This window comes from Phalacrocorax carbo, chromosome 2, assembly GCF_963921805.1.
Source record: "Phalacrocorax carbo chromosome 2, bPhaCar2.1, whole genome shotgun sequence".
In the NCBI taxonomy this organism is placed as follows: domain Eukaryota; kingdom Metazoa; phylum Chordata; class Aves; order Suliformes; family Phalacrocoracidae; genus Phalacrocorax; species Phalacrocorax carbo.
This window is the reverse complement of record NC_087514.1, coordinates 27,363,092-27,435,180: the sequence shown is the minus strand read 5'-3', so window position 1 is coordinate 27,435,180 and position 72,089 is coordinate 27,363,092. Positions and strand designations below refer to the sequence as shown.

General features: G+C 39.3%; 1 long non-coding RNA gene across 2 annotated transcripts; it reads right to left on the bottom strand.

Moving 5' to 3' along the window:
* Window positions 1-14,388: 14,388 nt before the first annotated feature.
* On the bottom strand, window positions 14,389-66,415 carry LOC135312293 (uncharacterized). 2 transcript variants are annotated; one of them, XR_010371859.1, is made up of 3 exons: window positions 66,090-66,415; window positions 16,024-16,244; window positions 14,389-15,919 (listed from the first exon to the last, which is right to left on the bottom strand). It is a non-coding gene; the product is annotated as an uncharacterized LOC135312293 (long non-coding RNA). The 2 variants fall into 2 exon arrangements; XR_010371858.1 differs by lacking the exon at window positions 66,090-66,415 and adding an exon at window positions 17,702-17,761.
* Between the last annotated feature and the right edge of the window lie 5,674 nt (window positions 66,416-72,089).

Here is a 72,089-nt window from a genome sequence, read left to right as displayed (position 1 = left end):
TGAGGGCAAAACTGCTTAGGAGCATAAAGAAGCTGTTTGCTCTACCTTGTCTTTTTTCACATCAAAGAGATTTGAGTGCTGCTGATAGTAGCTTTCAAGAGATGTTACCGGTGGGGAAATTCAGTAGCCGTCTTCTCGGATGCTTGTTTATCTCACTCACAGTCCCTTTCCTTAATTTAGCTAAACATATACCTAGGTCAATCTTCCATCGTCTATTGCCCTTGGTAAAGCCTTTACTCGCCTCATTTCCCATGCCTCACTTGAAGAGGAATAAAAATGCAGATGTATCATTTTTAGAGTGTACAGAGATGAATGAAACAAAAAAACAGAGACCTGTTCTGACCTCCACAAAGCCACAGAGTTTTGGAAGGACAGCGGTTTTGTGGCATTGGATTTTAGATGGTCCCCACCCTGAAAAACTTCAAGTAAAATAAAATTTTAAAGTAAACTGTTCCATTTCCTTGAAGGTGCTTTGAATAACTATTGTTCTGCCAAGCCTGTGACTCTGGATCCTGATATATCCATTCTATACAGAGCTTTCTGAGAAGCTGAAACTTTCCTGAATGATAATGGTGCAAGACATCTGAACCCATGTGCAAAGGAAGCATGCAGCCTGCCAGGGCTCTGCTTAGCTCACCTCTCAGCATGAGCAGAAGCTGTTATCTAGTTCTCCAGCTAAGCCAGTTGCCCACCGCCTTCTGAATCTCTGTTGTCCCATCTGTCCTTTCAGCTCTCTCTGATGCTGTCAGCCACAAACTCCTTTTCCTTATGAGGGACTTGATAAATAAGGCTGCAAATACAACCTTCCAATGAAGGAAGGTATTTATCTATTTTTGTAAATAACAGCCATGTGGAGTTGGTGAATGTTCATTTCCCAGCATTTCAACATATTCTTATGGAAAGCTGCAAGTGTTCTTTAAAAAAATACCCTTTTATTAATCTGGTCTGCTTGTTATTCTGGTCTGCTACAGACTATGTTTGAAGATGATGGAAATCCAGTAGATTATTTCTGTCCCCAGTTCTGTGGAACCAACAGAATAGAGCAAACATCACTTGAACACTGTTGTCGTACCTTACTGCTTTTGGGATATCAAAGCAGGACAAATTTAATTCTCCAGATAAGTATCTTCAGCTCCAGCCCAGATACTTCAGGATCTGACTGTCACATAGCCTTTCAAAACCAGGGAAGGATTCATCCATTTGCTTGTATTCTTCATGAAATTTCAGCATCTCTCCCCCTTTGCTGCACCTGGAGCTTAGGTTATCAGCGCACGGCACAGAAGGTGCATAGCCAAGCCTTGTTAAAAACGTTGGTGGTCTGAGGTTTTCCAGGTGCCGTACAGAACTCAACCTGTTCCCTAGACAGCAACACCTGCCTGTGAACTCTGCACACCACTCTGCTCCCCTGCTCAGGTGTTTCCTTTGTCACATGTACCAGTAATGATCTGCAGATGGGCTGAGCTGCTGGCTAGTTTGTTGCTCCAAGGCATGCCTCAGGGAGGAAAGACTTAATCCAGATGGGATTTAACCTGCAGTGTTGCGCAGGCTGTCCATTTGAAATCATCATCCACTGGCAGAGTGCAAAACCCTTTTCCACAGTGTGTGGTGAGAGACATTGCCACTTCAACATAGTGGTAACCAGCTAAAAAGCAACAACAAAATCTCTGTTCATTAGTATTCACTGACAATTCACGTCAGAACAGCCAGAGCCTCCTGATCCTGCTCTTTTGCATGGTTGTGGTTAAAGAGATTCTCCTGTCTACTCACCAGACACATTTTATAGCCCAAGCAGTGCAGCTCACTGAGGTGTTTTGGCCAATGTTAATGAAGTGGAATTTATGGCAAAGGTTGAAAGACAGAATAACAAAGCAGGTAATTTGCTCTAAGAAGTATGGGGTTTGTGGTCTGTTTCCATTCCCAGAGGTAAGGGGAGGGAGGAAACCTTAATGAGTAATACATAAAAGTCCAAAGACTTGAGTTTGGTTCAAAATGCCACTTTGAACTTCTTGTGCAACCTTGAGCAAGTCACTTATCTATGCCTCCATTTCTCAGTGAGCAGCTGTAGATTAAGATCAGGCATGGTGACAATGAGTAGTGTAGAAAATCCTGACATGAAAAAACACTTCAAGAGGAAGCAGTGAAGTTATTTCCCAGTAGTTTGGAAGTGGATAGAACATAAGTCTGTATTTCATTTGAAGTGCTTGCATCAGATTGTTGTGGGGGTTTTCTAAAGGCCTTCTGTTGAGTTTAGGGTACAACTTCTTCAGGACACTCAGGAAGCCAGGGGAGCTTTCAAACCCCAATGTGGGTTGCTGCTGGCTCTTATATAGAAGCTAAAATGTTAAGACAGATTTTTAACAGCATGCAGGTAGATCTACTTGGATAGAAATCTGGCTCCAAACTTGTCCTGCTCTGCTTCTCGCTCACCATCTACCAGCCTTCCAGCAGATCACCCTGCATACTCTCTGGGAAAGTCCTGGGCTTCCTCATGAAATGGGCTCTGCTACCTGTGGTCTCACCCATCCCAAAGGCCACAACATACCTATGCCTTAAGCCATGTTTCCAGGGTTTCTTGCCAGCAGAGTCAGTAAGCTGAATCATTGTGGTTTCCTAGGGGGGCACATCTCGTAGCCAGGTATTCCTACCATCAGCTTCCAGTCAGGAATCCAGTCAGCAGTACTTTCAGCACATGTAATATGATTAGACCACAGTGTTCTGGTTACAATTTCTTCTCTTTTTTTTTTTTTTTTTTTTTTTTTTTTAAAGTAGATGTAAATGACATTTTATCTGCTGCTGTTTAAGGCTACTTCAAATCTTCACCTACTCATCAAGCAATAACTGTGCTCCTGAGGCACATTTTGGTGGCCACCCACAGAGAGCAAACATCTCTATTTGCTCCAGAATAGTAAAACTAACTGAAGAATTGTTTCTAGTTCCTAAGTCTTACCTTGACTCCTTGCTTTTTTTCAAACATGCATTCACTGACCTTAGCTCCTTATTTCTTCCTGAAGATATTCCACCAGCAGTTACTGACACCCTTGGTTATGATTACGGCTATTATATTTGCCAGATGTCAATGAAGAGATGCATTTGCCTCCTTAGTGTATAGATTTGTAGTGAAGAGCTTATTTCAAAGAAAAATGAAGTTTTTTTTTCTCCAGTCACTATCTATGTGGAGTAAACTCTGAAGGAATTAATTCTGTTCTCTCCTGGATGGGTGAATGCACACAAAGAAAGATAAAAAAGGAGGTTTATCTCTGGTGGGGAGGTAACAGTTCTTTTTAAGATGGGAGATAAAAAGGATTATGGAATTTTAAAAATAATTTCTTTCTTCCCTTTGGGCTGCCCTCGTTTTGCCCATGGCATCATTCCTAGAATATCTAGGCTGCATGCAGAGCTGAAGCGTAATTTTCTGTCGTCACAGTCACACCAAGTAATATATGCATGTGCAGTCTTAGTTAGGAAGGGTATGGTCAGATCCTTACCTGGCTACTTTAGTTGCCTTTGTCATACGACCTTTCACACCAAGGAAAATCAATTAGGAATCTCTTTCATGCTGTACCAGACAGTGATCCACACACCCACCTAAAGTCACTATTTCCATTAATTTGGCATAATGGTGAACACTCCAGAGCATGCAGCTCACTTCCAGACTCTTTGTGCACACACAGTTCAGCCGTCGTTCAAATATCTCTGACTGCTACCACAAACATGCAGCATAGAAAACACTCCGAAGACGTAGCTGTCTGCTAATCTTGCTGTTGTACTGAACGCTGTCTCCCTGGCATGTCCAAGCTCCCCTTTCACATATATTTTGTGGTTTTTTCCTCACTTGTAACTAAAATGTAAAATTTTTTTATTTGAAAACCAAATACCTGCAGAACAAAGTGACAATTTTCAAAGTTTGATAGAGTACGTGGCTGGTATGAGTGTAGTTTGTCCACCAGTGTAGTTCTCTAACCAAAAGCGTAGAAAAGAGTGACAGACAGGTGTTAATATCTGATGGCCTGTGGTTCCTCAGCCTGAACAATGTGGTCAAGTGTTGCTTACAGTTCCATTGACTGGGAGCAACTCTCAGCACAGATCTGGAGTAAGGTGTGAACTCATGCCTCTGGTCTAGAGTACAGTATTTAAGGCATTTCGCTAACACCCCATCCACACATCCAGAATATAAATTAATAAATCAGTCTGAGGAAACAACTCTTGAATTAAACCTACTTCATGATCGTCACCACCCTAAGAGAACTTTTGCTCTCTTGGACTATTTCTGAGAAGAAATTAACCTCTGAGATTGAAGTGGGAAGGTAAGCTGCATATGGATATATCAAAAGAACAGGGAAAAGAGCTGGACAAGCATCTGGAAAAAATCAAGTTCACCCCTGCTTAGATTCTTCCAAAACAAGATTCTTAAAAGTTTTATTGGGCACCTGAGAAATGTCTCACAGTCAGGTTTTTCACCTGGTGGAAAATGCTGGAGGTGCCAGTTGCAGAACGGCCATCAAATCTATAACACCTACTTATTTTCTTGTTCTGTAGGCAAGTGGTGGACCGATATTTCTAGACACCTCTCCTATTTGCTAGAAGATTCATCCTGTTCTCTGCTTTGTGGCCCCACATTTTCATCAGGACCTATTTCATCTCTGTAGCACCGACTGAAACTAAGTCCTCTATGTGAGGCCAGTTATGGACCATCTGCATACCTGAACGGAACAGGCATCTGTTTTCTAACCCACCACTCTGTGCTTCAGCAGGACTTCAGATACTGGGGAGCTCAGTAACATACACTGACTGCCTGTGAATTTCTGTGTGGAGATGTAGTTGCCAGAGCTTAAAAATATTACGCCTGAGAAATTACTGTGGTGTTAGTTGAAGCCACTCCTTCACCTCCATCAGGACTGCAGAGCTTGAGTGTGCTGGCCTTAGCTTAGAAAGTTGCCCTCCCAAGCAACTTCCATCTTGGGTAGGAAAATCAGTGCAAAAATACCTTATCAGTTCACTATCAGCCTCAGTCCGCTTCCCTTTAGCATATACTATCCTGATCAAAGATATCTTCACAAATACCAGATTCTGGCTCACAGTTACTCTGCTCATTTTATGCTAGTTTCTGTTGGGCACTGAGGTGTTTTTATTTTATAATTCAACTGAGACACTTGAAGGCAGACATAAGGCACAGTTTTCAGACAATCATTCTGGCCTGGCAGCCTCTATTCCCACTGAAGCAAAAGTAAGTTCTACAAATTTCACTGAAGACACAGCTACACCAAGAACAAATACATCCAAGCACCTCAATTCAGCTGTCTTGTGTTGTAGGTGAATGTTCTTCCCTTTAAAGAATATGCTTAAGGGAACTAAACGTGTATGTAGAGAATTATCTCCTGTGACATCTAAGATGAATGAATAGTGGGTACTTAAATTGAAATTCAAGAAAGCATTGAATGAGTCAGAGCAATTAATTTGAGGTCTGCCGGACCAGTTAGCCTATGACCCCTTAAACTCTCAAAGAGGGGTAGACACAACATTTTAGTTAAATACTTGTAATGGCGGTCTTAATACTTCCATTGATTCTGGAGGGAACCAGGATCTCTTAGTCTAAGAAAGAAATCTAAATCAATCATTGTCCTCTGGAAAAGAGACACTGATGTACACAATCCCAAAAGATCCCTTCATCAGTTTGAAAAGTATGTGGATCAAGTTCTCACCTCCTTTATACTCTTGGCAGATGCACTGGGTCCCATGAGACTTTACAGCTATAGTAGAAAAAAATTTAAAACATTGAGTCATAAAGATCACGTCTGCATCTCTTCCCTTCTGCCTTTTCCCTCCTCCACCTTATTTTTGCTTTCTGTTTTGAGACATTTTAAAAGTATACACATGAAAATTGCATGGGGATTGTTCTGTTCATCTAATTAATTTTAGCCTTGCAAATTAAAAAAGATACAAATTTGTATTGTACCAGGAAATCACTTTTCTTTTCCTATACATTTCCATAGAAGCTTTTTGTTTGTCTCTTAATTTTTTGTAGCTTGGACATCTTTTTTTTCTCCAGGAGAGCATGTTCTAAACAGAAATTAGTACAACAAACCAAACAGATCCACAGGCAGTTGTTTAAAGGAAAACGTTTGCCTTGTACATATTCAGTGACAAACCAAAGTGTTGCTGTATAAAAGCTACATAATATATATTTCAATAAATTTTTTAAGTGTGAATTTATGTAGAGGATCTGAACAGTACTAAGAGTACTTTTCTGATGCATGGATGGATGGATGTCCTAGCCTGGAGAAGAGAGCAATGCTGATTTTGCTAAGAAATATTCTAGTACACTGGGGCTGCAAACTTCATCACTCCAAGTCCTCTCCCAAAGATAGGTAGCTTCAAAGCTACTGAGGACTTGAGGATGCCCTGTGTGATGCCAGGACACTCCTGCCTGACCACAGTCTGTACTTCCACTTCCCTTTCTCTTTGTGCCGGAGTATCTGGCTGCATTGTCCTTGCCCAGTTACCTGCATTACTATGCCTTCTCACTGTGCTTGGTGGTTCACAAGCATCCTCTTCCACTCGTGTGCCCCCAGCTCTCCCCACTATTGTTACTGATTATTTTTCTAAGAATTAAGCCATTCTGGATGTCAACACATTCCATAGGTAGGATGGTACAGATACGATATAGGTCACAGAAGAGTTATCCAACCTGAGTGCAGGATGTTGCAGCTGATAACATTTAAAAGATCATTAATAAGCCATGTCTCTTTCAACTACATCCTTTCCATGATCCATTCCAGTCTCATGTTCCTCTGACATCAGATGAAGAAGGCAGGTTTTATGATTTAATTTTGCTTTTTCAACTTTTTTTTAACATCCAAATCCGTGACATAGATTTCATTTCTTTCTGCCAGTCCCTTCTCCATTATTCAACATTAGTTAGAGATAAGACTTGTTAACTTAAATGGGTGTAGAGTAGAATATTTAGATTGATGTATAGAGATGTTGCTCATAAAAGCATGCACAAGGCCTTGACAAAATCATGCAACCTGTTTTCTCCAGGCAGTTTAAATATTTTCCAGTTTAGCCAATGACTAGACTTATCCACTATTTTATTCATGAAAACAGTGTCAAAATGAGAAATAAGGGCATTCTGCTTCCTCCCCTAATTTGAAATATCATCTTGAATTGGAAATGAAACATTTTTTAAAAAAAAACTTACATGCCTCAAGAACATGATTTTTTTATGCCGAGACATTTAATTCCCTCCCCCCTTTCAAACTGTGATTTTTTAGACAAGTGAGGTTTTTTCCAAATGCCCTCAACTCCCATGAAATAGTTCCAAGGCATCCTCTCCAGTTATGTCAATCAGTTTCAGGCAGTCTGCAAAGAGACATGACATTTCATAACAATGACATACCAGCCTGGGAAATGATAGGTGGGAAATAAGCAGTTTTTCTCAAAATAGTCTCATTCATCTACACAAATTCGTATTATATATAAAATGTTACCTTTCTTCAACTTAACCTGGTTAAATGCAAAAAAAATATTAAAAAGCGAATTAAAAACTGAAGGGCTTGCTACCTGGGAAAGGATTCAGGTTTCACAAGTAATGAGTGGGAAGAAAAAAATGTCTGATTTCTCTGCTGCTCATGGGTATTTTGATTGAATTTAACACATCTCAAGCTGCCAAAAGCCAATGCTACTCATATGAAGCAGCACTGCTTCTCCAATTAAAAAGTGGAAGCGCAGCTGCTTCCAGGCAAGTGGAAAGGAAAGTTGGCTTGAGTGGCAGCAAAAGAAGACCAAAAAAAAATAAATAGATGTGCTAATTTCTTGATACAAAGTTTTTTATTTGGTTGTTTTTTCAAGCAGTCAGCTGCTATGGTCATGAGAAGCTATCAGGACACAGGTGGAATGACTGTTATCATGTATTACCAAAGGAAACAGAAATGTGAACTCCTTCCCTGTCCCCCTCTGACTTTCTTTTTAACATTTTTACCAGTTTCTAGGCTCATTCTTGTTCCCTCTCTCTTCTCCTTTCCTGCTGGGAAAAATCATATATATTGGACCCTTGGAGTTCACTTCTTAAGAGTCAAAAGATTAACAGAAATTTCTTTTTGAGACACCTCAGGAATAAGGCATGTCTATGTGATGTGCATTCTTCTGTGGTGTTTGATCTATTATGAATATTTTAAAAGGGCAGAATCCAATCCAGCTGGAGTACTGGTGTTTGCTTTTCCTCACTATTGAACTGATGTGCAGCCTGGATCTACTACTAGCTGATCTGTCAATATTGTGCCGCAATTTGTACACAACAAGAGCTGTGAAAAGCAATAAAAATGTCTTCGTTGCATGATAGTACACAGACATGCCTAGCATCCAAAACCAACCACATGCAAATTTTATTGTTCTGACATTCATTATCATACCAATAAAAGAACATAGAAAGTAACCAGCTATCACAGCTCTTTTCCATTCTTCTTCAGACTGCTGGCTTTATGTAACATAAATAAATAAATAAACAAACAAACAAATAAATAATACAGCTTAAAAAGGAAACCTGCAAACAAAGACACAAGATTCAAACATTTTTGGGTTCTAGGATATATTAGAAGTTGTAACTCACAGATTGCTCTGAATTTTCCCACATATCCATAAATCATTACTGGGTCAAATTCTAGATCAAAGCACACCTTTTGAAAGTATTTGGAATCCAGATATAAGTCTGACTGTGAGTTACCAAGTCACTACATATTAACTAAGCCAAGTTATATGTGTGCCTTCATTCTTCACCAAATGTGAAATAGTTTGAAGAGGTTTAAAATAATCCCTATAACTTTGCACTCCCTGTGGCCTATGTGCATGTACATAGAGAGTTTATCCATCTCTACTGACTTGTAGGTACTTGTGCTCTGATAACAGCTCTGTTTTCCAAGCCTGGTTTTTAAACTATGTATACAGATAAGAAAATAGAACAAAGATAAGGTCTATACCAGATAATTTCTGATGGAGAAAGATGGACTGAGTATTGTCCTACCCTACATGGGTTCAAGGTCTAAGAAAGCAGGCAATATATGTCCTTCCTCTAAATGAGCTGCCAGACGGAATGAACTTTCAAAACTACTTAAATCACACAGGAACTTACACTGCATTTTAAAAATGTGATGTCCAAGAGGCAAGGTTTTCTAAGGCAAATCACATTGTAGGTAGATGCCAAGCGGGATTTTCAGAAATGCCCAAATCCCACTGACATCAGTGGGCCTGAAGCCAGTCCCACTGAAATCAGTCCCCAGTCAATATTCAAATGTTACTTTGCAGCGACAGGCAACCTTTCCAATGGCTAAATGCAATAGAGCAGAACCCTGCACCAAATCTCTTATGCCAATGATTGTTAAATAAAATAGTACAGACTGTTTTAAAAAGTTCACTGCTATCTACCTTTTAGATGAACTTGGAATATTCTGCTTGCATGAACTGGGAAGAAAGAAAGTATGACAGCTTAGTGCTAAAGTGAATCATACTACTGCCATATCAAATAGTGAAATTAATTGTGATTAAAACTAATACTAATACCTAGACCAAGTAACAACACAATTCTCTTATCTGGAGGAGTAAAACAGCAACTCAAGCTTTGTGGCTGTTTTGTTGTAAGAAAAATCAGCAACAAAAGATTTCAGCGTGTGGCTTTACAAGGTCAAAACAATGAAAATGTCATTGCTTTTGTTCTCTTTTGTTAATTAGGTACATATTAGTGTAAAAGATCTTCATTAAAAAAAACCATGACCAAAAACCAGCCAAAAAAACCTCTAGCAATATTTCTGGGTTTGTTACTTTAACTCTGTTTCTGTCTTGAAAACTGGATGAAAAAGCAAGAACAGGCTAACCTTACTAAACAAAGTTATTGATAAGTAATATATTCACCATAAAAAGAGGCTGGAATTATTTGTTAATTTAAATGTCATTCTGAAAAAGAATGATGAAAAAAATAAAATCAACTGAAACTTAAAAAACCCATCAATTTTGTGGGTTTGGCAAGTATTTTGAAATAACTATGTTTTTCAGTTCACCTCCCTTGATATATGGCAATGCTATTTTATTAGTAGTAAGTTTCACTGATATAATTATTTTTATTTGCTGAAATGCCTGAGGTTTTCTTTGACTTGATCTAAGCCAAAGTTCTATCCCTAAATTTTCAATTCTATTATGAAATTAAAAATAAAAACATAAACCCACTAAATGCTATTTGTTATTCCTAGCTAGTAATTTATGTAGATTGGACAGAGCCAATAAAATAATTTTTTAAAAAAGCATTTGGACACTATGAAAATCATTGCTCACAGATATGAAGGCTTCACTCTTAAGGCATCCTGTAGAAATGCTGCCTTGACAATATTTTATCAGAAGCAAGCACTTGCAAGTAAATTTTTCAAAAGTACCTTGGTGGAGTGATGGCCAAACTTCTGAACAGCAGGTCCTATGCCTTGATTCGGTTTATGGACAGTCATTTTCAGTAAAAGGACTTTTACTAACTAGAACGCTCACTTTTGTAGATATATAATCTATCTACTGGGCTGTCAACAGGGCTTGCTAGAATTGCTATCCTGACAGAGCCATCTAAATGCAAACCTGGCTTAAGACCCACTCTTAAGAAATAAAAAGATTTGCTGGTGAAGCTCTATGAGACATCCTTCCGGTGCAGATGCAATGCTTATTGACAAGTATGTCTCACCCATCCCTTGGATGAAACAAACTATGCTGGCAGAAGGATTTGATGTTTCAACTAAGAGCGTGTTAGGGAATTTGTCTGTGTAAAAGTGTCATAAAAAACGAATTACACTACCAGCTCACAGAACTGTATTAACAAAAGTTGTTAAGAGCAGATCTGGCCCATGTAGGGCAGAGGATCATTTGGGGAGGGGAAGGGGAAGTTAGTTGAGATAAATTCAGGTGAAACAAAGCAGACTTCAAGAGCTGTAAGCCAGTGCTAAGCAGAGCTGTGTGTTTTTCCCTCTCTCAAGCAAGGAGCACTAAGGCTTCATGCAACTTCATTAGTACTGGGATTACGATCTGACCTTGCTCACCAACCTGAAAGCAGACTCAGACCCTCACTGTTCATCATTACAGGCAAGGTGTTACCAGATTTAAATAGGTTCCCTCAAAGGAAAAGAAGATCAGTACATCAAAGCATTATCTCTAGTTTATTTAATGTGGAATGACCAAATGGCAGGCCTTTTTCATGTTTGAGGCTAGAACTGTAAGCAATTATATCCGTACCATTGTAACTGATACAGCCAAGCCTGTAGACTTACCAGGATCTCTTTCATCCTGTTTAGTTTATATAGCATTATCACCCCCAGGAGTTCACATTGCTTTCACAGTTTTCTAATGTTTTATAGACATATTTGGTCTCTAGGGATGAAACGAAGTACAGGAAAATAATACTTGGTCCCATCTAGATATGGCTATCTGCCTTTATCTGCTGCTTTAGCACTACTGTGAATTACAGGCTATTTTTACAGCTTGCGGAAATGTCTGTATCAAAGCAACACAAGAGTAAAGCAGCAAAAATACTGCATAATTCCAAAGCCCTGCTAAGCGAGATCTGAGAAGGATACGCTAAAACAGGGCTACAGAGAACACAACTGAAGATCATCTCTGTGGTGTCCAACTATGGATTTTTTGTTGTCCATGATTCAGGGAGTATGCAGAAAGCTAATCTTATTCAACTTCCATTCAAGCTAGCTCTGCAACCAAACCTGAACGTTTCCCTTCATTTCACTGGCCTCTTGAAAAGTTACTGGCTTTACCTAAAAACCTCTTTAGGGGCAGCTGTGGAAATTATTCCTCTTTCCCCAGAGCTGAGCCCCACTTGCAGTGTGAAACACAGCCCCTCCCTCCAGCTGTCCCCATTTTCCCCCTGAGGGACCATCCTCACTGGGAGGAAGGCTAAATGACTTCTCTGCAGGAGTGTTTCAAGTGAGTTTAGCAAACCAGGCTGTGGTATTTAGCCCTGAGCTGCACACAGTCCCAGGGAAGGGCACTCAGAGGGGACAAGTAACTCTGATCCCAGTGAGAAACTCTGGTTTCCCATATTGCTTTTAACAGCGTTTCAGACATGACTGACTCTGCCTAGCACCCAAACCATACTTTCTGGAGTAACTTCTTCCTGTCATGAAATTAAAAATGTTCAGGGAAGGAAAAATGGGAGAAGATAAAGTTTCTTCTGTGGCTAGTGATGTGTCACCACCAAGTGACAGCCCTGTTTCAGCTTTTATCCAGCATCCCAGAGCTTTTGCCTGAAGACTTTCAGTTGAGGACTTTGTTTAATGAGAGTGAAAGAATTCATAGGAGAAATGATAGCCAGCAGGCTGTGCTATTCAGTACTTTGAGAATGTACCTCTAGCTGTCTCCACAACAGCCTGAATCTGTCCCCAACAATGCAATTTACAGAGACTTCATCTGCCAGAACAGGCATGGATTGTGGATGTGTTTTTTTATATAGATTTCATTTTTTATATAGATGAATATGTAAATATTTCTCCTGCTTAGGTGCATATCATTTGTCTTTGCTAGGTTCTTCTGTGGGACAAAGCTGCCTATTGCCCTCTGTTCAAGTTAGCCTAAACTGAGTTTAGTGGGCCACTTGATGATCTTCTTTGTCCATTGCCTACAATCTCAGTAGGACCTGTGATTTCAAGATACGAATCCAGGAGGTTCAAGGTCTATCAGGAGAAGGCAGTGCAAACAGAAGCCGCCTTAAGGCTGCTCTAATTTGTGGTGTGGAGCACCTATAGCTGTGGGACCTCTCAGGAGCAAGAAGGTTGGTATCTTGCTTTCTGCTACACACTGTTTAGTCCCAGATGAAGAGCAGAACAGAGATTTGCACTTGTTCAAAACCAGAAAAGAAGCATTTTGCACCATCATTTGACAGCTGATTTCCACACTCAAAAGTTGCAGAGTAAGCTGGAAGGAAAGGCAGTCTATCCATTGATTTGAATGTACAGACTTCTTCATATATGACAGTCCCAGTCAGCAGTTCTCTAAGATGCAAATAAACAGTGGTATTATGCAGCTCATCAGTTAAGATATTGAGTTTGGCCCTTTTGGGAGCTGGATGGCTGCACACTATTCAGAATGAGAGGACCATACTATCATGGCCAATGGATTTCCAGCTATTCATCACTACTGTCTGTATGGTTTTAGGACTTAAAAATAATGATGCCTCCCGTATTTTACCTTTTTTCTATTTACCTTTTTAAAAAAATTTTATTTTTATTGTATGGCTATACAATGGAAATCCACTTTTAATTTTCTGATTAAGTTGAAGCCAGCTCAGTGGGGGTGGAGGGTAGCAGCAGTCCTCATTAGCTATGTTAAAAACTTCAGCTCAGAACGCAGTGCCCCTCTCTGCCACAGTATTGGCTCTCACGCCAACTGGCATCAGTGCTCAGCAAGTTTGTAGTAGGAAAAAAGGACTCCGTCTGAACAATGTGAGAGCTGGAGGATCCAAACTTATATAAAATAGGACTTAGCAAAAGTAAAAACCTATGCTGATCAGCACAGAGATCTTTGGATGGCTTTGTAAGGGAATGTGTTGAGTTGCGCCTTTGAGTAAAGCAACTAGAAGAAAGAACCTTCTATGGTATGGCATGAAAAGCTTTTCATTCTTGAAAAGAACATTATTATTATTAAAAGCGTGGAAAAAAGGAGGTATATACTTTTTTAACTTTAAAGGTAACTAGTGTGCTGTGTAGAAATGGTGATGCACGATGTGTAACAATTAAAAAGTAGTCTGAGTAACATTTCTTATAAAAGATGTGTCTCACATGTAGCATATGTAGGATACTGATTGGCAGGGACCACTCTTTTTCCTCAGGAATTAATGACCATATCACTTGTAACACAAGCAGGCACCTCTGCAGCACAACTTAGCCCTCTGATTTCTCTAGACAGGAGAAACTACTCTTGCTACACACCTCTAGAGGGGAAAATTCATCTCTCAGTCAAATAATTTTTAATATGATGGCACATGGAGTCACACCAACTTAGACTGCTCTGTAAGGCACTGTATAGGAGTTGGGAAACCAGAATTTTTTCAGTAATGAACAAAAGAATTAGGTTTTTACTACCCAAAAGCATGTATTCTTATTTTTCTGTAATGGCTTAATACCATTAACTGGTAAGCACTGAAAGTTCAAAATTTCTTTCCTGGGGCCAAATCCTCAGGCATCTAAGGCAAAATAAGTGACAATATCGATACTCATATTGAATAGGATGGAGAAAAATGGATTTTTCAGGAGCCTAAGGAAGCCACAACACACAGGTGCCCACCTCAAAAACCAGTCTTTCAGAGAGCATAAGACTTTATGCAGAAAATATGTTCTTTTATTATGAAGACCAGGTTAGTGCATAAGCAACAAAATAACATGTCTTTTATTCTTATGCTGGGATTTATATGAAATATTTTTTAATTTCACTCGTTAATGATGAATTTTAAGGTAAAGTTACACCTCGTCACCTAAAATAAGCTAATGGCAGAGCAGCACTGAATGGTAATTTCCTGCTTCCTCTCCTTTCCTCCTTCCTTCCCATCCTTTTCCTTGCACCACCTCTGAAAAGTCAGCCCCGTGCTGGACCAGTTCAGTTCACTGGCCTGAAGACAGCTAAGGTGGCCAAAAAAAGCGACAAGCTTCGCAAGCTGAGCCAGCTCAGCGAAAGGCCTGATGAGCACCAGAACTGGCCCAAAGAAAGAAGAGAGCTTGCCTGGCTGAGAAAGGAGCAGGCAAACAGGAGAAGGACTTCCTTTTTGGCAGCAGTGAGCTGTTAGACTACCCCAGCTTCACCCTCAGAGAAAGGTATTCTAATAAAGGGCATAGTAAAGAAACCAGCAGCAAGGTTTTAAAGGTGGTGGTGGGAGCACGCTGCCATGGGAAGACAGACCTGTCTGGGTTAAGATGGCCTGTTGTTATTCACCCCAACTCTTGCGCTTGGATGCAGAAAGAGCTGCTGAGCAACAGCAGCCTTAGAAGGAGCTGTGAGGAGGAGGGGAGGGAGAGAGGAGGAAGCAGGAGGGGCTGCTTTGGCAACACTGATTCTGGACAATTTCTCATATCCTTTGACAGGGGAAATCGCCTCTCTAGGGAAATATGGAGCTTTTGATATTTGATGAAGGTTCTTCTGAATATTTTGATATTTCACCCTACCAGTGACTTCTATGGGCAAGAAATGTCTTATGGGAAGTATAATAAAGCAACTTTTAGAGCAACTGCCATCTTATTTCAAGCAGTACTCGCTAACAGGATTCTCAAGTTACTAAAACCCTTCCTCTGGCTAATACAGAGCCTATTAGTGAAGTATTATATTATTTGTAAAGAATGCTTTATAATACTGTCGATGCCTACCTACATGAACTAGAAAACTACGGTCAGCAATTTGCTATTAATATTTAAATGCTGCCCTGTTGCTTCACAACCTGGGACAATAGATTAAATAAAGTCTTAAGAAGGAAGACACAAACAATCAACCATCCATAAACTGATCATGGGTTGGATGAGGTAATGAGATGGTTCTGGTGACAGCACTATGTAGCTCTTGCAACAGTTACTTCTGGGGTGTCTTCATTCTCCATCTACTTTTCCTTCATCTTTCCATCTGTTGTTCTGCAACGTGGTGTGTCGAATAGTACCAGAACGGATGGCAAAGCCAATATCTGGAACATAAATATTTATTCTTCAGTCCAACCATCTCCCACTCTAAGCTTGTATACTTTTATTAAACGGGTTCTTCCTCTCTCTGTACTGCTGTTTGAGACAATGTAACCACACATATATTCTTATGGTTTTGTTGTTGTTGTTCTGCATATTGCTTCTCAGCTTTTGCTTAGACTTAATAGGTAATGTGTAGCAATTCTTTCACAGTGGCTCATCTCCTGCCATTGCAACTGGAAAAACAAAATATACAACACAGGAGAAATACAAGTTTATAAACCCTTTCAGGTCTTCAGAATGTTCTTAAGATTTATAGCAAGAAATAAGCAAGACTGACCAAATTATTTGAGCACTGCCGCTCAGCATGATGGCACATGACTTGGTTGCCTTGTTAACTAGTAGAAAGGATTCAGTCTGGTCTGGAAAGAATAATCCATGGAAGAGAATGCAGGAAACACAGGTTCAGCCTATGCTCTCCTTAAAGGACTGTGCTCAGCCAAGAAAGGGTGTGCTACTCCAGGATCTTTTCAGGGGCAACCAGTTCAGAAAACACTTTTTCTGAAAAAGAAGAAGGAGAAAGAATAAAAACGACTCTTCATCACGCTGATTACAGCACTCAGCTGCAAGAGGGACAACTGCGATACAGTCCCTGCTCTAATTAGTGTTAAAAATATAATGGATCTTAAGTAATTATTAAGGTATTATCCTAAGGTGTATAATTAATACCTATTATTTGTAATAGATATTAAGTACATGGATGCATTTGGGAAGATAAAATCATCAGTCAGGGATAAGATTTAGATTTTGTCCTCTAAGTATCCAAATTAATCATTAAACCCTTTCAAATTCAGGTGCCACACCTGACTTTAGTCTTACTCTGGGGTATGTTATGAATTTTGTTCTATATTCTGCTGGCATACAAAAGAGAAACTCCCCTGAGCATCCTCAGCACTTCAACATGGTCTCGGCCCAACCATCTTGGGGCTGACAGAGGCACCCACCACGTGCTGCCCACCATGAGGCTGGTGGGAGCTGGCTGGAGCCCAGTGCCTCTTTTTGGCTGGAGCACAGAAGGCAACGCAGGACAAGCCTTACAGAATGTGGGATGGGGGCTTGCTGTTTACACGTGGGGAGATCCAATTTAGGCACAAATGAACAAAGCCCTTCACAGCCAAAAAGAACTAACACGAGCAAAATCACTCCTAGAGGCAGCTGAGCCAGTTTGTTCTCCAGCACTAACCTGATCTGTGGGGCACTCCAAGAAAAACTAAAATGTGTGTTTTTTTGTTTAACATAAGACCTTTTCGGTAGCAAGTCACAATCAAAAATTGCTGGTGATTTGATTTTGACTAAACACTGCAACACCATGAAACATTGATGGAGCTCGTAAGGCATGACAGGGCAAATGTTTTCACCAATACCCAGCTCTTGATTGCAAGAGTCATATGAAAGGGTTACTGGAAATTCAACAGCTACACTGATGAGTGCTATTGAATCCTGTAATTATTTCTGCTTTTTAACCCTACTACAACCCGCTGTCCTGTCCAAAGTTTCATTCCTGGCTCCCTTGCACAGGCCAAGTGCCAATTCAGGGGAGCACAAGGCACCTTCCCATGGACCATGTGTGTCCCAGGGGCCTCTGAGGAGCACCAAAGGGTGACCGCAACTCAGTTTTCAGCTTGAAAAGAAAAATGCAGCTGTTTCACTTCTGCCCCTTTTTCTGATGAAGGTTTCTTTTTTTCTGTATGTCTGTCACATGGATCATGAGATAAACAGTTCGAAAAGCAGTAAAATCAGGGCTGCAACTTCTTAAAAAACACTAATCACACCAGTATTGAGTTTTCAGTTGAAGTTTTGATAACACAACTGCATTGATATTGCAAATGGCCAGCTTCTCCTTTTTTCACACAGTTGTGAATCATGCATATTCTTTCCAAGTAGCATGGAAAGAGTCATCAGCAGTAAATTAATCTGGACATATTAAATGATAGATTTTATTTATTCAAGTAGATTACCTCTTTTCCTAGGTCCAACTCTTGGCAGAACTGAAACATTCAAAAAATTCTGCAACATAAAAAAGCCAAATTGTTTTAAAGCTTGAGAATTATTATTTTTTCATGTCTCCCCAGGTGCCCGGTTTGAGCAGAGGTTTAGATTTTGCCTCAGAACTGTTGTAAAAAGTTAATTTAAGTGAACTGCTATATTCATGAACAAAGAGACTTCTTACACTCAGTGATGTGAGTCATTAATTGGACATCTCATTCATCACAGACCCTTACCAGAGAAAACAAAGAACAAGAACTAAAACAGGACTCTGGCTTTGTTAAAAAAAAAAAAAAAGTTTAAGGAATCTGCATTTAATCAAAACATGCAAAACAATCTCCAGATACTGTCTGGCAACAAATTTAGGATTTGCAGAGCTGAAGTGTTCATTTGCTTGGCTATAAATATTATGTTGATGAAAGACAGTCCTAACTCTGTCTTCCACCACTTCACTTCTGATAGGGAAGTTAAGATTTTATGTGTTTGCTTAGAAACCCATTAGATCTAACCTTTCCAGGAGAATTACAAAGGGGAATGATAAATGGCCATGTATCAGTTCAGGGGAGGGAGACGTTTCATCTGGGGTTCTGCAGGGGTAAGTACTCAGTCTAGGCATACTTAATGTTATCATTCATGATGTAGCATATAAATGAAAATCAAAGATTATACTAAGGTGGGAGGAACTGCTAATGCTAGTGAGGAAAAATACTTAAAATGACATCAAGCAGTCAGGAAGAGGAACAAGGAAATAAGATTAAAGCTGGAAAAATGCAAGTCGTTATACCTGTGAGAAAACACTCCGAAGAGATATTTAGTGGGAGGAAAAAAGCCCTAATGCAGGAGGGCTGAGGCTGAGCAGCATATTAGTTACACACTTACAATGCGAAAAGACAAAAGCAACAAAAAAGACAAAGTGGTACGCATTCACAGGCCCTATCTCACCAGCTGTGGAATCAGTAAACTTTTTCCATATGAAGTGGCAGCAAAAAAGACCTTTACAGAAAGGAGATGATCTGTGAAGTGTGCGCGTAGAGTTTTACATAAGTATAGTCAAGTTGCTGACTCTTGCTGACTAGTAGGTTCTGCATCATTTTGGCACAGAGATTTCTAGCTACCTATGCAAGCCTTGCCTCAGATCTGCCAGGAAGAACAAATGTAAAGGCTGTGCAGAAGAAACTGAATTTGGGGTTAAATTTTTGCACAATTCCTTCTCTTCTTCACTGCAGATTTAAACCCTCAGCAAACGTGGGACAGAAAAATACTGAAACGCCTACAAATAATGAAGTCACAAATACAGCCTGTTTGTTCTGTGAACATAAGCACTGCATGGGCTGTTATACTATTAATTTTAATTTGAGCATCTCTATTGGGCTAAAACAATATCCTTAGAGGTGAACACCATCAAACTGAGGTATCTGATAGTGGAATTTTAATATTATTTTTAATGCCATTTCTTGGGAAAATATGGAGCAATAGAATACCACTTTATTTTATTCAGGAATTTATTATGTAAAACACTTTCTGAAAGAAACATCACACAACAGAAGAAAGCAAACAATAAAAAGTTCCAGGAAAACAAGAAAAATAGTGCAAAACCCTCTTTTAATTGATGGCACCAAACCTACAATCATGATTATTGTAAATATTTTCATAAAATCAGAGCATTTAAAAAGCAGACTCTCTGGAATACACACAGGATTTTCTCCTCATTAACATTAGTGGGTCCTATTAAAAAAAACTACATGAAGGAAGAATAATTTTTCTCCACTCAAAGATAAACTTTCACACTTTGTCTAAAATTTTCCACACATAAACTCCTGGTCATGTTTTACACCGTGTTACATATTTAATAACTACTCACAATCAACCTGGGAGAATAACACCAATTTATCAGGAACTGGGCTCAGCTCTGAAAGATTATCAGAGAACACTATAAAAATACTGCTGTTTGTAAGAGACCACTAGGAACAGTACATTATGCCCTGTAATGCAGCCAGGGCAGTTTTATTAAGGTCAGATGGCATTTGAAGACAGAATCATGAAGAAACATATTGAAAAAGCTTTTGTAGAATGGTCCAGTTATGGAAACACCTTAGGGACTTAAGCACATGCATACATATGTTTCTTGTTTTTATTTCCATGACTTCATGTACAGTCACCCAGTTTACCAGTCAAAAAGCTTTCTTTCCTGTCACTGCTGTCCTAAGTCTTTACTATACCTGGGTCTTCAAAGTCTATGTTCCTTACAGCATGAAAATGAATTAGGCTTTTGTCAGCCTCACTGAATATTAAAAAACAAACAAACAAACAAAATCTGATCAAAGAACAAAAACTTAAAATATAGACGTCTTTATTATTATATACAAAATATATTAATTATATAATTAATTATTTTCTAGGGCATTAAGACAGGGCTGTATTTGAGTTGCTGTACCTTTGAAGACGGACACTGAACCTGGCAATCCAGTGTAGTCTCCAAGGAGCTAAGACAGCAAAACCAGGGAGCCAAGACTTAATGCAACAAGACCAGGGAGCTGGAAGAAGCTCAGAGCACTGCATCAGCACAGCCCTGCTCCTGAGCCTCTTGCCCAAGAAAACGGCTATTGATTCTGCAGGCAGAGGTAGCTTAGAAGGAGGTAAACAATCCTACTGGTGAAGTCTTGGGTCAGCCCTCACCCTTTTTCAGGTACATTGGTAAACACACTTTTTAAGCCTGGTTTAAAAGCATGCATGTGAAAGAAAATGCAATGACAAACACAACCTTGAATTCTATAAGGTGTTTTCTTACCTAAAAGCTGTACTTCTGGCTTAGCCAGTGGCTAGCGAATTGCAATAATTGCGCCATTTTTTATATTCACTCATATTTCTCATTGTTATTTTGAGATATAAAGTAATTCCTTAAAATTGCCTTGGCTATGCTAAGAGGTTCTGGATTCCTAACAATCATTGCAGTACAGAACTCTTCCAGCTCCCAGACTAACTTCATACAGATTCTCCAAATCTTTTCAAATTTGCCAGTTTTCTTTCGAAGCACAGTCAGCAATACTGGGATGCCACATGCAGCATTAATCACAGTACAGCCATCAATACAGTAACATCTTATTTGCAGTTCTCATACCCGAAAGCAGCTTTACATCATGCTGGTAGTTCATGTAGAGGTGGCTGGTTATACTAATATCCCCTCCATTTTTCCTAGTCCAAAGAGAGTCTCAGGTTTCCAGGAGGAAATCCTGTTTTAAGATGGGATTCTCTGTTCCTAGAAGCATGACCTGAAATTCAGCTGTATTACAAAGAGCTCATTTTCCCAAGCAAGTCAACCTGGCATATCTTATCAGTCCCTGCCATTATTTTCTATTTACCTTATACTTTTTAATCATTTGCTAATCTTACTGGCAATGACTTTATATCATTTTTCTACCACCACCAAGGATAGCGTGTGCTGACAGAGAATAGATCCCAGAGGGACCAACTAGAAACCTCTTGTTGGACAATGATTTTGATTTACAATTGCATTTTACATTCTGCTGGTAGCTAGGCTTACCCTGTATAATACTTGCTGTATGTATTGCATATACTGTATTATGCCAAAATATTATGGGAGGTTAAGCCAGATTCTTTACAGGTATTTGTTATTTCAACACACTTTCCTTATCAATCCAATTTGTGAATTTGTCAAAATTTTTTGACCGATCTATTTTCATTGAAACCTTGCTGAATGACATTAATCATTCCACTAAGATTTCTTTCCCTCTTGTTTTGATTTTAGACTGGCTTGCCTAGATAAAAATTTCCCAGGTCAGGCTTTTTACCTTTTCGGCAGTTATCTGGAAATCCGAAGCAAATAAAAGAAACTAAATGCACCCGACAGGGAAAGATATTGGATTAAGATGAGATGAATTGATTTATATTTAGGAGATTTTAAAAATTATTGTTATGATAATATGTTCAATCTCATTAGCTGGTATAGACCTTACTATATTAATTTAATACTATAGCATTTCATATAGAAAAAACCCAAGATTTATACTTTCATTTAGGTTTTATGTTGTGCTGGGAAGAATTTAATATGTGTGTACATATATTATTTAAGTAGACGACATATATTATTTAAGTAGATTTAGTACATAGCATACATTTAACATCCATGTTCTTTAAATATATTTATTCTATTGGAAGATGGTGACTGACGGTATTTGCCAGCTGACAATCTTTACACATGATTTGCTCATGTTACTTTGAACAGGGCTTAGAATTCAACTACAGTACACAAAACAGCATTAAAAATGTCTTTATTTTTACTAAACAATACTATTTGTCTGTGCTGGGCACCATAAGAGAAGAAAGAAATTACTTGGAGCATTTTTTTCCTAATCTTTAAAAACATCTGATTTAGGAAGTGTTGTTTGTGATTAATAAGTCTACAGCATTGAGAAACTTTTTTATGCTTCATCACCTAAGCAGGACTGTCATCCTTGACTCCTTTTGGTTCTCCACAGTCTTGTGTGGCTGTAAATCTCTCAAGAGTGTCATAACCCTGAACTGTAAGTATTTGACGATTTTGTAGGAAACAGTCATCAGTACAGGGTGATTTATACCAGCACTGTTACGAGTGTCCAGCTGATTGAATGACGGTAAATATATTCTGTTGTGGAATGATTATAAAGAAAAGTTTACACACAGTGAATAGCACAGATGAACAGGATAACTTTTAAACAGAACTACTGAAAACAAAAAAGTTTTGTATTCAAAAGGAAATACATTAAATTATACCTATAAGTACTTGTAAAATGGAAATTAGCCTTTTTTCATTTCCCCCCAAGAAACTCTAAAAACAAAGCTTGTACAAATATAAATTTGGTTGTCAGTATTGACATTATACTACACACTATTATAATGCAAGAACATCTATTATCACTTCTTTGAGTTAGTCATTGAGTTTTCTTACCATTTTAAAATACAATCAAAAGAAAAAAGCTGAGAACCTTGGGAAAAAGCAGACTGGAACAAATGGGAGCTTTTTCCATTGTGTTCAATACACTCCAGAAGCAAACTTACTTGGTTGGCCTTCATATGAAGATTTGCCTCCTTTTTACTCCATCATTTCCAGTCACATCTCAGATCTCCATAGATTTAGTCAAAGGATCCAGGTAGGAGTGTTCTCGCTGAAGTTACAAGACACAAACTTCACTTTAGTGCAGGCGCTAAGGGAGGCATTACCGCCTAGGATTTGGTTTGAGCACACAAATACAACTAAACTTGTGCACAGACTTTCTTTGGCAGTGGTTGCAGCGTGATGCAGAGAACCTTAAGTCAGTTTGCAGCCAGGGAGGGGCACCGTCGCTGTGAGTCTTTCCCCAGCCCAGAACACTGAACACAAGCCACTTCGTCCTGCTTCTTTCCTGTGACGGCAATTTCACACAGCTCCTATTTGCACTTCTCTGAGCACAGGCAAACTGCTGAATTTAATGACAAAGCTACACGACTCCCACTGCAGGATCTTTGAGCAGGGGATAAAAATGAGATTTTACTAAGTAATGCATTAACATATAATAATAAAGTACCATTGAAACAATCTCTTACCTGGGTTCAACTGCTGCTATTGTTTACAATCTCTCTATACCTTTGCATTGCATATCTGCTTGGGTTTTTGATAATACTTGGCTTTTTTAAATAATACTTGGCATATCTATAGCGTTTTTCATGTTACAGTGTTAATGTATTATTTTCTGAGGAATTAATAAAGCTATCTCTTTGGTAGACAGTTACAATTATCTTAAAGAGGAAGGCAGTTGTCCGAGTTCTCTCTGAGAGAGAAGTTGCCTTGAAGAGAAAGTGCCTGTCCTCTGGAACAAAACACTGGGAATAGCTGGGACTTGCTAGGGTTTTGGATGATTTGGGGGATAGGAGTCTCTTGCCAAAAAAAAAAATATTATTAAATTTAATTAACAGGATGACACAATTTCCAACATTCATTTACATTAAGCCACTGAGCCAAAAACAATTATTCCAAAATTCTAATTGGGACTCCTAATGTACTTCCTTTAGCAGTGTTTATATTTTGTGTAAAGTAAGAACTTGTGATTATGATCTTGATTTTGGTGCCTGATAAATGTATCCATTAGCAAATGAGGAGGTAGCTCACTTGATTAGGTGCTCTTCAAAAATTGTACCAATCACAATTTCTGCAAAACAAACCAAAACTCTACTGCACAGCAGCAGAACACTCGGCAAATGATGCTATGCTTCTGTATATAACTTTATAATGATTTTTTTTAATGCAGTGCCTTTCCATCTTTAAACTGGCAGAGATTTTAATGTGTTGTCAGAACTCAGTTTTATGCCTGGTGATTGGTATGTGTCTTTTTGCCAGCCATGACTTTGGGATTGATCTTTGTTCTTCTGAGGGTACATGCAACTGAACCTAAAATTTCTTTAGAATGTGTCTTATTCTTTGCTCCTCTCCTCCTGTTTTTCCTGTTCTTGTTTCATGTCACAGAGAATAAACTGCACGTATAACGTGGAGCTCCTACGTGACAGAAAAAAAGAGCCTCTGGGTTGCCGTGTAAAACTATCCCGAGTAAAAAAAATTCCATGCTTTGTTGCTGGAGAGGTGTTTTGGCAGAGGTTGCAGAGACAGGTAAATTTGGAGAGGTACTAATAACAAATAAAGAAATCGTATCACCAAAAATATAAATTCTCACATTTTCTTAATTCATAAGCAAAAGTTCTCAGGGCTTTGAGACAGAAATATCTCTCAAGGACTTCATGGGAGTCTTATCTGGGACCTGCTGGGGCTCAGCAGGAAACTCACCCATGCCTGTTTTGGCACTGCAACAGCACTCAAAAATTAAAGTTTAACATAAAATTTACATCAAACTCCACAGAGGGTGGAAATACACTGATGGGTTTTGGGCTAAGGCAAGTTGCTGTACTGCTGTATTTAGCATCTCATAGGACAATGAAAGAAAACAATAACTTGAGTATTAAACTTGCTTGCAGTTCCAGCATCATAAATCTCAGAATTCTTCCAAGGTTGTTTCAGGAATTTGCATTTTTTTGTTTCAGTCTATCACAATTCTGCCACAAGCCACAAGCCAGGATAGGATAACAAAAGTTTTGTAAGGTGAATCACTTTTAATGGGATTTGGGTGCCCAAACTGTTTGGAAATCTTAGGCAATATTATTTGCATTAGCAGCATATGGTCTTGGTATTTTGAAAAAATCACTACACTTACTCAAATGTTTATTCCCACTGTGAGCATTCAGACGACACACTGGATTTTGCAATATCATAAACAGCTGAAAAAAGACACCAGTCAATTCACCAAACCTTATGTCTTAGTGTCTTAGTGCCTTTTGAAAGGCTTTATAATATGGGAAGACTGAAATACAGAATGTCAAAGATATTATATCCTAGAAAGTTTATTCCCAAGTCAGAAGTCAGACGTTTATAGTGCCAGTGGGCATTTGAAAATGTTGCATGCAATCAAAACCTTCAGAGCTGTTTTCCTACTATTATTTTTATTATTAATAACTAAAGCAAAAACTAAAGGAAAGTGTAAGCAGTAAAAAAAAAAAAAAAAGGATTTGCTGGCTGCCAGATCGTTTCCCAGTTTGGAAGCTGATCAGTCATTTACAGTTTTACTCTGTCCTTTTTTTCCCCCCCTTTCCTCTCATCATAAAACATTGCAAAACATAGCAACTGTAAAGAACAGAAGTGAAGGAAACATAACCCTAACCACCCAGAAACATGCCCTAGATCACATAGGAAGATCATGAAAGGAGGGAGGGAGAAGTACACCTCTGAGACATATAGCCTGTGTCATTAAAAGCAACACTAAACAGCAGAGGTCCTTCTAAAACTCACGAACACTGGAATGATGACAACCCGACTTGGGCTTTCTCTGTGCTTTCAGGTTCTACTTAGAGGCACACCAGCATCTTCTGCATCTGCCAGCTGAAGTGTATCATGTTACACAGCAGTTGCAGCTCAAAATATAAATTAATTTCAAGGCCTCATGATTTAGTTTACAGAGGGATATCTACCAGCAGCTCAGCAATATGGGGATGTCAAGACTTCATGTCATAATTATTACACTTCCAGTGCCCAAACCAGGGCAGGCCAGGTGCCTCCCTGGAAGAAATAAGAAGTGTACAACCTACCCCAAACAGGCGTGGGAGCTTTGGGAAGCAGATAAAACATACCAGCATTTCGTCTTGTTTTCTGATGACTTTGTCAACAATAATGTTTATTTGTTTAGTGGGGACCTTATCCGCATTAGAGTGGTCAGTAGCAACTCTGTGTGTCCTCTCTGAGCAGCTGCCCATCAGCCTGATGGCTCGAGGCAGCACAGAAGTCTCAGGTTCATTTCCCTGCCCTTCCTGTGGCTGGTCCCAACACCCATCACCCATTGCAAGAGAAGGCCATCTGCCTTATACTGCAGCCATCAAAGGGCAAGATGCTTCACTCCCTGTTATGGACATGATTTCATTTCACATTACATTATTTTCTGTTTCACTGGGAAATAAAATACAGTCACTATAGCAAGCGCCTTTTTCTGAGTGCAGCCATCTCACAGGGTCCCTGTCTCTCCCTATGTCCACATTATTGTTTGAAACTGTCTTCAGAGTGAGTCAGACAGGGGTGAGAAACCACCGCCACCTACAGAAGTATTTTTCCAGTTCTTCAGTTTAGCCACAAATCAACAAAGTGACAAGTTCATGTTCATACATGGCTTTGCTCGAAAAGGGCTGCATAGATCAGTCCTTTGGCAACCTGTAGAAGACTTCTGGAGGAAAACCACTTCATTCACAGCTTTTTGCAGAAATTAACCCATCAGCTGCTCAACCATCTCTAATTGGGTGCCAAGGGTCCCTCTAAAAGAGCTGTAAAGAGCAAACTTGCATAGGGCACTGCGCTATTGTGCAGGGGGCAGACCAGCTTTTGCTTTCCAACTCAGCTGATGCCTTCACAGCTGTGAGCAAATCATTCAATATCTGTGCTTTTGGTTTTATTTTGAGCAATTTTCTTTTTCTGTTAAGACAGATTTTCAGGGAAACAGTGTGTCTCAGCAAGCATAGCATCTTCACTGATTAAAAATATTGCAAAAATTGGCATTGGCTAGAATTTCACCCCAAAATCTATACAGTACTTTAGGAATGGACCTGTTAGACATTTAAATTATGTTAATAAATACCAAAATAAGGGAACTTTTAAAAACAGATTGGATAAAATAAGAAGGAATAATCTATACTTGTTAAAATATGCACAATCTTTTTCTCTAACTTATTTTCTCTCTCTGTTAAGCACTTTGTGATGAAATGTATTGTAAACAGATCAACATTATTATTCCATTCACATATTTTAAGTGTTAATAACCCTTTTCCATTTTGCAAAACAACAAAATAAAAATGGCTTATAAAATCTTTCAGATTAAAAGATAAGGATGCTCAGCCTCACAAAAACATTTGGTGCGTTGATCTAGCATTAACAATTATGTTTAGGAAACAATTTAACAGCCACAAAACACAACCTTGCAAGCATTAAGCATAAGTGTTACATATTTCTACTATAATTAATTTCCAAATAAAATGTTGCTTTATTTGTACATAATAAAAATAAAAAATAAATTATATTCTTTAACAAACTACGGTATCACAAACGCTAGGGGGAGAAGGAGGGTTCAGTTGTTAGCGCCACCACTAAGACTGGAAGCTTTCCGACATTAAAACTAGCTGCAGGGTTACTTACTTGGAACAGCAGTTTGAGAAGGGATGTCTTGTATCGGTAATTTTTGTATTAGAAAATACGCGTTTGACTATTACTGGAGAAGAGCAAATTTTAAACAATTACATTTGAGTTGGCGCCAAGGACTCCAAAAGTCTACATTAGGAAGAGAAAGACAAATCAGCTATTCTCCTCAGTGTTTCTTCCTCCCCTCTGAGGAAAGTCTGAAAGAAAACACCACACAAAAAAAGCTAAAAAAAAATTAAAATCCAATATACTTCAAGAGAATTGATTCAAATAAAATGACTGCAGCCTTTAAAAACCAATAATGTAGCAAATAAGTACTTGCATTTTCTCCTGTGTAGGCTTAAGTACTTTTTCTAAGACATGAAGTTATGCTGATGGCTCTAATTTTTCAGGGTCAGCCCTGGCCCTATTCCGTCCCCTGGAAGTCATTCGTCCTCCACAGGTCCTCAGCCATGACCTCCAATGGCTCAGCCATTGCCTCAGCTAATGGTCTAAACTTTGCACACTGGTTTTCATCAAGCTCAAAATAGTGTAAAAAACATAGTTGCACTCTACATTTTTTTAGAGAATGATAGAAGCTAAAAAAAAAAGAAAAGTTGGACAAAATGGTTTGTGAGGTAAACATTCCCAAGCGTAATATGGCTTGGCTAAAACAAAAAGCTGCACCCTAAAATGTACAGAAATACAGAAATAAAGGAGGAGTTCTCAGAACACATGGTTTAGGTCCTAAAATACATATGATAATTCATTTTTCGTCATAGCAAAGAATATAAAAAGAAAAACAGGAAAATAAGTTACATCAAACTACAATGATGCAAAGGCAAATTGCTAAGTGTAGTAGGTTTTCCATGATTTAGCTTACAAGATTATAAAATTTCTATATGTTTGCAAGAAGGTGTGAAAATAACAGATGCAAATTTAGGAAGTCTCGTCTGTGAAAACTGTCATAGTTAGCAATTCTACACCGAGAATGAGTAAAGTCCATACAGAAGATATACATTTTAACTTGGGTAAGTGTTGTTTTGGCTTCTCTAATTAACCAGAAATTCCTAGTGTCAATTTTAGCATGTCCAGTTTCACAGGATACCATGTTGAGCCTGACCTGCTCAACATCCCTGCCTTTACACAATGTAAGACTTATGTTTGAGGAACTTCGTGCCTTTATGAAATCCCATCTCAGCTACTGCATGTGGCAGAATCCCACCTTTAGACTGGGTTCGAATCCTCCCTTTTGTATATTTCTATGTGTATTACGTTCTATGTTAAGGAAGTACTTGTGGAAAGCAAAAGAAGCAAAAGTGCCCGACCGTTCATTTTAATATTGACTTGTGAGTACATTTGCACCAGTATTCTCTCAGCAGTGTGGGAAAGCTGTCTCCAGTATTCATGCAGCACACCAAAAAAGCTATCATGGATGTTTAGTGGCAAAAAAAAATCTCCTTTCCTCTTCTTCATAACTCTTAAATTGGATAGGCTGTGACAGTGGCAATAACATGCCAACTAGCACGTGAGCTGTGCATAGACTAAATGAGACATATGTTTCTTACCATTGCAAGGATTCCTTGTGTGTGCTGTGACCCTTTCTACAGGTTCTCTGGGATGTGTATATGATATGTGTTGGACCCCAATAGGACTATGTGGGTTGTCTCCATATATCTGCCTCATCCACAAATCAGTTTCAGAGAGAGTAGCCTGTTTGTACCTCCCACAATTAAATTATTTGCTAAGTATTTACAAAACATGCAAATTCTGAGATAATCCAATACAGAAAACATACCTTGCAGACAATTCCCCAACTTTCTGCTCATTCATAAAGAAGTCTACGACAGCAGCTCCTACACTGTAGTCCACAGCCAGAGTCACATCTCGTGATCTGGTCCACAGACTGATGCCACTTTTGTCATGTTTTTAAATAAGTAATGATGATGAAGGTACATGGTGGTTTGTGGAAAAGATGTGGTCTTGGCATGGGTCTGGGATCCCTCCATTCCTGCTCTGCCACAGAAAACAGACCCCCCGTCTGTGCTGATGAATGCATCTAAGAGACACACACCAGAATGCAATGCTGGGCTTCATCCCAGGAAGATTTTTTGCAGAGACCTGAGGGATCCGCTTCCTCCAAATTTGGCTGGCAATTGCATGCCAGTACACCCTGGCTGAACTGCAAAAGGAAATGTCTTGATGGAACGCACTGACAGGGAAAGCCTGCAGCAGTGGTTTGACCTGGCTTGCTCAGAACATAAAAATTCATAATCATCCCAGTGCATGTGGAATCCAACAAATCATCTCCAGAGCTGAAATGTCTAAGAAGGCATTATAGACGTCACAAACAAATTAACAGTCATAATCAGCCAGATCATCAGCTGGTATAAGTTGGCAGAAATCCACTGTAGCAACATAAGTTTTTGTGAAGCTAACCTGAATTACACCAGCTGAAAGACTCAGTTTATTTTTTCTGCCATTTTGCACATGGAATAACCTGGGTATCTTAAGCTTTTCTTGGGTTTTTTTTTTTCACTCTTTATTTTTTTATGAATCTTGTCTTTATATACACAGACATGCAAATAAGTTAAAGGGTCAATTCTCCATTCCATCTGCTCTACAGCAAACCATTTGTTGCTCTTTAAATGACAGCTGCTTGGCCCAGGAACAAGTTAGACTGCCACTGTGCAACACACGTGTGTGTTGCTGGCACAGCGACAGAAATCCCCAGCTCCGTGCTGCCCTGCCTGCTCCCGGGCAGGCTGTGCCCTGCCCCGGTGCCTCGCTCGCGGGGAGCGGGGCTGCAGGACACTCAGGAGGTAACAGGGTCACACACAGGAGGTAACAGGGTCAGGTGTCACCAAAGAGTTCCCCTCAACAGGAAACATTTCCCTTTTATCAGGTTTTTCCCTGTTAGTAGCAAGGACAGGAGGTCTTGGTCTAAAAGCATGCTTCTGTTACAAAATAAGAATAGCATAAGAATCACCTTTACAACACCTAGAACTGGTTCATAATTTCAGGTTTAGGAAACTGTGAAAGCTCTGTGAAACTGTAGTGATGGTGCCCATACTACGGGGCTTATAAAATTTCTGCGTTAGGAGTTTGCTGCTAAGTTTTATTAGTTAAAATTATCTGCTCTCACCCTCTTGAATTAACAAAATGTGGCTGGCATTCACTGCAATATTACAGGCCGTGGTTGTTATGAAAATATAGTTGCTAGGATACCTTCATTATTTCATCCTCACGTTATACTGGTCTATCAATTAATGAAGAAACACTCAAGCAACTTCTCAGCACATCTATGCACATTCTGAATGTATGACTTCTGTCACCTTGCGTGACACAACTCTGTGTGTTCACCTTTGAACCACGACATGGGAAACAACAGAGCGACCGCATCAATTTGCAAACTATAATAATGGTGCAGCTCTTCCACTTGGCTTTTTCTCATCTCTGTTAAAATGGGGACCGAAAACCAGACGTCTTTACATCCAATATTTCTCAACTGAATAGACCTGAAAAAAGAACACTTTTTCAGGGGCAATTTCACAAGTCTATGCTACCCATTATCCATTTAAAACTTTTTATCACACAACCTCAGCAGTGTAATGTCTATTCAAAAATGAGATCCTGCAAAATTAAATATTTCTCAAGGCAGTTATCTAATAAAGTACATGAGGTATTCTCATTAGATATGAGGAGGCAGCCAAAGCTCTGGAAATACTCAGTCCCAGAACTGAATTTCTTTGAAAGTCTGATGCAATCTGATAGACTACAATGGAAACTCACCTTGGATACACATGCTAAGCATTATTCTCTGCAGGAACACAGAGCCTGTGCAACACAAAACTCCTGACACTTACAGGCTAAATGGAAATTAAGTAGGAAGCAGGCATTATACAGACCTTCTGGTTACTGAATTTCACAAGCAAAGCAGAATGCGCACCCTTCATGTCATTCCCAGAGTAGGACTGGAAAGTTGGAAAATATTCTGGCCGACCAGCAGTTAGAGAACACTGAGAGATGGAGAATAAACAAAAACCATATCTGCATTTCAAGCTATTTTTTTTAACAATTGGACCAAATATAATGTGATGATCAAGTGAACAAACAGAGCAGCTACTGACGTTTTCAGACAGATCACCACATCTAAACAGCTGATCTATAAATAGCCTTCTCACAGTTTTGCAGCACATGCTGACCACACAGATGTGATCTTACAAAGCAAGTACCAGAGACTATACACAGCTGTTTTCACTTGGTTGAAGCCTGTGTGGTCTTTCCTCCAGGACAAAGAAATGCGCTCAATTTTTTGAAAAAAATTACAACTCCTGCTGCATGGACCAATAGATTTTATATATTAAATACGTTAATTTTGTCCTGAAAATGATCAGTGGTTCAATAAGCCAATAAAGGCTCTCAAAGAAACAAGCAAAGTAGTTTGCATAAAACATTAGGAAAATATTCCCAAAGCACTCCAGAAATTTCACGAGATATTAATAATTTGACATGATTATGTATGATTTGTTGAACACATAAGCATGCTTGAGCAGACAGAAGGAACACCTACTACTGCCCGAGAGGCACTTACTACATCCAGGAGCCTGACTTTTCAGGGTGCTTTTTGTTAAGGAGTACTGAGCACTCTTGGCTTTCACTGAAACCCTGGGGAGCTGAGGAGGCTCGGAGCTTGCAGAAGATGCGCAGAGCATTGCAGAAGATGGTCAGCATTTAACAGCTCTGGGAACTGTGGACCAAACTTTGGGTGATGCCAATCTCTTTCTGGGAACCTTAAGAAAAATGGTTTCACTTCTCCCATACTGTCCAGGAGCAGCTCTAACACCCTTCTGTGCCCATGCTGCTGCTTGGCTGCTTGCTGTGGAGGAAAAACAGAGCCTGGCGAGAAAAGCCCCATGAGCCCCTCTGTGCTCAGGACTCCCTCTGCGGTGCCATCAGGTCAGTGGTGTGCAGTGATCCGCTCCTTTCTGCCGATGAGCCCATCAGCTTGGTCTGTCACGAGCTACTTCTGAGCAGCCCCACAGCCTGTGTCAGCGTCCTGTGTATGAATATGAGTGCTACATACCAGGAACGTGGACTGGTGACGGAGCATCCTGATGTAGGTGGCTTCCCTCCCAAGAAACAGCAGAAGAAAGCTGCTGACCACTGAGCTGTCCCAACCTGGAGCTCTGTACCTCCATATGGCTGCACAGTCTTATACTTCACATGTATTGCCAGCTCATATACTCACTGTAAATGGACATGTAACAGTACCGGGGTGAAGGACAGTAATGCTGTGATGCACATGATAAAAATGTTGTTAGCTAGCAATTAGCATGTCTGTTTATCTCCTAGATGATGAAGCTGTGAGCAAAATAAATATATGATCTCAAGGAAGTGTTGATTATAGTTCCTGCAATGTAAAGGAGCTACACACATAGTTTGCTTTCTTCATAATATTCCACCATTTCTACTGTTCTATATGTGCTCTTTATTCTACATCCTCCCGTTTTAACCAACTCTTCTGCCCTTTGTTTATGTCATGCCTATTCTTCTTTCATTAGGCCTTAATTATAGCCTGTGTCTACAACTTTCTGCCTTTGGCTGTTTACAGAATTGGTTTCTGCCTCTCTCTCACTCATACACTTCACTCCTATTCTTCTTTAGATCTCAAGTTCTATACAGTCATCACCTTTTGAAAGTGCAAAGCAGGACAATTAGTCATTGTAACAAGTTTTCCAAGGCTGGAAGGTCACATTACAACTCTTAAACTTCAGTGGTTTAGATGTTTTGAGATGCAATGTGAAAAATGTCTTTGATCTTTTTATTGCCTTGGTAAACTTTTTATGGGGCAATCCATTTACCTAGTCCATTAGAGAGCTCAATAAAATATTCTGTGCACAAAACTACTGCACTTCACCAATTACATATATATCTTTGCTCTGTAAAATTTACACTTCTATGCAAAGGTCTAAAATATTTTATGAATACAAATTATTTTAACCTCAAAGCCCACCACTCCAGCCAACTAGTTGCTACCTTCTAAGTACTTTTAAACCATGGTATTAAGCATCCAATTTTGAAAGTCTTGCCTCCCACTTACGAAAAATGAAGTCTTAGACCTGATAAGTGTGCAGTTGTTGGAACTGCAAATACAAGTTAGCTGCTTGTGCATGAAGCCAAGCAGCTCCAATGTATCTCTGGTCAGCTGTTATCCTGTTTGTATTCCCAATTAGCCCTGCAAAGGTGTCTGCAATTTGCACATGCTCCATTCTAAAAGACCAGACTTCAGCGATTAATGCAAATCCACAACATGAGCCAAGGCTGGAGCTAGAGCCACCAGTTTAGACTCTTCATTACCAGATTCAATATATACATTGAAAGTGTAAATATATACATGATACTGGCAGTGTCATCTTCTCTCACATCCAAAATTATCTGCTTTTGAATTCTAGACAGAAGAAAGCAAATTGCTGGCAATTACAAAACTCCGATCCCTATTGATGATGGCCCCTGTGAACTAGCTCAGCTCCTTCTGTTTGTGCCATGTCAGTGACAAGAAATAACCACAAAGGTAGCTTTGCTGCTCAGGGAAGGTTTCTCTTCCAATCTGAGGAGCATGTTCTCACAGCCCCTGTAAGAAGCACAGAAATGGGCAGAAACTGGATTATGTCTTCTCAGAATGTAGGTGAAGCTGGGTTTTGCTACTCAGATGGTCCTTGGGGCTAACCAATGGTCCTAGGACTGGAAGCAGCAGAGTGGTGCCAATGTGGAAGAAAATTTGCTATTCCAGTTGCTACTATGAGCAAGGGGAAGGTAGGGGTAGGGACTGGTACTAGCAGGAGGATCCACTCTCTTTCAGCCCCTTCTGTAGTCACTATAGCCCAGAAATCCAGGCCCTTTCCTGGTGGAAGCACCCATGACAGATCTAGAAAAGGAGTAAAGGAGTCAGGAAAGTCACAGCTATTTTACTGTCTCAGCAATCACTTACTGTAAGAAGTTGCCTACTGTGTTTCTGTGGCAAGTTTGATGTGACAGAAGGTTGAGGCAGCCTCAGACAAACATCTGCTGACCCCATCTTTAGAAGCTGGTTTGTATTTGAGTAACACACTGCCAGTTCAAGGATTGTTAAGGCGGCACAAAGCTTTGTCCCTGTTGTGCACCAAGGATCATTTGTCCCGGCCTAAGAATATAGCCCCATTTTCCTTTCCCTTTCTCAGCCACTGAGTCAACTGGGTAAGTTTATCCCATTCTTCTCTGCCTCTAGCTTTCTGCCTTTGCTTTACTGTTGTGCCACCACTCCATCAGAAGTCCACTTCCCTCTCTTCTCCACCTCCACATATTTGCTCTCCAACTGGGCCTCCATGTCACCTCCCTGCCTCTGGCCACTGTCCCCCAGTGCCCTGTGAGCCCACTTATCCACTCTCCATCCGCTTCATGGGAGTTCAGCCTCCCCAGGTGGTGAGCACCAAATGTCCTGCAGCCTTTGCTTGCTTAGTCTTTCTGCCTAGTTTCAGGCTTGTCCTTGTCTGTCTGACTTCTCTGTTGCTGCAATCTTTTCCCTCACCTGAGGTTCTCCCTTGTCCCTCCCTTCATCTTCTCCCTGAAAGTTCAGTGCCAAAGAGACCTTTTCCATAAGCTACCTCCATGCTAGAGGCAACTGTGTGCATCACTTCACTCAGTTCACATGATACATCCCCTGTCTCTTTCCTCCTTCTTCCCCTGCTATTGCAGCATTTGACCTGCATTATAAAGATGTGGTGGCTTCAAGAGGAAACATGGTGACACCAGCAGTCATTTAATTGGTAGGGTGAGAGGGTGAACTGTAATTATCTCATATGCTCAACTAATTTTAAGAGGCAGGGAACCTATGGAAAGCATGATATCTCAGAGGGTTACAGCAATTCACAGTGTTTGTGGCTTAGACACATGTGAGACTTCCACTCCTAATGCTGCCAGCATCATAAACTTTACAAACACAGATTTACTCAGCAAAAAAAAAGAAATAACAGTAGCCTAAAAAACCCCTACATCCATTAAGCAACATAACCTAACAGGTATAGCAGTATCAGTGATCCAACTCTGCTGTTTAAACCATGAAGATGTTGTGGTCCTGGAGAAACTGAACAATTCCCCAGTAACAGTGAGAAGCAGCATGAGGTCATTAATAGAAAGCCTAGCTATGGTCCTGCAGTACACACTGTAATCCCACTAGGCATCTTGCAAAATTATTTTTATAAAGTCAGAAAAGGATTTGAAAAGCTTAGAACCACAGGATATAAATCTAAAATTACAGAGTGAAATTTTGCAATAATTCAGATGCTACATAAATACAATTTTAAGACCTTCAAATGTACTCTCTGCATTACACTGACAATATAGGAATGGATGAACTCATTGATTTCAGCACTTAAATTCCAATTCTCTGAAAACAGAAAACAAAGCTCAGATTTAATCTAAAATCGTTCTCTGTTTCTGTGAGTACCACACTTCAGAGTACGCAGACTAGTTTTATCTCCTGTTCTCTTCAGTGACGATATCCGTATAAGAGATACAGGAATTGCTTATACTCAGAGGTAACATCAGCATTCTGTTTAATATAGAATTATTCTGATCACTGTTAACCCCTGATGGGATCTAGTCAGGTCAAAGAACGTACCAGTTAAATCAGTTAAATTGATTTTTTTCTGTACCTTCCTCTCCAACTCTGCCCAATAGTACTGAAGTATTACTCATTAGATCTTTGGAGAAATTTTCAAGTACTGCAAGTGGTATTACTAAAATGTGTAAATACAACTAAATAAGTCAGCAAGCCTTATACTTTGTCTGTATCTGATATAATAAGAGAAGCAGAGGGGTATATCTTGATCTCGTTCCCCTTAAATCAGGACCTAGAGAGGTCAGAGTTGAAAAAAAGTTCTGCTTCTCAGTGTGAAGTACCTGCGATACCACGGCATGAGGTGAGGGATAAGCACTGTTCTCAGGCATCACACTGCAAAAGCAATAGAGGGAGACTCATGATTTTATATGTATTATGTTCTAAACATATATTTTATTTCCCAACTTAAGTAATGTCAATGCAAATATTACTCATTCTGGAAGTCTGTTTAGATGTTCAGAAGTCATTGTGACTATGAATGCTACACACTAAAATTGATTTTGTTGGGGGCCTCAATATGCATTCTTTTGGTTTTATATGTCTGTACATATACCTAGAACACTGGAAAGATGCATAACGTGCCATCTCATGCAGTCAAGATCTAGGACATGAAAGGCTTGTTCAGTACAATGTTCCATGTGATACAGTCCAGCTGATCTGACCATGAGTTAACTCTGAAGCACAGACATATGCCAACGGTTGCGTGAGTACAGAGCATTGTGGTGTGATCTAGCCCATTTCCTGGTCATGATCTCATCCCCCACCACAGCCTTGAACACAACTTCCGCCCATTAAGCACGCTTTCCCTCAGAAATTAGTTTTGATTTTGGTCTTAGATATTTTCTAACCTGGATGAAGTAGAGGGATGATGACTCCCTTGTTAGCATCTTCCTGAAGACAAAGGACAAGTTCTTTAAATCCCAAAGAGATTGGCAGCCATGGTTTTGTGGTAAGGACTTAGGAGTCTTACCCCAGTAGTATTGATACAGTGTGAGGAAACTGGCTTTCAAAAGCCAACACAGATCATCTATCCAGCTCCACTTCCACTCAGTTTCTCCCTGCTGGGTTTTTCACATCAAGCCTATTCTCAGTTCTTGAGACACTTCTCAGTCCTAACCCTGATGGTGATTTCATTTTTATCACATCATCTTTCCAGTGCAGACTCCCAGTATGTAACATATTGAGGTACCAGGATTTAAAAAGAGAATATCTGTACAGGCTTATGCCACCCTTTTCCCATTTATTTTGAGCCTCTTGCTGAACTGAAGGTACCCTTTATATCATCCAGGAGACATGTCATTGAGTCGTCTGTCCCATTGTATGACCCCCCAACACTCATTCACTTCATCTGAAGAGGAAGTCCATGCAGGGCGAAAATGAATCTCAGTCCCACCCTCATAAAGATCCAGCACATCCTGGGATGTGGTGTGCATGTATTTATTGATACAGTAATCACAGCGAGTCACATTCTCTTTCTGTGTATTTAATGGAGACATTATTATTCTGCCCCCTTTGCCTCATTATAATAAAACCCTACCTTGGATTTAATAACTAAAATAAATCTGCTTGAGTCAGGCCAAGAGCTAAGTTGGTATTCTTCCTAAGGACCATCTTAGCTATGCAATGGAGAGATGACACTCTACATCAGCCAACATATGATAACCTATCTTTAATTTCTCTCTGCTCTGGTGCTATTATCTCTCTTCTGCCACAGCTGCATACTGCTATTGTCAGTGGTAAAGACAAGACATCTCTAATTAGAGGGCAGGATAAATTGCTTTTATCTACTTTTAACATGCTTTTACATGGCACCTGGTACACAAGCCTTAGCTAGGCAATGATAATTTGAAAAGCAAATCACTGCTTGGAGAAATATGATACATTTTAAAAAGAAAATTAAATGTATAGAATAGCAGAATCAACATATTGGAGATTGCTGAGCTTTAAAGCTGTCAGAAGACTTGTATTCTTATGTTTTATATTGAGTTAAAATAAGCAATCACAGTCTATATACCCAGCAGTTTCTCTCCCTCTGTCTCTCTGGATGATCCAAAGAGCAAGCTGTGATTTTGGAACTATACATGCAACACAGCAAAGACACCCTTGCCATGCAGCAACTCTCTCTTCTCTGATGGTAAGTCCAACTGAACAGTTTTAAAACATGCTCTACAGGATCAGCATTGACTCATGTGGATTTATCCCTGGAATAAACCCATCGTGTACAGTACAAGTCCACATTATTGCTTTATACCATGTTTAACAAAAACGAATTTGAAAAACCCCAAATATGCAATGACAAACATTTATCTCTAGAGAACAAAACTTAACAAATTATTCACTTGCTCTAATAGAAAAACAACAAATCAGCTACTAAAGTCCAACAATTACTGATCTTTGCCTAACAGCAACTATCAAACAGCAGTCAAAAATTCAGCTGTCCATTACCTCTCTGAGTTCAGTTCACATAGCTGGGAGTGCATGACTGCTGTACTAAAACCACACTGTTCAATCCCTTTGCTCATCATCAGAAAGTATCAAGTGCTCTTCCATGAAAGGCATCACTACAGAGACATATATTCTTTATAATGCACTGTCAGCTGGCTTCATCTTCGCTAGCAGAGTCAGGCAGAACTCATACTTCTAACACATCCTCCAGGCTTTTGATTACACTTTCTTAAAAATCTGTTGAGCTTGTCTGATTGTTAGGAGCTTTCTGAGATGTAAAACTTCATAGATCCAAACGGTGACTGGGCCAAATGATTTTATTTGCTATTTACTGCAACTTAGCAGTTTGGAAAGTCTATAGAAACATCCAAGAGTGACAGCTTGCAGAGAAAAGCTCAGTAGAGCTTCTGCTGTTAGTTTAATGAAAGGGAAATCTCTTTGCCTCCAGACTATGATTTCTGGCCCAGTTTTCTCCTGTGGTGGTGTGCACATTACTAAACGCGCTCACAGAGCTGTAGTCTGCAGTGTGCACCAGTTGCTGCCCGTCAGAGTTCCAAGTACAGCTCTTGTAAAACAGGGTCAGAAAAAACACTCCAGGCTGGAATAGAGCTTTAGTCACATTGGATGAGTTTCTACTTAATGATAAAGCCATAAAGGATCTTGTTTTCCTGAGTTCATTTGCATGAAATATCCTGCAAAGAGATACCACTTGTTCTCCGCCCTTTTTAATGCAAAGCTAGGTAACAGTTTATTCAGTCCCGGAGTGGGTCAGAAAGAAAATAAGCTAAGCAGTTTCACTAGGGCATACCATTTGTTTTTCAAAGCCACCATAAAATATAAGAGACCAGAGCAGCAGGTGTGCATCAAGTGATGAGTGATGGGAGACACAGTTCCATAGCGGTGGTGGTCTAAGGCAGCAGGGAAAGATTTGCATAGAGAGTGAGTCTCTGTTAATACCCTTGCTGATACTTAGGAAAGACAGAAAAACTTTGGGAAAGAAACCTCTCTTCAGTCTTGAAAAAGAAGTAATAAACTTCAAAAACAGGTTGAGAAAAATTGCCCTAGCGATAGCCTATGTTAATATATGAGCCAACAACTGACTGACTGGGATATCTTAGCAAATACGATGTGCAGAGCTGGTGCTGAGCAAAACTATCAAGTGTCGGTGACAAGATACTTATAACAATGTTTAATGACTCACATACAAATCACAAAGCTGCAAAAGTGAAATTGCAATTTAATTGCCTGTCTCTAATACAAGTAAAATATTAAAAAAACCCCGTTGAGGACCATAATTTTGGTTAGAAAATCAAGCACTTAGAAATTTGAAAACACAATTTTCTGCAACTAAGTTTCATAATACAGTCTCTGATAACCTCCTCGCAAGCCAATTTTGCATGGTATCTTGATTTCACTTAGGGCACCAAGTAGACCATGCTTACTCGGTTAACGAACAACTATCCATTCTTCTTTCTCCTGTCCCCTTTGCAGCCCCCTGATGCATACTTGTCAAACAACCTTCTCAAATCAGAATTATTAATGTTTCTCCAGTGCTCATCACAACATTACCCAAATCTTGTTTAATCACACTTATCTTCATAACAACCTTGTGAAACGGCAGAGCGGCCACTCTTTATGTTTCAGCTGGGGACATGAGGCAAAGACAGTAATCCTAAAAGTGTCTACTGATGCTGGGTACCAATCTGAGACCTGTGAGACTCCTGTTTTTGATTAGTTAGCATTATCTTGCTCTTTGTACATTCAAAACAAAGCTATCATTGGTGTCGGAGCAATGAGTTCTGAGCACGCATGAAAAATCTATCTTAGATCAAACGCCTTAAAAAGCAAAATAGTACAGAAGCTCTGCTTAGTTTGTCTTCTTCAGGATCACCTGGGGATGTGTTGTAGAGATGAGAATATAATCTGTTCTTTTACATAGGTAAATAAATAATATATTAATATAATAGGTAAGATATAATAACAATAATAACATTTCTATATAAAGAAGCATTGATATATACTTACATATATACAACTATATGCATGCACATTCATTTTATTTATCAATTGATTTTTACGCTGTTATTAAAGATAATAATTACTAAACAACAGAAAATGAGGATGACAAGGATTTACCACCTAAACACCACATAATATTTGGCATAACTTACTCTTGCTTTGGGCTAATTTTAAAGTTTTTATCTGATTCTCAGGTGTTTTTTTTAACATACTAGTATTGCTTTCTTGGAACATATCCCTTACTTTTTTCAGCTGACTGTCCTCCTTGAGGCATTTATACCCCATGAATACATAAGTGAACAAAAGGATTAGATTAGATGGAGGAAGAAGCAGATTCAACAATAGATAGCAACAAGCACTTTGCAGTACTTATCATCAGTGAATAAGGTCTGCATCTTTCCCAGATAAATAAGCAAACAGAAAACCCATGTAAATTCATGGATAACCTCAGTGGATTCAGTGCTACAGACAGAAAATGTGCTATTTCAAGGGCTTCCAGGAGTAACCCTGACAGAATCTTCCTTGATGGAGGCAAAACATTTTTCTAATTAAAGAATTTTAAGTGCATCTTCCTCATCTGTTTGGACTAGTTTTTAAATATGTAAAACTGGCCAAGCCCTGTTTGAATATCAGAAGCTGATATTTATGCTAATAAAATTTAATTTATAAATATAATGAAGGGGTTTAATTTTTTCTCCATATTTATCATGTCTTAGGATATTGTTTTCCTGCATTAGTACCAGATGCACAGTAAAGACATATTTGTATTTCCTCTGCTTCAAGATATCTAATACTTAATACAGTAACATACCCATGTAACTTGCCGATATCTACGTGCCAACCTAAAAAGGCTCATTGTCCTTATTAGATTTAATTAGATCTAGCCACAACTGCCAATTAAGCTGTCACTTTAATATAGAACCAAAGTGTATGGATCAAATACGCAACCTTAATTGAAATTAGACAGTCCTAGTTTCATTTTTTCCTAAAAAAATGTCCTCCTCATTAAAGGAAGTATTTATTTTAGTTTTAACTTTTACCAATTCACTGTGAATGCTAAAAATAAAAATAGATAAAGGCAAGAAAGAGATACTGTTGGAAAAATCAGAATGTACTATCGTCTGTATTATTTATGAGTGACTAGGGAGACTAGGGAGAAGCGAAAGTTTGTACTAACAAAGCAAACCACATAGCTTATAAATATCTTGAGCTTTGAGATGCAGAGAGGATATTTGTTCAGTTAAAACATACATATAAAAGCAGGCAGAATTACATTTCTTGTCAATTCATCATATGAAAACTTGTGTAAAATCCTGAGATAGAGAAAGCATGATCCTACAGACTATGACTTTTTAATGTTGGAGTGATTCTCATGGAAAGTCCACACTTAGTGATTCTTTCTGGCATGACAATATATTCATAGAGTAAGAAAAAACAGCAGTTTTGAAAAATCAGAATTCCATCAACGTAAACATGGTTCAGATATGTCTGTTGACTTTCAGTACCAGCGTCCAAACTGAAATTGACCTTCCATTAATTGACCTTCCATTGAAATGGAAGTTAACATGCACGATTGGCCAAAAAAACCCAGAATCCCTGACACATAAAAATATCCTTCTTTCTATACACTACACATTTTAGAAGGTACATACCCACATTAGCTATGCTCACACTAAAGAGAGTTGAAAAATAAAAACTGAAAAATAATAAATAATCAAAATCCAGCTGTTACTGAGATTAGTAAGAAGGCTCACATTTTTTTCCTTCTGAGCAGAACTGGGCATTTGTTTATGAAGTGCCTCCTGACTTAAAATATACATCAAGCTGATGATATACATTCTCAAAGAGCACTTTCATAAAAAGGCAAAGATACAAATGTTAAGGTGTCTACTGCTACTTGCAGAGGTGGTGATGGTGGACTATTGATGCTACAGGTCACGCTGATTCAGCTCCTATGTTACTGGCATTACAAGCATGGTGTTCATTGCAGGTGGGACCATTAATCCAGAGATAACTACTTTGGAACTGGTCCAGGCACAGCAAATTTTATACAAATTCCCCTACAATAGAGAAGGGTATGTTTACCCAGCTTCAACTTCTTACCAAAGAATAATAATAATTCAGGTCAATCCCATTCCAGCAAGACAGGACAAGAGGGCCTTTCTAAGCAGAGGGAATTCTACAGATACAGGAAGTCTACCTTTTTTGTTTTGTTCCCTCCCCCCTAGATGGCTTCCTAAAGTGAAGACACAGAGCAAAGATGACAAGAAGTGCATAGAAAAGATTTATATCTGGCTAAGCTCACATGTAGCCTAATCTAGGCACTTACACAAGTGAGGGAGGAAAAGGAACAGTGCAAAGTGGACGAGGAAAGTAAATGGCGGGTTGCATTCTGTTTTCAGCAAAGGGCTGTTCATGTACTGGGAAATAAAGATTCTCTCTGACAATCTTTTTCCTACATAGTCCAATATTTTAAATGACTGTAATTTACATGATGAAAGCTGTTTTTTAAGTACAGTAAAAATTCTAGCCATAGATCTCCATTTTTAGTCTAAAGTTTTACCTTTTCATATTTTACCCCCACTTCAGCAGATCTTCTGGACTCCAGGACTGTGATTCTAAACACCTTCATCTGGACCTGGTTGCTTGGGGTCCTTCTTGTGCATAAGCTGAAGCCATCAAGCACTTACTGAGGGCCTCTGAATTGTCTTTTCCACTGTGAAATACGTTTGTGGTTTTCCCCTCATCAAGCTGTGTCACGGTGGATATCAACCATGGTTAGTGCTGGGCAGCAGAAGATTTACAGGAGAATGGACCCATGATGTTCCCTCTCTGCAGCAGGACACACCACCCCAGTCCCAGATGCAGAGTAAAAGCTGGTCCATGCTCCTAGGCAAGGGAATGTAATCCCTTAATAACTTTCCCAGGGCTAGACAGCAGTGTCAGTTTTCCCTGTTAGCTTTCCTTGAGAATAACAGAAACAGACAAAATTTCCTGTCAAAATATATGTAGATAGTAAAAAATTATGACAAAAAAAGGTCTTTCCAAGACGAACGACCCACAGCCCCATTACCTTTGAGAATTCAGGTATGTATTGTCATATATAGGTAAATCTGGCTTGCAGCTCTGAATGACTCACAAATTAATGACTTTAACAAAATTGCAAACTTCCATAGAAAGAATTCAGCTGATTTCTTTCCTTCCCCTGCTTCTTCTAAATCACAGAAATCAAAAGCTCTGACATTGCTTCATCTGAGAATGTTTTCTTTCCTGAAATGAATATTTAGACAACACGTTTATTTTTTTAAAAGCCTTACTTTTTTGAGACTGAACTTGAACTCCACTTACTGGCAAGTCTGCATGTACAAGGCTGCCAGCTAAAAATAACGCATGAAGAAAGAAGTCATGTGGAACAAGTCAGGGCACGACACAAACATTAAGAAATAAAATTCCTTGCAATATTCTGCACTCACACAGAAAAAGTTAAAGTTCATGGTCACAGAGGAAAAAGCCCGTAAGCAGTCCAATGCAGTACACTGACTATTGCTGTAAATTGAAACACAGCCTACCCCAAAATGTTCTTTTCATAGTAGCATGCAAGTATGACAATGTAAGCAAACCTGAGCAGCTGATTAGGTGAGCTCCTTTTTTATATATCCTGCACGGTGCCTCTGGTCATGACAAAAGTGTCCTGGATTTATACCAGACCAGTGGCAGGATTTGAAGATACTTCTAAAGCTGTGGAAAACTGCTGCCATGAATAAAAACAGCCAAATTTGCTTAGAATGAGCCAAGGTTTATTAAATGTCAGAGTGAGATTGAAGTTTAGAAATCAGTTGATATGACCTGGGTTCCTCCAACTCTCCATAAAATTGATATGACAATAATTACCACTAGACTGTAGCATAATCTACTGCTTGCAAGGAGTTTTGAAGTTTTTGGATAAAACTTGATGTGTAAGGCATTAAAATATAAATAAGCCACAACACAAAGTTTGCATATTGAAAGCATTTCAAGATAGATATGTGTAAACCACTTTTTTACTGAACTTTTGATAGTGAGAGACAAAGACTCACAAACATTAGTTCTGTGGAATTTTCCACTTTGTGTCTCTTCCCTAAAGAGAAATAAGGCATCATCTTGAAAAAATATATATAGACTATTTCCAGTTTTAGACATAAGTATGACGTAACTATTACAAAGTCCCCTTTAATCATTTTTAGGAAGATGATTCAATTTATGTTAGCTTTCTAATCAATTACATTTCAAAATAGAACACTTATTTTAGAATCATCTTTGCCATGTCGTTAAAAATTCTGCTTTTTACCCAGTTCTGTTTCAAGATAAGAAGGTTAAGACTTTCAGACTGCATGGTCAGAAAAAGCCACGTGCTGCATTGTGTAGCTGACTGGTGTATACATAAATAACAGCAGATTTGTGAATGGATGTAATCATGTGCACATGCAAACCAAGAACAGTGGCCTTTTATACTGCTGCTTGTGCAATACAAGTCACAGATATGCAAAGCATAAATGTGCTTCTGCCTTTGGGCTACTGAGTAGCTATCGCACACCAATTTGTCTCAAATTAAATGGCTTCAAAGATGCGAAACAAGCATGTCATTCACCTGCCATCTCTTTCTTTATTATGCCTGATGTTATCATATTGTATTCCTCCTAATCCTCCTCTGTGGATGGACTGTTTGCACCACTTCTGGTTTGTCTCTGACTGCAGCAGTACCACTGTGAGTCTTTCAGCAAAACCATTTTTATTTGGCAAGATCGTCACGTCTATCACAAGAACCGAGAGCAAGTCCTTTTTGCTGGTCTGCCAAGATCTTGAAACTCACCTTCTTGTACTGTGAGTATTTTTGACCCGAGCTAATGCGATTCTTGACCTGTCTAAGAACGCTGAGAATCAAACCGACGTCTCTTGGGAGAGGCAGGTTTAGCAAAATAATCTCAAACTCATTGAATCACCATGGCAGCAGAAAGAGATACAGATTTCCGCTGAGTGAAAGGATCTACAGATTGGAGGCAAGGACACAGAGAAAAAAGAAACCTCTTCCCTCCCCTCCTCCGTCAATACTTCAGAAAGCAGTCCTAGAAAATAACGGGGGACTGAAAACCATATCATTGCAGTTGAGGTAAGTGAGAGCCATCAAACAAAGGCGTCGGGCTCGGAGGGAGCCCAGGGGAGGTTAATCGGTATCTGTGCGTGCACGCAGGACATGGCAGGGGATTACCCGCGTAGCTACTTACCGCCTGAGATCCCTATCGCCCTTGTTAGCTCAGGTACGTTGGAGAACAGCTAAAACATCTCCGCTGTTTTGGTCCACTAATCACTCAGGGCAAGGTTTGGGCACCCTCATTAACACATTTAAATCAAGCTGGCTACTGAGGAAATAAGCTGCACAGCAAAGTAAACAGTGAAAGAATTTGGGCTGTTATCAGCTGTCCTCATACACAATGAAGTATTAATTGATAGACAAGCTACACTCTGGTAAAGTTTAAATGCAGACCTGCTGATCTCTTCATGTACAATTAAAGAAAAATATAAATTTTCAGAAGTCATGCAAGAAAAGAGGTAAGGCATTGATGTGGTGTTCTTTCCCTAGGAGGCTGCTGCTCATCTGCGTGAGATCTGGGATGGAGGGCTGACGTCCCATTGCCTGACCCCGAGTGTCAGGTCTGCATAGGAACCACTACACAGCCTACGTCTCATTTGTCCGGCTGCACAACCTACTTCTTGCCAAACACCCAGCATCAGTACTAATGTGTTCCTTCAAAATCCACATGGAATAAGATAATAACCTAAACACAGGACTGGGAGTTCCTGATGCTTGAACTGATGCATGAGAAAAGGGACAGAAAGCTCTCAGGGAACCCAGTTCACCTTCCTGCTTTGCAAAGAGCCATCAATGACACTTGAAATCCCCTAAATCCACCGGAACACCAGTGAGTGCTGCTGCTCGCTGGGACTGACGGTGGTGTCAGGGAGAAGCAGCACAGGCAGAAGGAGGGCACAACTCGCAAAGGAAGGAACACATTGCGTTTTTGTGTGGCGAGCACGTTCATTTTAATTGCTGGGGAACAATGCTACTCCACACCACCCACGGCTTGGGCCTGTGACTTAGTGGCACAGTCTGTCCCTACACATGCAATATGGCTCGCTTGTTTTTTATTATTATTTTTTAACATGACTTTACAACGAGCAATTTAACGATTTCCTTTCCTCGTTCTGAGCGGCACTTGCACATTGTTTTCATGGTAACTTCTGGTAATTTGAGGCCCGCATTCCTCTGACCCATCACTCTTGCCAGTTTGGGAAGGAAACCGCAGATGATTTTTTTTTGCTGCCCTGAGCTATTACCTTGGGCAAGCAGCTGCCTCCTTTACCTGCCTCTACAGTCATGGTTAAAAAGCATTCTTTATGCATAGGGAACATATTTATGGTAAATCCATGCTATTTTTAAACAATCACAATGAAAACCACTGTCACTTTTTCCTTGGTGCTGGCATGCAGCTGAATGTTACATAGGGTTCCCCCTCTTGGAACAAATTTTACTGATCTTGCTTTGTTTAAACTGCTTTGGTGCATGATTTGATGGAATGCGTGGAGCAGAAGGAAACTTTGGATTGAATGCCAGATGCCTGCTTCATTCCTCTAACCTACAGTGTTATTAAAATATTACCAACTGGTTCTCAAGATCTTTCCACTGCAACAACTTAAAAATAATTTGGATATCAGTTTTTTTGCTTACTGTTGTGTTGTGATTGTTGTCTCTGTTGTCACAAGTATGAATATCAGGTAATGGGTACCATTCATTTTTGTAGTTAGTAGTTTTCCTGGGGTGCTAGTGACAGGAGAAATGTATGCATTAAAACAAGCGTGATGGAAAGCAGCTCTCTTTATAATTTCAGCCCAGCTGCTGTATTGATGGATACAATCTTTACCACATGCTCCAGGTGGCTTCTAATGCCTGACTCCCTGCAGAAACCTCTATTTGCACATCTTAAACCACTTATTGGATTTGAACAGGATTTTTCAGCCTGAGTGCAGTAACAGTGTTCACTTATGTAATATTTGTAAATCCTGGCTTTACATTTCACTCACCAGACTATCTTCAGAGGTATTCAACAGGGCCTTTATGTGGTCTGATTCTTGCTTTTTAGTGAGATCCCGTCAAGTTGTATGGCTACAAAGCGCATTGCTAAATTTATTTTCCATCATTGTCAGGGGTTTACAATGAAGTGTAACTCAATTAATCAGCCCTTGCTGAATAGTGCTTTTCTTTGTCACCAGATTTCATATAAAATTAATCTGAAAGCTTTGTATTCAAAGTTCACAAAGGTTAACCTTTATTCAGGGCATGCATCTCCAAAGGCTCTAATCAACTTGTCTACTGTTGTTTAAAACTTCACTTACTACTGTACCAGTTGCTTTGAATTATTGTGCTTGAGACCTTTCTTTGGTGCCTGAGTGGCTGAACTGGCACACTGAAGGCTGCAGAATAAAGGGCTTTCATAATTATGGATGGATAGTGCAGTTACTAAAGGATATATATTCCATCTTGTCTTATGCATTACAACTGTCCACCACCCAGACGTTTACTGTACACTTTGTAGCTGTGCAATAAAACTTCAAGTGTTCTCATTCCCCCCAGTAATTCCGTGCACAGCCCAGATCTCGTATAATGTTTAAGGGACTTAATAATAAGTTAGTGTACTAATTAGTGGAGACAACAGCAGACACCCATGATTTATAGCAAATGCCCAACAGATGATTACACTGCTGAACCACAAGTAAATCTTTTCAGCAGTGAGCCTTTACAATTAATTGCACATCAGTATACTTATTTTGCTCCTTTATATTAAAGAAAAAGGGAAAAGATGAAAATGTTCCCTTTGAAAGGTGGACCTTATGTTGGCTGCAGGTGTTTCTGCTGATAGAAGGCATTGGTATGCAGAAACAGAACCATTTTCAGATAGGATAAACTTCTATTCCCGTCCTCCTTTGTTTAGTATGAAATATTATTCTCCACTTGAGTGATGTTTGCATTCCTTTCCAACACAGTTGGTTTGATTTGTGACCTGAATACAATGACATACATACCAATGATCCATTACATGAACTAACATATTTGGGATTCTTGAAGGTGGGAGTGCAAGGGGACAACATTCAGACTACGTTATTTCTTTGAATTTCAGCATAAATTGCACATCCTTTTTTTTTTTTTTTTTTTGTACTAAAATCTCATAAAAATATTAAGCGCATAAATTTAATATGAATGCAAGGCAGCTGGATTGACATAATAGATCTAAGGAAACATTAGTGCTCAGATTATTGACCCAAAAGGCTGTAAGAAGGATTAGCAGGACAGACTGTAACAGTTCCTCCTGAGCCTTCACAGTCTGCTGGGTCCAAAGTCCACTTTGCACAATCTCCCAGGCAGAGAATGTTCTCCAAAATAGCATGTTTTCTAAAAATCCTGCTAAGCTACAAAACATACTCCAACAGAGCTGTTGGGGTCCATCCAGTGAGTATTAGGCAAACCAGAATATAGAAAAGACATAGAATAGAAGCCAGAAAATAACAGGGTTTAAAATGCATCATCAGGACACTAAATACAGTGGTATGCAAATGTAAGAAAAGTATTTCCTTGACATATTGGCTAAACCTGAGGTAAATGACACATGGAATATAGATTATAATTCACACTGAAAAATTATTTTGGGCTAATGTCTATTAGATTTAATGTAGATTATTTGTCTTAATTATTAAAATATAAAGCAAGAATAAGTTTGATCTCTACATGCTATACAATAACTAGCAAGAGAAGGATTCAAATTAGTCATCTGGCCTCTCATGACATTGTTGACTTTTTCTTCAGTCTCACTGATGTAAAAATGTCCATGCCTTCATCTGAAATAAGGCAAACTTGGCGTTCTGAAGCAGCTTTTAATTTTCCATCTGGAACTTCTTCCAAAGCAAAGATGGCCATTGCACTTCCAAAAGATAAAAGAAAATGAAAAGTGCTCTTAACCTTTCTTCTGTTTTTTCTCATTTTAGTTGTAGTATTCCAATTATAATTTGAAGCAAACTGAAAGTTAAGGAAATCCAAGGGAGTGGAGGAGACATGGAATCTCAAAAGCTAAAAATAATGGAAAATCCCCAAGAGCTTTCTTTTTGCAAAAAATACATTTCTCCTTCAGAGACTTAGGTTTCTCCATTGATATATTGGAAAATTGAAGACTATCCACGAAAACCGTTTTTCAACCAGCACTACTGTAATCACAAGGCTGCTAATGACATGCTGCATAGCTTCAGGGCAAATCAATTAATCTGAACATCAATATCTCCATCTGTGATATGAATATAATAATTCCTTCATGTTTCTTAATTAATTTGTAATATTCTCTCTCCTTACTTGCCAAGTGCCCATAGCATTCATCGCTGAGGACTAATTCCAGGGACCCAGAGGGGCTGACCAGCAGGGTGGCCATGAACCCATGACAGAAGTCTAGTCTAAAGTGCTCACAGTCAGTGGGGAACTCCCCAATAGGGAGGTCTCTGTCCTGCTTACCATAGGGTAATGCCATCCCAGGGAGTCCTGGGGGTGAGACCCCTCAGCACAGCATCCAGGGAGCCCAGTCCAACCCCATGTTTTGGCCACCTACCATTGTTGCCCTCCTTTGGCATGGGGAGCATTTGCTCATGAGGCTATGCCTAGTGTCAGCTCCCTTACCATGGCATGACTCTGATTGCGTATCGAAATATTTTATCCAGGATGGCCTTAACAGCAGCCAGATGCACAGCAATAAGCTGGATTGGCCTCTCATGAGGTACCGAGTAAAAGCCCGCCAAAGTTGATGGGCAGTGCTGTCATTGTAAATAGGCTCCACAGCACTTCAAAACTATTAGAGCCAATTTTACTTGGGAGTCATCTCTTCTAGTAGTTACTTATCAGTCACTCTGCTGGCATGTTGCAGTCACATTGCTATTACAGCCTAGTCACAGCCCCCATTACATGACAGTTGCTTTAGACTACAGAGCAATCCCATCGCACTTACATTATATTGACAGTTGTATGATGCCACTGTCATATCACAGATATTTCCTTGTCATAACTTAGCGACATTGTAGTCACACGACAGATACTTTTTTAGAGCACACTGAATCTTTTGCATGGAAAACTGATAACAGCAGTCACTGCTTGGTTATCTCTTACCTGTAGCTATGACAAAAATATTTTGTGGTGGACACTTCCACTAGGTACTTTGACTGTCACATAAAGAAGCATAGAAAGGTCACAGTCTCTCACTACAGATCAAGTCCTTAGTCGTTAAAATCACTTTAATGTCAAATTAAAGTAGGATCTAGTTATATTTGGAGCCAATTCCATATTTTATAGATGTTCTTAATCTTACTCTTCAAATACTGTAGGCATTTCCTCTGGATTTTGAATTGTTATGAATATTAAAGCTATGTGAATAATTAAGCATATCATTCCATTTGCATGTTTTCACAATCATTTTTTTCAAAAGCATTTGTCATATCATTTCTCATTATAATTTGTAACTCTTTGTAGTCATTGTGTTGCATATTTTTAATGAGAAACATTTAAGTTGTGTATCAGTATAGTTCAAATGGCATATTTCTGCTCACTCATTGACTGATGAGTCAAAGGAGAAGCCAACGCTGCTGTTAAAGTTCCTTTAGGTTTTCTGACCAAAATGTTACACTGGAAACTAAAACTGGCTTTAAGAGACATTTCTCCACATATCCTTTAAAAATAATTCTTTCCAACTATTATATCACAAGAATATTTAGAGAAGGAAAGAAGCTATATATGGTCTAAGTGAGAGAGTGTAGACACGTGTATCAATGGAGATTTTGCAGTAGTGCCATTACTGTATATTTATCTGAATATTACAAAAGCTACTTTTCCCTAAATCTCTGTAACAATAAACCAGCAATGAAATTCTGTCCCAATTCAAATCTGCATCAAAACTCATCACCTGGAAGTCATTTCAGCCCAGGACCAGATAATCAATACAAGTCCCTTCTCTAGTTATAGAACATTTCCCAGCACAGAAGAAATAATAATAAAAAAATCACCCACCCCCAAATGATTTTCTTTGTCTGTCTTTGATACTGTAATGAACTATTGATTCTATGAGTAAGTGTTCCATATTCCTGTCCAAATAGTCTTGGGACTCATTATATGAAGACTGGCCTTTGTCCCAGGTTCCCAGCTCTACAGTTGGACTTCATTACTGATCCTACACATCGTAGGGGCTGGTACTTCCCTTCGAATACTGACCTGGATGTAGCAGAATAATTTATTCTTAGCTGTAGGCAATCTTTGCTGAAGACAATGTTATGGTTTTTTTCTGAACTGTAAGGCATGCGAGGAAAAAAATCTGATTTTACATCTTTCTTTTAGCAACTTTCTTACGAAACATAACTATAGCTAGCCCTATATTTAAGTTTTGTTAATGTCAGCATTTTTTCCTATCTTGATTTCCCAAACACCTATTTGTTTTCTTTAAATTATCTCAAAGACAAGTGCTGTTCCCCCTCAGGGGATGTTTCTGTATACTCAAAGCAGAAGCTTACCTCAGTGGATGTCATACCATAGTATGACTGTCCTGGGAGGGAGACTGGTTTTTAATACAGGCTTCTACACGTTGTATTGCACATTGCATTGTGGCATTTTCTTCTAGTTATTCACCTGGTGTATTTAAAATGCAGCTCTTTAAGTTCTTTCCCCATACATCTTTCCCACTGAAATGTTCTTGTTCTCAAAATGAAGAGCGTGCTGCATATTGTATTAAAGCCCTATAAAAAGCAAAGACAAAGGATACCCTCAGAAACACCACCGCTGATATCAGTGGAGATAATATTGACCTTGCTGTACTTGACCTTGAAGCCTAAATTTTAAAATTATGATCCCTCACATTTTGACTGGGATCAGACTTGAGTATGACAGTGTCTGTTGTATGAAAATTAGGGTATTTTTACAGGCAAAATCCCATTTTTACATGCAAATCCAGCAGAAACTGAACAGGTTTTGTATCTGGATACTTTATAGACCGTCTACTTGTGCCAGTGCTTAAAAATGACATATGTACATGATGTGCCAGTGCAAAACCACATTAAACAAGAAGCCTGATGTTCTGCTGATAATCTAACATTTACTCTACTTGATACCCTTAACACTTATACTCATTTTCAGCACTGCATAACTAAAGTCTCTTGAAATAAAACTGAAAATGAAATAAAGTTGAAAATGAAATAATCTCAGTGCAAAGTCGAATTAGGAAAGAATCAATAAGTATTAACATTTTAAGAAATAACCAGGAGAAAACCAGCAAATTATCCCACGGAAAAGAGATGATATTAATACAAATGGATAAGAAGCTAATCAAGAAGAGGAATCTGAACACCCACAGAGGAGTTTGCAAGCTGTCCTAGGTTTATTTCATTATTACGAATATAGAGAAAATATCTGATGAAATACGAATGCAAAAATCTAAAATCCCCTTCTACTGCTATATGACTAAAATCATAAGCAGCCAGATTATGCAGACCTGCCAAGTGAAGGCTTCCAGTTATTTCCTTCTTCACAGCACATTGCATTCTTATACCACAGAAGTACTCAGCATGGAGCAGATCTGCAGCCGTTCAGTGGCCTCCAGCTTCAAGATTTCTCCCAGAAAGCAAGACGCAACAGATGTACCTACAGTCTTGCTTTGAGGCTTTACATTGCGGGGCAGATTTTGCACCAGACAAAACCTATGTTTTCTCAGGCATCAAACGCTCATCTCCAAAATTCAGACCTGGGCCTGTGAACTGCAGGTGGTCTATGCCAACTCCAAAGAAATTGTTTAGGAAGTAGAGAATCTTTTCAGAATGATCCAACCCTATATACGATTTTCCTAGCACCTCAGAACAAACATATTTTTTCTCACTTTGGAGGAAAATGGGTTGAAAGCATCTGTTTTTCATGCCATCACACTTTTTTAATTTAAAGAGCAAAACCAGAAATATATAGCGGAACTAATATGGGCCACAGTCTTTTTACACTTACATGTACTATCTGTAACTGGAGCAATAAAACTTTCGAAAACAAACGACCTTTTTTATGTCTACTTTTATTTGTCTACCGTTCAAATAGTAAAGAAAGTCTATAAAATAGTTCTACTCTGTAACTTGTGAAGTTAAATCCAACTCACCAAAATAATGAAGGAACAACGTTCTTTTAAAAATAGATCCGGTTGTAGCTTAATTAAAGAAGTTAAATACATTCCATTGCTATGAGGCACTTCAGAGCAACACACAATTTATTATCCGGAATTAGTCAGCGGGTGAAAAAAAAAATTTAAGTTTAATGCTTACTGCTATGGATTAAGGTAGTAGAAGTGTAGGATGCTACCAATGTATTTTGTTATTTTTAAGCCATGCTAGTGATTAGTTTCGAGCAATTATATGCAAAGACAAGGAGTTGCTTGCTTGGATTTTTTTTTGTTAATGCAGATAATTTCATTGTATTTCATCTATGTATTTCAAAATATAAAAATATGGTAAAATATTTCAAGTCAGTATGCTTTAACTGTTAAAATATTATTTCTGAATAGTTTCCTTTATGCATTGAAAATACTTTGTATTGGGGTTGTTATGAGCAGTATTTTACTTATCATCTGGCATTATATGATTCGTGTATGCAGTACTTATTGTATATTACTCAGATGAAATGTCTATGTAGAGGGCCAGTATAACTGTAATATGGTCTACAGCAAGGCAATACCAGGCAAGAGACACTAACTGGCCACCTCACCAGAGGTATGTATGTACCAACGAGGCACCAGTCCTGGCCATGGCTGAGGGTCACTGATCAGCCAACCTCTGCCCATGCCAGAGTACAGACGCTATGTATGTGGGACTAGCCGGCCAAAAAAGATTACTTCACAGGTCATGTGCTATGCAGACCTGGTTTAAGTAGTTTAATAAATAAAATTAGCTATCATTGAGTGGATAGACAGACTGTTGATGGTTTCCCGACTAAAAAAACTGCTGACTAAATCCGACCACAATTCCAGCAACACAAAACAACACTCCATTTACCCAAAAGCAAGATTAGGGGTGTTTGTCCAAAACTTTAACTTACAAATTGGAGTTTGTCTTCCCTTTTCATTACTATGATACCAGGACTATTCACTGTGGAAGGTTTCTAATTATGTGCACAAATACACCCAAAGCAGCCCAAAGTTTGAACAAGACAATGCAGTGGTTTACTGTTGCTTTTCTCACTCACTAGAGAAGAAGTGTGGGTGGATCAGAGAACTCCACTGTGACTTTTTTTAAAATTATTTGTATCATTTTAGGTGAATTGTGTAATAGTAAGACATCTGGGGATGAGAGGGACAAGTGTTAAGAGGGAACATACCCAAAGGTATGAGTAGGAGTTACAATGCAGATTTTAAACTCATGGTGGTACTGTATGCAGAAAAAACTAACAATTGTGAGTCCAAGAGGAAATATAATGTTACTGAGGCAAACATGCCAAGATGGAAATAATCAAAACAGAAGCTGTTAAGCACTAACTCAATGCAGAAATTATTCACTGCCTGAAAAAGGGCACTTCCATGAACTATCACAGAATCACAGAACCACAGAATAGCTGAGGTTGGAAGGGATCTCTGGAGGCCATCTAGTCCAGCCCTCCTGCTCAAGTAGAATGATAAGTTGCAGAAAGTGTGCAATAAAAACCCAGAAAAGTACAGAACCCTAGTTACAGAGGAAATAATTGAATGGAAATCTCAAGGAATAGCACAAACATGAAAAATTACATGGCAAAAATTCAAGACCAGTAATGGCTGATGCATACAGATGATGTGTCATAATGGTTTTTGCCTAGAGAGAAGGGCTTGGCTTTGCCAAAATCTACCTTCCGACTTTACAAAAAAATTCATTGCATTCCAGCAATACGTGATTGGATTGCATAAAGGTCACGATTATCTGCTGAGCCAAATGGGAAATGCAGATGAGACACCAGTTTCCTTTGATGAGCCATCCAATAACGTCATTGAAGAAATAGGCACAAAATCCGTCATCATCAAAACTTTGGGGAATGAAAAAATGTGCATTACTGTAATGCTGGCAGTGTTAGCAGATGGTATAAAATTGCCACCGTATGTGATCTTGAAGCGGAAAACAATGCTGAAGGACCAGCTGCCTACTGGAATAATTGTTAGGTGTCAAAATCAAGGATGGATGTCTACAGACTTAATGAAGGATTGGCTGAACATCGTTTGGAACAGGAGACCAGGTGTGCTGGTATGCAAAAGGAGAATGCTTGTCCTAGGTATATTCAAAGGGTATCCAGCACCAGCAATGAAGACCATCATCAGAGAAATGAATGTCGCTCTTGCAGTTGTACCAGGAGGAATGTCACAACTGCAGGTGCCTGATGTAGTAGAGAACAAGCCCTTTAAAGAGTGTTTGTAGTCCTTATGGCTCTTGGCAGGGGATCCTGCTGTAACTCCTACAGGGAAGATGAAATCCTAGTGCAGCACTGCTTTGTCATTGGATTAAGACAGCATGGGGTCAGATAAATCCAGAAGTTGTCACTGAATGGTTTAGGAAATACTGTATTTCAAATTCTGTGAGAGGAACCAATGATGATTTGATTTCAAAGAAGAAGCTGAAAGTGGTGAAGATACTGAAAGTGGGGAAGAAGTTGAAGATAAAAAGAGTGACAGAGATGGAAATGATGGTGCCAGATAAAAGAATCTAAACCGCAGTAGTAATATACCACAAGAGAAGAAAACAGACTAAATTCAGACAAATGAGTAAAAAGTTTCTATCCTTATTGTATGCTGGTTACAGATATGTAATAAACTTCTCTGTTTATGACCTTTTTCTTTAGGGATGTTATTTTAAATTCAGCACCATTCTCCATGCGTAATATGAGATATTGTCTGTAACTTGAAAATGCTAGGGAATAATTTTAATAGGCAGTACTCTGAGAAAGCAGTATTAGATGAGGAAATCTGAGGAGCTAGCAAAAGCAATTTACCAATCTGTTATGTAAATAGAGCATTTGTCAAATTATTTAAAAAAAAAAAAGCCAACAACAAACAAAATTTTCAATTGTACTGCTATTGGACTGAATGAAAAATTCCCCAGGCTCAGAGGAGGCAAGGAGGAGGATCTGTTGTGAATAAGGGTTCAAAGTCTGGCTCATTGTTTTAACGTAAGTGTTGACATTCAGCAAAACCCAAGAAAATAACCCAAATATTGCTTTGGCAACACTGAAATGAGAGACAAAATAGCAAGCTAGCCTGGCTCTCCCCACTCAACACCAAAACCAATAGACTTGCTCTTGTACACCTCCATTTCTGAAAATGTGAAGATCTGAAGAATCACAGAGGAGTTCACAGATCAGGCTGCTTCAGAGGCAGCTGGAGAAGGAAGTTACCTCCAAGGCTTTGATCCTCATTGGTACCTTGCCAGAAGAGTTCCAGCTCTTGTGTCTTCACTTACTGCAGTGAGGCTGTTGTCTACAAGCAGCAAATCTAGAAGGTTAGAGCTGAAAGCTGTGAACGTCTGCCCCTGGAAATCCATAGCCAAGGCACATCCCAAAGCTGTGCTGTAGGAAAGTTTAAAAAGCCAGTGGCCAACTTGAAACCGAATGCCTATCTGTGCTGGCAATGGATTTGTGAGGCAGCCCTCTGCAGCGGGGAGCACTGTGCTGTTGTCTGCACTGGAGAAAGCAAGAGGCAAAGATACCAGCAACAAGGTCAAGAAAAGACAAGCATGAGCCAACAAAGTCTTTCCACTGACTTCAGTGGGTTTTGGATCAGGTCCCTTGCAAATACTTTCTATCTCAGCAGTGGAAAATTTGGATGTTTAATATTATTTTCTCTTTTTCTTTTTTTAAATATTCTCAGACTAAAGATTTCCAGGCATACAGTGCTTTTCTCGTTGCTGTGTGGAGACCAATGGCCTTTTGCTGTGAAATGCGCTTGTGTTATAACTGGTTCCCCAGTACATTTATCTCTTCAGCTATATATTGCCTTATTTATCCATTCCTATCAGCTTTTCATTTGTTTTTCTAAACATTGGTGTTGACTGTAGAGAAGCCAAGAAAATTCAAGGCAGTTTCCAAAGCTGATCATTTTTTCTTTCTTTTTGTAATGAAGACTCCAAACCAGCACTGACGATTTAAAAATGTATGTCTACGGTTTATAAGCAAATCGACTTCCCTGCCATTCTGTGATGGAGCCTTACAAATCACACAATACCTGTCACTATTTTTCGGATATTTAATAAATCTGGTTCAATGATTTTCTGACAATTCTCCACCAAAATTATTCAGGCAGCCTGAGTCCCTCATTTAAAAAAAAAAAAAAAAAAAAAGTTAAAAACAATGCTGTATGGATTCAATTTTGAGTCAATAAATTGTTGATTAATCTGGCTCATGGTGTGTATAAACTCAGGCTTAGCTCTAATGGTAATCATCTCCAGAGTGGCATACAGCTGCATGCTTTCATTTCACACCAAGGGAGCAAGGATTAAATCCCTAATGGAGAAGACATATAAACAGTTTTAGTCTCTGCAACAAGTACAGTCCCCATGGCAGCATATTTGTGAACGTGTGGAGAGGAAGGAGGAACTGGTTTAAAAAATAATAATAATAATCTTCACAAGGTGAATGAGGACAACAGAAATAAGTGAGGGAGAAACCTAAGCGGAGCAGGGCAATAAGTTTAGCAGGGTGCATTGCATCGTTAGGCACCTACAGCAGCCACACTCAGGTGGCGTAGCGTGAAGTATCTCCTGCTCTGAGTGACAACATATGTACGGTGACAGTCTGAGACAGTGAGCCGTTATGTGCACGCTGCTGATAGCCGTAAACTTCTAACAGCTATGCGTGTTCATTAGCATGCCGCCCTGACCATTAAGTGGTTCTGTAAAATGCGGTTTTACCCAGACCCTTATTTTCCACCATATAATCTTCCCAAAGCAGTCCCAAAATCTCTTATATAGCAGTGTTAAACACAATGTATTTGTAAAGCTTTCTTTTTTCTTAGAGAATTTTAATCCCATTTATTGGTAACTAGCTTTTAAAATGACATTTTTCCTTACTGCATTTAGCTTAGTCCAAGGGGAAAAAAAAAAAAAAAAAAAGATGCCAGATGTCACGGGGCCAATAAGCAGGTGGGCCGAAGCTTCTGTACCAATTCAAACTGGCACTGCATCAAACCTGGTGGGTATAACCTTTAATTCAGTGCTTCCCTGGCACCAGATCTAGTGCCATCTGCTTAGCTTTGCTAAGCTGTGCTTGTTTCTGTGCAGGGACGATGCCAACAATGCAAACTGTCTCCTACATGTGCAGGGAATCATCGGTGCAACTAGTTTTTCAAGACCCATATGGTGGCATCTGCAAATGTACACTGTCAGCATTGCTACTTGTACCACCCTTAGTGTTTAAGAATGGAAGGAGAGAGCCCTGCTTTGCAATTCACATCAAGCTGAAGGGATATTCTCTTCCTCTGCATTCCTGTTCTTAAGGGCAACTCCAGGAGGAAGGGACGATGTAGCTTTTAAAGAGGAAGCAGTTTAGAAATCAGCATGGGAACTGGGGGAAATCAAGTAACAACCGGGGGAAAAAAATGATGATTTTGCTGAAACCCTCTTAACTCATTGCCTGAAAGCATCCCCCGTGTAGTTAGAGACAAAAAAATTCACTGTATCTTGCCTCTTGGGGTTATGAAATGTGTTCATTTCCCAGCTGTCACCCCAAGACATGGACACTTCCACGTGGCAGGAATGGGTGCCGTTCTGTTGCCTCTTCTCCATGAGGTGGTACCCTTAAGGAGAGTACAGGTCAGGGGGACAGGGTGGGTAGAAGCTGGCTCCAGCACAGCTATTTTGGTGCTTATTCCAAGCATTAAGGATAATGGCTACTGGCATGGAGTAGGGGATGAAACCCATGTGCAATGATGAGCAAACCCAGAGCTAGCAAAACTCCCTCAAGCTCTCCAAGTTAAGTTTCTCTTTGTTAGAGAGTAGCAATACCTCCTTCCAAATGCAAGGACAGTGGAGTGCATGGAGTCATGGCCAGCCAATGCCTCCTCCTTCATCTCCCCTGCCTGCTGACATGTGCCATCCTTGAGAGCGGAGGCTTTGCAAGTGCTTTGCGGAGCCGGCAGGTGGGCATGGCAGTTTGGAGGGGAAGGGCAGAGCAGCACCATCCTTGCTCGCACCTCTGAGCATTGGCGTGGCTTTTTTCACTCCTTCATAATTTGGTCACTCAGACATCCCTGCTGGCTCTGATATGTTACCACCTATCACCAATGTCAGTAAGCAAGATCCTGACACGCTGCTCTGCCAGCCATCATCAAAACACCTCTGTGCGGTCAGGGAAAGTACATGTTGACCATAAAGAGCAGCTCTCGTTACTGCAAAATGATTAATCGCTCTCACAGAAGGCCAGAAAAATTTGCACTGAAGAATTTGAACAAAGCCGCTTTCTTTGGATTGCAGACGTTGCGGTGGAATGGTTAAATACAAACAAAAGGGTTTTTTTCAGTAGAATAATTTTCCACATTTGACTTCACAGAAATTTTCTATTGATCTAGCAGTCTTCAAAAAATCACATTTATATAGAGCATAACTCTACCTGACAATGGAGCCTTAAAGCAAATCCTTCTTCCCTTGCTCCATGTTCCTCTGATCCCCACATAGTGCTGTAACATTTTTAAATAAGGAAAAGGTTAACCCAGCAGTTTGGGAATTATGAAGCCTGTTGCCATTTTCCTTTGAAACCTCAAGCAATTCTCTATTTCTACAATAACAACGGCTCCCCCCTCCTTCCCCCTCAGTGTCATCACCCTCCCACGGCATGAGCATTATAGCCCTCTCTGGGTCAAATTCTGCTTATAGGGCAAAAAGGGGGTGAAATTTATTATTTATTTGCACAGAAGTTATGAACCTTCACTCATTCATGGCTTAGTTTCAAGATGTTTGGGTAGAATATGTAACAAACTATGCCAATATTGCTTTGTTTAATTTTAATTCTACCAGCCAGGTTGTCTTCCCTTTATTTAGTGTAAGATAACTTCTCAGCACCAAACACAGCTGCAGGTCATGTCACTGGTAATGAATGAGGACTTTTTAGTTGCTGTTATGAACTTGTAGATAGCTTTTAACTGTGACCTTTAAATTACACTAGTCCAGAACCACCTTTTTTTATTTTTACGCTCCACATGTTCCTTTCCTTGACATTCTATCTTCCAAAAAATTCTAATTAAAGATTATAACTAATAGAAATTAAAATTTCCTTTGTGGAAGGGCCAGTCTCTTTTGGGCAGAAAGATCAAGTAGAAGAAAGATTTATTTATTCCTTTGATACATTAACAAAGAATTTATGCCACAGTAATCTGGCTCTGAGTGTTAGATTACTATTTCTTCCTCTAAAACAGCTCACCATGATTGGTATACAATCTACATGAAATTTCTGAAGGTCTCCTCATCCCATGCACTTCCACAAACAGACAAACAAGAAAAAATTTGCACTTCTTGTAAGTTTGATATGGATGCTGCTGGTGCATCGCAGAAAACAGTTGATTGCCCAAATCCACTGCTTGCACTGTTAAGCGGCATTTTTGTTTTTACAAGGAAAGATTACTTGCAAATACTCCCTCTTGTGATCAAAGCTAGAAAACCAATGGAATCATTTCCCACTGGTTCAAATCTTTCTGACTGACATTGTTCGGGTGTTACAAATAGCCTGCATACAGGATTTTTAAGCCCTTCCATTATTTGGTCTTGTAAAAGCGATGGTTGCCTTTCAGAGACATTAAAAAGATGCTCATTCATCTCCTGATGAAGCATTGCATATGCTGAACTTCATATTTCATTTCATTACTCATGTGAAGAGGACATATTTAAAAGGACATATTCTTTTCTCCTTTCCCAGTTGATAAGACCATATTTTAAAATCGCATAAGTTGGTGAGTCTTCAAGGAAATAAAGGAGCCTTTAAAACAACAACAACAAAGTTCCTTTTTTTTCACTTTAGTGTCTTCACTGAGGATTTTTTTTTTTTTACTGTAAATCCCTTCAACCTTGAATTTCACCCATTGACCAAGAATACCTGCTGGACATTATGAGGTTAACAATACAGCACCTGCCTTAGACTTTCCAGAAGACTGATTAAAATGCATACAAATATCTAAAAAATCAAAATGAAGTATGTAATCCATGTTTTAAAGGGCTGTTAAGCTGCCTTTTTCTGCTTAGCCCAAAAGAAATGCTGGCCTTAGAAAATCCATTTTAACCCTAATAAATGCCACCTGAGTCCTCATTCAGAAAATCCAAGTTTGCAAAAATCCAGCCGTATCTCTTAGCTGGTATTTATTTTTTAAAAAAAAAATGTTAATTAATCTCCTAGCTGTGCCTTGTGCAGGTTTAAGACTTAAATTTAATGTCCTGATGTTTCACTGATAGTTTACCATCACTGTGTTACCCATTGTTTACCTCACTGTCCACTAGATACGCTCCATCATTTATTCTGTTGTCAGTCACTGAGAAGAGGAATAACATTTCACAAATCAAATATTAGGAATGGTGGAACACACAGTTTTGATGAAGAGATAACGTGGGTTAGAGACAAAAAAGTAGTTAAGGAATTTAGAAATGAAATACCTAAACTTTGACTAATTTATGGAATTTTACAGAGCTCTGGTTGCCCTCTCCAGCTACCCGAGGCAAATTAAAAAGAACCATGATTGCTTATGCGTTTCGATGTGGAGACCAAAAATATGAATGCACCTGATTTGCTTCTGTTTCTAATAATTACTACACGAAATGTATGTGCACTATTGCGCAGTCAGTAGGGAGCCTCTACCCTGAGCTACAACAGACCATGTCTCTGGAGGATCCCAGCCCTACATGTCACTCCAAGACCGAGATCCTGCAAAAGTTTCTGTTCCTGCTTCAAGAAGCTCCAACACAAACTGCTGCCAACTCTTCATATTGATCGCTCATTGCTATTTAATGGATATCTCCTCAAATGCTTGTTTTTTTCCCCTGAAGACATTTTTATTTATTGTTTTGGTTTAAGTATGTCTTTCACACTCCTCTCCTTGCACTCCAGTTTATTTTACTTTGGGCACCAACAAACAGTTGTTCTTTTCTAGAGAGGTTTCTCTGTTTTTTTTTCCTGCATAGGTTGCTCCTGAACTTTCTTCTAAAGTGCTTGAATCAATAAAAAGCTTTTGTACCTTATTTTATTACACATAGCTACATCATCCAAATACCAATGTATAACTAAACCTGTAAAGTAACACTCATGGCTTGGCCAGTTTACTTCCAGGGTCCTCAAGGCTCAGTGACAAAGCACCGCACACTCTGGAGTAAGAAATGATCAATAGAACGTGCCCCCAGTATTTTTGTTCATCTCACTTGATTATGTCAAAACATTCATATCAAATTATTTATTTCTTTCCTGTCAACAACAGCTTAACCTCGGTTTGTCTTCGCTTATAAAGGAAAAAAACCCACAGAATCCAAGTAGAAAAGAGCAGACAAGGAAAGGCCCCTTGGCCCAAGCTGTGCTAGAGCACCAGACTGGCATTTTGCCGTAAACAACGGCCAGGGTAAAACCCTTTAACGTTTTTCCACATTCTGCTGAATGCTGTTCTAGCGCATTTTCTTCAGGGGCGTTATAAAGCACATGCAAGAAATGGTTTCTGGGTTTTGTGAGTTCAGGGGACGGTAAGGCTGGCTTCCTGTGAGCAGGGATGACCTTTCTAACACATTTATTCTGGCGTACCAGGGGCTGAATAATCTGAGAGACAGACATAGAGCACATATAAATAAAAGAATCACACAGAGGAATATGAAAATTCCCATGCAAGATATGCCTTTTACAACATGTTAACCCTTTCTGCAGAGAATTTATGGACAAAGAAGTTGTGTTGAGAGCTCCAGTCATCTGTGCTAACCCTGCCATAACTTCATCCATGTGGAGTGAACTATGTCTTCAGCAATGTCTGGAATGTTCCCACATCTGCTTAATTTATTTCAGAAATGCCAGCAGTGTCACAAAAATGTTCATCTACACAGGCTTGTACAGGGTCTGAAGCTCTAATAAATATTACTACTTATTAATCAGTGACATTCATTTTTGTATGTTTAAACCGATTAAACAAAATGAACAACAGAGACAAGAAAAGTATAATCCCCACTGCCATTACATTCCCATTTAAACAGATGTTTCCTTTCCTTGTTTTATAGACTGGAAGAAGTAAATTAGTTGCAGAGTTTGACAACACATTTTTTACAGCAGCTTACAAACTATTTAAAATCACTAAGCAGGAGTATTAACATTACATTTGCTCCAGGGCTACCATAGTGGTGAAAAGGCTTACAGGCACTTCCCTAAAGCCTATGAATGATTCAAACCCACTTTATATGCAAAATCAAAATACATGCCCTCTCTCAGATATTACATGCTATGCCTATCTGTGAGAAGGAATACCCACCAGCATGTAAAGTATAGCCTTTATTTTTATTGAGTAGAATTCCAGCTCTGAATGGGATCAGTTACCAACCACTATGGAAGCATATAATCTCTATTCTCAAAGAATTTATACTAGGACTGTAAATCAAAAGGCCAAAGGAAGAGAGAGCCCATAAACAAGAGTACCAGAAAACCAGGAGAGGCTGTAGTGTCCTAGCACATGTTTAACCACTGTCAATTTTTAGACAGCTAGGTAGGTACTGATCTTATCAGGGTGTGTGATTCCACCGTGATAACATTCCCAATTGGCAAAACCAGTCCCTGCTTACTCAGTTCATAACCATGCCTCACACTGGCAAGATTTCTGTCCCCACCCCAAAAGAATAATGGCATCATACCACCCTGGGAACCAAAATATTAGCAAAAAAATATTTATTTGGTGTGAGGGATGCCTCTCACAAAGGAAGTGGCGTTTTTGAAGTGCAGTTGCACTGCCAAACTATTACAGAAGATCATTGAAAAGCACAGACTGAACATATTTATATACAAGGTAGATTCCCATTCTCCCAAATGCACATCTTTCAAAGAATACGCAAAAATCTTGCATTTAATTCCTGGCCTCACATGCAGCAGACGTTGGGCTAGGTTGTGTACCAAACTTGATAATGGAGGCACATGAGTAAATATGCAAAGGCCAGGCTGATCAGTAAGAGTTTGCACAGAGGCGAATGACTCATTTCTAGTATGCATGAACAGGGAAAGATCTGGGCTGAGGAAACAGTGAGATAGAGTTCTTTTGCAGATGACTGAAGTATTGTGACAAATTAACACTCTCCCTCTTTTCCTGCAAGCTACGTCCTCATGACCTTTGGTGAAGCAAGTGAAAGGAAACTCTATCCTGCTGCAACTTCAAAACCCCTGCTGCATCATAGTAGCACATAGTGGCAAGGACTACCTGATCTATCGCCCTACACACCCCGAGGATGCAAATATGCTCTTAGCTCAAAAGATGGAATCAAAGATCAATAACATCCAGTCTGCATGCATCCTGAAGCACATGAGATAAACCACAGCAGTGGAGACAGACCAGACCAGAGACATCCACATTATGCAAGTGGAATAAATAGCTATTTTTTTCCTCAGATCAGAAGTTTGCTACACTGAACAATGAATGCCCTTTTTACTGCTTTTATCTTTCCCAACTTTGGAACTCCAGGATAGTCTCAAAGAACCAGACAAGAAGCCTCTGCATTGCATGTAAAAGCTTGTTCAATGCAAGGAGGAGAGATACTGTGGAAGAATAATAGGACAATTATGTCTCAGAGAAATCTCCAGACAATGAGGAAACTCAAACAGGCTAAACCTGTTGGCAAACACTTTCTTTTGTGCCCCTCCACAATTGTGCTGCTTGGCCCATTAGGGGATTGGCATCAAAATTCAGCCTTCTGCCCTACCTACCCACCTGGAGGTCTGCATTAACCATCTCACAATATGCTTCTGAGGAAGATGCAGGAGATAAAATATCTGTTCCTCACAGAAGAAGATTCATATCAGTGAGAATACAACCACATGACCGAGCAGATGAAAAGACTGGGACACAAGATTCATGAACAGAGTCAACACCATGTAGGACAAGCTGAAATCTGTGGAACATAAATTCAGGAGAACCATGCAGGAGAAGAATACCATCTTAAGAGAGAGAACAGATGAAAAGCACGGTTTAAGTTATAGCAGGAACACAAAAGCAGGAAAGTACTGGCCCAGCTAGCACAGACCAATACATTTGTAAATCTGCCTTGATATATTCCAGCTCTGGATTTGAACTTGATATTACATCTAAAAGAAAGGCAAAAAATAAATAGCATTTCATTGGTTTGAATGAAAATATAATACTCAGGAAATGAAAAGTGAAATCTGACTTAAAAAACTGACTGTCCCACAGACAAATAAATACAGATCACATACCTGCAATTTAAGTTTCAAATCCCAAAGTGACTCTAGCATTGCCAGCACAGGGCCTGAGAAACCCGCAGTGCAGCTAAGTGCTCTACATGAACCTCTCCCACAGCTCTGTAGGTTTTTATCCAAAGAGAAGCAGCAGTGAGAGGAAAAGAAAGTTGAAGTACATTGTGGGTGTTGTTCCAACACAGGGCCAAACAATCACCTGTAAATGATTAAAAAAAAAAAAATCCAACAATGATAATGACAAACAGGAAAAGAAATTGAAAAGCAGTTAAGTGGTGCACTCTGAAGTGTCTCCGCTGAATTATGATAAGTATGTATTAGCTGCAGTGTGTTTATCTATGTCCACAAGAGAGGATTAGCTGCAAACATTCTTCTGAGATAAACCAGAACTATTTGGTGCTGGCACTGTTAAATTTTTGTGATATGCAGGTGTTTGGAGTGTGTGTGCAGCTTCCTCATTGGTTTTGATCCAGGTATTTCCACTGAGAGTATTTTTACGCGCTAAATGTGATGAGGTACGTAGAATAATGGCAAACACTCCATGCATCTAGCAAAAATAGCTTTATTCACATTGAAGCTTAAAATAGTTTTGTGTGTTAAGGGCAATGAATGTAAACACCCACTTTGTCAGAAAAATTTGGGGTCAGTGAATTTCACTCGCTTCTAGCTGGCAGGCATCCCCACAGGCTGAGTAGTGCAATGCTTCTTGCAGATGGACGAGAGCATAGCTACCCCGTTTCTAACAGCAGAGAGGGCACGGTTTGAGCAGGGATTTAGGGTAGGTGGGAGATGCAGTCCTGGGTAGAAAGGTGGGTGGAAACAGTCCTCTGCAGAGTCTGGTATCTTTGCAACGTACCGGTGCTGCAGCAGAGCTCTTCACCCCAGCCCACTGCCATTTCTGTCCTGCTCCATATGGCCTCATGCCAGGTCGGGATCTGCTGTTTGTCACCTCCCACCTCTTCTTGTTCCCAAAGCTCTTCAGCTCAGCTATCCTCCAAGGGCCCAACTTTCCTAACCCTCTTGATGAGACAGGCCAGTAAGATTTCTCTAGTGACTTTGAAAGGCACCTGCTTCTTTCTGTTCGGAGTCTTTTCTGAAGTCCACTGCATCTTTACTGCCCTAAATGTAGTAGTTGTAATTTAGCAGTAATTTAGCTGTTTATTTCAGAAGCAGTACTCTCTGTGACATTCAAAATATGGGCACAATTTTGATAACTAAATTCAGTAGACTAGATGCCAACTTAGACATCTGAAAAGGACATTAAGTTACACAAAACCCCTGAAATTTTCAACTGCACGTTCTTAACTTCTCCAGTTTTTGCTGAAAAGCAACATTTTCCTGTTAAAGGATCTTTCCAAATAACTCATTTCCTCCATCAACAAACCTAATTCCTCCTATCACTCACCAGCATTCCATTCTGCAAATGACTTACTATTGTAAATTGTGGCTCTCCTGTAGCTCCTGCTGTCCTGTAACCTCTTGGTCTATGCTACACTTACCTAAGACCCAGGGGTAGCTCTTCACCTTCAGACTGATCCACATGGAAGGCTACTATATTTACGCAGGGATCACAGAATGGTTTTAATCTTGTTGCTCTTGTCTGCTGAAAGCCACTTTCTCAGCCCTTATGCAATGTGATCTATTGTTTACACGTAAATTCCAGTGTTTCAAAGGTTGTTTTTTTTTTAATCTTCACATGTCAGTGTTCCAATTTCTTAAACTTATCATTGTGTTCTATGGTATAATGAGACACCCTGAAGTCTCCAACTATTTAACTATATGCACGTTCTTCCACTGCAACTGCCTTTCAGCACAGGTTACTCCCACTGAAATCTGGTATTATCCATGAGATCTCACCAGTATTTCATGGCTAGGAACTATGAAAACGCATTGCATTTTTGTTTTCTTCAAATCTGAGATTTAACTCCTCATTGTAGTTGTGCAACTTTCAGCTGAAATCATCAAAGATTTTTTGGCACTAACCTTGATATGAAAGGAATGAAGTGTATTTCCAAACATTAAAGATTACAAGTTATCGAAGGTTCCAGTGGATTGTGGATCTACTCCTGTATTACTTGAGTTAAGAGGATTTTTACTTCTGGTTACAGTTGGAAGTCCATATGGCCTTCATTCACTGTAAGGCTAGAAGCATTACAATTTCAGAATAATAATTTCCATTGAGTAATACACCTAAAGTGGACAAAGATTTACCTACACTAATTACACAGCAAGAACATCTATATATTATTACCTGAAGACAGAGGTCCGACACACTTAATCTGCTCATAATTAAAGGAGCAGATTTGCCAGCACTGCCAGAAACTGAAAAGAACTATGGTCACACCACATACAGGACTTATATCTTCCTGAGTTTTATGCTGAATTCTGTAAACAACGACAATAAAAAGAATTCAAATGCACCAGATAAAAAATACAGCATTAAAATATTCTGCCATGCATCTTAAAATGACAGGGCAGAACAAAATTACTGCAAAAATTAGCTAAGCAAAACTAAAATAGCAGCCCAGACTTCTCTGTGGTCTTAATTCTGGACACTATTTCAGCATGTCCATGTCCTTTAGCCCTTCCACACTAAGCACAGCACTTTAGTACACAGTTAACTATAGGCCGTTGCCAAGTATTTCAGTGAACAGGAATGGATATCAGGGTTGCGATCCAACATAACAGAACAACAAAAAGAAACCAGCAGATACTCTGCACAAGACCTTGGGACTATCAAGCCAAACCATTCTCTCCTCTTTGTTTAGGCAGTGCTAAAAAGCCCTCTGTAAGGCATCTCACCAACTCATCAGGTCTTACCAACCACTATGACTGAGAACCACATCATATAAAGTGATTTTTAAACCTCCAAAACATCTTAAAAATCTTTAAATTTTTTAAAAATAAAGCTTTATTTTTTTCACACTCATGTTTCCATGAGGACTCTCAAGTTCCAGAAAATTTCAAGACTTTTTCTGTAATTATCTCACAAATTTTCATTCCCAGTTCTACCTTCAGGTATGGCCTGGTCTACTCATAACTATTAGCCTTTAACCAGTTTTGTCGTATTCCTAAAAAGACCTTTCACTTGTTGTTTTTTCATTCCCCTGCTGGACAGTAACACGTTCCCTCCCAGTCCTTTTTCCCCATGAGGTAAACACACCAAGGTCTTCTAATCTCCTCATAAAAACCATCCATATTTTCCCCAAAAAAACATTACTTCAGTTTGAATTCACCTTTCTTAATATAGGTGATCAGAACAGCAAAAACCCCTCTGTATGCTCATACTCAATCTTTAAGCTGAGACATGAGGCTCAGCTGATATATCTGAGGACTGGGCTTGCCACCTTCTCGGAAGCATCCCTCGGATGGCTCAGATGTATCCTGAAACTAATGAGGGTATCTTGGTTCCTCTCCTCCTCTGCTATATCCTGCCATTGAGCTTATCAGAGAAGTTCTTTCTAGTTGCCCCTCTGAGCGACTAACCTTGCACATTTTGCTATTGAATTACAGCTCTTTTCTACTATTTCAGTCCTCTAGGTAACACAGATCTTCCTGCATTATACTTCGATCCTCTCCATATTGACAAAACCTCCAATTTTGTCTCATTACCACACTGCCACTTTTTATGCCTTTGTCATTACTAAAGCTATTAAGGAAAGGTATGGGCAGAGGAACTGGTTACCAGAGGAAAAGCCAGAACACATCATTTACTCTTCAGCAACTGCCCACATGCACCCTCCTACCTTTAATGAAAGAGAGGAGCTGTCTCCTATTTATCATGGGGTACCGAGGGGCAAGTGTGTTCAGAGAAATAGCTATTGCACTTAAGCTGTAAACTCATACTCTAGCCCATGACAGTCATGACAATTGATTAGGTCTCCTTAATCTGTCCCTAATGATCCCTCAAGGCTTCAGGGTACCTCCTTCCAGCCCGACGATCCCCTTTAAGCACAAGCCATCACATGATTATCTTGCCCTCAGTCAGCTCTTTACCTGTTTTATAATCCCCATGCCCTCTAGTGCAATTAGTAAATTCCAGTGGAGCGCTATGCTAGATGCCTTAGTGAAGTCCAAGCAGATTTGACCTACCTTACTTCCTATCTAAGTCAGTCAGTTATTTTACTGAATAATGATATAATTAGATCTGGTAAATAAAAGCTGCATTTTAGCTCACTTAGCTTCATATCTTTTTTTAGACACTTTCCTTCTGAATTTATTCCAAACTACATAGTTGGAGTAAAACTCATGAAGCTGTAATTGTCCAAAACATTTTTTCTCTCCTTTCTTAAAATAGGTTTACACTTATTATTCTCCAGTCATATACTTGACCTTTTAAAATAATAGATAAAAATAATAGCTAACAAACTCTGATTATTTCATGCTACACTGATGATATTGTGCATGTTTTGTCCCTATGCATGATGATATTATACTTTTTGGATTTTGATTCTACCTCAAATGTGGATATTTCAGGTTCTTTTCTTTTCCCTTCGATATCTTAATCTGTTTAGTAAGATTAATTATTGTTCAAATTTTCACCCTGGGCAAAAACTGAAAAAAAAAAAAATCATTTTGCTTTTCAGCCATAGCTAAATCTTAACCCAATCCCCCTGCATAGAAGTACGGCTTCCTTCATTGTTCTTTTGTTAGCTTTTCTACCAATCAGCCTTATGCTATTTGTTTATTTGTTTTCATTTTCTGTGCAATGCCTAATTCAGTCTGACTTAACGTAGTTCTCTCTCTTTCCCCACAGTTTTTCACCTTTCAAGTAGATTGCTTTCCTGATCAATACCTTTCTCCATTCCCTGTGGATTCGCTGTTCGTTCCTTACATCCTTTTTGATTTTTTTTTTGCTTTATATATATGTGGACCTGGTATCCTTTCTAAACTTCTCTACTTCACACTTTAAGTGACATTTTTCAGTTTTGACTTTAAAATATTCCCGAGCTCATCCATATTAAGTACACTGAACTTTTCAGTCCAGCTGACTCCCCTAATTGGGTTCCTTAATGTCTTAAACAGTAAAAAACCTTACTTAAGCACCTGTTTTTATTTAGCTTCCATTTAACTTAAAAAGAATTCACTGCTGATCAGGATAGAATATTATTCTCCAAGACCATTGTTTTTGTAATGTTCTCACTACTCACACCAATTCATAATTTCTTGTTGGCCCAGTGGTCACGCGGCAATCAGGCAGCTACCACACCCAGAAAAGAGCTGCACAGGCTAACCGCTCATGTTAGGCTGGCTCCTTCAGCAGCGGCTGAAGTCTCCTTTAATAGCACAATGCTACAGTTCCAGGCAACACTTGGTCTATTCAATAAGCTGTTTGTCCATTCTGAATCTAAGTGTGCTGATTACCACCTTTACTATTGCCGCCATGTGGAAAATAAGGTGTTTATTAGGTTTCTCAAAAATATATTTATTCCAAATGTGTTATTTTGTGCACCCTATTCTTTCCTAACAGTTTAACACAACGTTAGCATTTAAAGCCTTGCAATACCTTTATTTTAATTTTATTTTTTAATTTTCCTTGAGCAATTTTCTATCCGCTCCTATGGATTATGACATTCCAAGCTCAGGTTCTCTTTGGCCAGGTTTCCTTTATCTCTGTGTTGTCTGCTTTCACAGTTTGTGCCATGAAAATGTATTTTTTCGAGGTTCCTGCCCAGGTACCTGCTTTTATGGTCAAATACTCATATTGTCAAATATTATGGTCATAATACTTGACCATATTGACAACATTTGACCATAATACTGTTATTTTCAAATTCTCGTAAAAGGCACAGGTTTTCCGAGCCAAATAGACAATACTGTATTGACCCCCAGCTACTTCACCTGCATAAATGCTCCTTTTCTTCATAATGTCCATTTTTCTAAAGCCTGGCATTTCTTTATCTATACATTCAAGAGAACTATATGCCCATGAGAAGGGTTTCTATTTTTGAGTTTGTAGAAATCACAGAAGGCTATTGGGATTATTTTTTCCTAGTTGGG